Below are 62675 nucleotides of genomic sequence, written 5' to 3'. Positions count from 1 at the left end.
CCTTTCCTTTCCTCCCTGGGGCCGTGGGGTCTATGTCAGGGCTTAAAAGGCCTTCTGGAGGCCGGAGCAGAATTGACAGGTGTTCCAGTAAAAGCTACAGGTGTCTGCCTAGAGCACATGTGTCAAACACAAGGCCCGCGGGCCAAATTCGTCCCGCAAGGCCTTGCAATGTGGCCCACACCGCGCTGTCATCACTGCACTCCACTGCGTTTCCATCACAATGACAGTTTATGACTGTTCAGTAAACCATTCGGCCCGCGATTTAGGCTGGATTTTAGATTTTGGCCCCTTCTCTGATTGAGTTCGACACCCCTAGCCTAGAGAATGCAGCCCTTGCTCTGGGACTCTGGATAACTCTCACTCCCTGATTCCCTCTGGCTACTTTTTAAATAAAATAGTTATAATGAATTGCTCAGAGTAATAAGATAAATAGTAATAAGTTGGGGACCCACCATAACAATAACAAATTTTAATAAAAAATGTATTATACTTGCTTTGCTTCGTTCTTTTATATAGAATGCAGAAAGGTAGACACTCCCTCTCCATCTCAGTCTGTCTCCTTCACTTATAGTGACCACTATCTTCATAATAGTATATATTATTCCATGCATGTTCACATATACACACAGTATATACACACACATTACCAATATACTTTCTTTTGCACATTTAGACATGTAATTAAATGGAATTATGCTATACCTATCATTCTACACCTTTCTCCTCTCTCAAAATTATACTTTTGAGACTTATCCAACTGACAAATCTCTAGTTAATGTTCACTGCTCATTGTGTGACTAACCCATAATTTACTTTTTTCCCCTTACTGAAGGAGTTAGGTTTTCTACCTTAATGCTCTTAATAGAGCAGTAATGAACACCATGTGCAAGAGATTCAGGACGTAGAATCCCCAGAAGTGAATTTACTAGAACTTTCAACTTTAACTGTTAAATTGCTTCTGAAATGATCTCACCAATTTATACTCCCATCAGCAGTAGTATATGTATCCAATAGTTTGGGAACCCCAGGTGTCTTACCCTGAGAAATCTGAATTGAGAAAGGTTGGCTGGGGCAGTTTGGGGGTAGGGGCTAGGAAAGGAGAATGATGTCTAAAAGGGGATCAGCCAAAACCGATTTGGCTCAGTGGATAGAGTGTCGGCCTGCAAATTCAAAGGTCCCAGGTTCGATTCCGGTCAAGGGCATGTACCTTGGTTGCGGGCACATCCCCAGTGGAGGGTACGCAAGAGGCAGGTAATCGACAATTCTCTCTCATTGATGTTTCTAACTCTCTATCCCTCTCTGTAAAAAATTAAAAATATATATTTTTTTAAAAAAACAAAAAATAACTAAAAGGGATTCAGCCTGCATGCCCAGAATTTGTCAACACAAAGGATATGCAAGTGTTTCCCATGAAACAGGTGTGGGCCATCACAGACATCCAGCATGGGGATCACCTTAGAGCCTGTGCAAGAAGCCTGGATGGAAGGACAAGCAATGCAGCACAGAGAACCTGAAGTTACCATCGGATTCTTAAAGGCTGAAGAACAAGAATTTCATCTGCCTTGCCAAGGGAACCGAAGGTGAGGAATCCCCTGATGATGGGGTTGATAAAAGAACCCAAGAGAATGCCCCCAAGAATCAGCTTTAAACATCTGCCAGGAGCGCACAGCATGGCCATCAACACCAGAGCACAGTCAGGCAATGTTAGTGGAGGTAGTTAGCTAGTTATTAATGAAGGCAGGAGGCAAAGGGAATCAGATGTTAAGTATAATCAACTGGGGAGCATGAGCCTGCTCGCTTTGCCTGAAGTCACAGCTTCACACACTTCCCAGGAAACCACCTGTCTGTCCCCATAAAACACCGGGAGAAAGGATAGAACAATGAAGAGGAACTTAAGCACATGCACAAGGGAAGTCAGAATGGCACAGGGGGAGGTGCTTGACCATAGCCTGGGGAAATAAAGGACTAGATTGGTTGGAAGGTGGGCCCAGTGCAGTTTGGAAAGTTTGGTAAATAGACTAGTTATTTTGCAAAAAGTGGTCCTAGTCTTTTATCTTATTTTATTTTATTTTTTGTTGATTTTTTACAGAGAGGAGGGAGAGAGATAGAGAGCTAGAAATGTTGATGAGAGAGACACATCGACCAGCTGCCTCCTGCACACCCCCCACCAGGGATGTGCCGGCAACCAACGTACATGCCCCTGACCGAAATCGAACCTGGGACCTTTCAGTCTGCAGACTGACGCTCTACCACTAAGCCAAACTGGCTTCAGCGGTCCTAGTCTTTTATTATATTGAATACAAGCCTGAGATACTATATAATCCCACAATCCCAGGGGAACAAAGAAGATAGATTCATTCTCTCTCTCTATCTCTCCCTCCCCCCCCCCCCCTCTCTCTCTCTCTCTCTCTCTCTCTCTCTCTCTCATCTAGTAGCCAACTGGGGCCCACAACAGATTCAGAGGGCTCCAAAAGACTAAATTTTACACAGGAACTCTGGACAGTGGCTTTTGTATTGCCCTTAATGAAGACAAGATAGGACGTTTCATAGCAGATGGATGGAGATGGGACACTGGAGGGGCAGCCATTTATTTCTACCCAAATAAATCTTGGCACACCACAATCTCCCATGTAGGGGTCCATGAAAAGCTTCACTTGAGATCCTGTGAAAGAACACGATTTTCACTGGCAACACTACTACAACCCTGGCTAGGTTGGGGCTAAGGGATAGAGTACAGAAGGAAGCTTAGGTAGCCAAAGAGAGGCTACCATGACCCTCCCCCCAAAGCCATCAATAGGCCAGAGCTGAATGAGAGAAGAAGCTTCAATTAAAATCAAGTTTGGAATTTTGACTGGGCATATTAATTACTGAAATGATTGTTTTGTGACCTTAAGGGACTGCACAGTAGGAATTTTTATAATCTAAGAATCACCAAAAAAGTTATAACTCTATCCTCTATTGGAATTTTTATCTAAAGACAGAAGAATTGGGCCCAATAAGTAAATATAAATGAAGAGTGGAGAGGAAAATGAAGTAACCTCTTATAGTATTACATCAGACTTATTGAATACTAGAGGTATATATGAACATTAGTTTTACAGCAGTTAGTGTACCAGTACATAAGACTAATTATGTTATTTTTTCCCCTCAGTGTTGTAGTTCTTAATAGAAACTGAGTAACACAAGTCCTTTGAAAATATCTTTCAGGTTTCAGGATGAAAAAATTCACAAGTGGTAAAGTTGGATAAAGAGTATACTTCATCTTAAAGATACCATGTTTTATTCAAATTATTTTTCCATGATGTATACAAACTGAACTTTTTAATCAAAATAATTCTAGAGTTGAAAGGCACAGTGCAAATGTAAATGAGTACAAATCGACAAAATCCAAAATGACTTAAAAATTATTTTTAGCACAAAAATTTTAAGTAAAATTCAGAGCATTACATTCACCATTACAAACTGGCTTAAGACATTAACAAAAATATTGTGGAATGTCCAACATTTATGTTTGGTAACCAGACATATGTGATCTGTATAACCATAGTTAGAATTTAATTTGTTCAGACAACTTGGTGATTTTGGTATACTTCAAATTGGAGAGAGTAAGTGATCTTGATATAAGATGTGATGGAGGAAGTATTTCACAACAAACATAATAAAGATCAACTAATGCTATCAACAAAACCTAAACAAAGAACATTTGTGGATGCTTTCAAACTATGACTGTGAAATAGGAAATTGGACAGATATTCTTACTAACTAGAAGCCCACAATTTCAAATTATAAATTACTAGCCACTTTAAAAATAGAATTAGGAAAGAAAAGTGATTTTAGAATAGCCTTCCAGTCTTCCACTTTTATAGATTTTCACCAAAAAGAAACATGAAATAATTTAATATAACCCAATTTCTGTGAAATACAAATGAGGAAGAGATATGTTAAAAACATGGAGCACACTATTATTTCTAATTTTAAATCTCCTTTTAAGTTTTATAAGCTTTGAAATACAAGTACAGCTTTCAAGCATCATGAGTTATAATTATAGATGAATAATAACAGTCTATATCCTAGGAGGCAAACGTAGGCGTTTTAATTTGGAATAAGTGTTCTGAGATAATGCTAATAGCAGTGTAGAAAAATGAAGTTAAAAAATATCAAGATTTTGGGAATCCTCTTTATCTTTCCAGGATTTCAGTTTAATCATCTCCTCCACAGAGAATAAGCAGGACCTTCCTGTAGTCTCCAGATGTGTCACCCTGAGGAGAGGGAAGCAAAGTTACAGTCAGATAAATGAGTGCTAAAATGGAATACACAGCTCGAAGTCTCCAGGTTAACTTTGTAAAGCTTGTCTGGATTTTTCTCAGAGTTTTAAAAATAACGTTTGTTATTGTTTATTATAAAAGTAATATTTGTAATATTACTGTTTGATGAAGAAAATGAAGACATAAAAAAACATAAAAATCATCCATAATTCCACCATCTAGAGTTTACTATTTAAAAAAAATAAATATATATATATATATATATATATATATATATATATATATATATATATTTATTTCAGAGAGGAGGGGAGAGGAAGAGAGAGATAGAAACATCAATGATGAGAGAGAATCATTGATGACTACATCCTGCACGTCCCATTCCCCCCTCCACTGGGTATCAAGTCCGCAACCCTGGCCATGTGCCCTTGACTGGAACTGAACCCTGGATCCTTTGGTACACAGGCCGGCGCTCTATCCACTGAGCCAAATCAGCTAGGGCTAGAGAGATTACTATTCTTAACATTTTGGTTTGTGCATATCCTTCCAGACTTTTTCCTATGCATATAGATTTCTATATGATAGGACTGAAGTATTTTGTATTCTGATTTTTTACTTAATATAGTCTGAATATTTCCCTATTTTAATTCATTAAATATTCTTCTACAGCATTGTTAATTAATGACTACAGAGAATTCCACTGTACACAGGTAAAATAATTTATTTGATCTTCCCCCCATTGTTGGATATTTATATTGCTTCTAATTTTGTACTATTACAAACACTGCTGCAATAAGTCTATCATAGTTAAATTTTTTTTGCATTTCCTTGATGATTTATTTACTCAGGATAAATTGTCATAAAATGAGAATTACTGAATTAATGATCATGTATTTTCTTAAGTCTTTTGATAAGGGTTGCAAAATAGGCTACATGAAGGTGCTATTATTTCTACATTTTTATGGGCTAATTAATAGAGCAGTTTTTGCTAGTGCTCCATAGACACTAAAAATGTGGAGTCTGTGTTTATAGGGTTCAAAGTTTAACTTATATCTGTTAAAATATAATGCCAAAACCAGTTTGGCTCAGTGGTAGAGTGTCAGTCTGCAGACTGAAGGGTCCCTGGTTCGATTCCGGTCAAGGGCATGTACATTGGTTGTGGGCACATCCCCGGTGGGGGGTGTGCAGGAGGCGGCTGGTCGATGTTTCTCTCTCATCGACGTTTCTAGCTCTCTATCCCTCTCTCCTCCTCTCTGTAAAAAAATCAATAAAATATATCAAAAAAATAAAATATATTAATATATTCTTGTTTATACTTTGCCTCATTGATCTGCCAAAGAATAATGGTATGTTAAAGTCTCCCTCACATAGTATCTTCATCAGTGTCTTATTTTGGAGCCTTGAATGTCTTATTTGTATACTTGAGTGCAATTCTATTTGGCACCTACAGTTTCATAAGAATTTGATCTTTGTTGTGAATCACTGCCTTTATCCATATGAAGTGATCCACTTTCTCCTATTAATTCTTTTTCTCTTTAAATTCTTTTTTTATTTACAGTATAACCCTACTTTCTTTTCCATGTTTGTCAAATGTTCTTTTATGGTCATCTATGAATCTTTAAAGTATTTTATTTACAACTAGCTATATATCGGCTCTGCAAAATAAAGTTGCCTTATAGGCCAGATAGAAATAGAAGCAAGTTCCTGAATAAATAATACTACCATGAAATCTGTAGCTCAAATCACCTAGTAGTTCTACCTCTCCAAGCTCTCAGGAAGATTCAGAATATTTAATTCACAGATCACATTCTGATTTGAATTTGTTGTGCAGGCAACACCAGCTTCTAGGAAAATGGGTCTTGGCTTCATATTCATGGCCTCATAATTATCCTCCAGAAGCAAAACCCAAGTAATGAGGGGTTTTAGGGATGTGACTCATTCTCATCACGCCCCCATGCCATGTTAGCCCGCCTAGAAGTCTAGTGCCAGGAAAAGAACAGCAACCCAAGATGGCGAACACACTTTCCTATATTCTCAGCAGACCTCAGTTGGCCCTGGATCGGATTCTGGAGGACTGATTTAGTTGCTTATCTTTCATTGTAAGCAGGTAGACAGAGAAATTGTGGCTCTTAAAGTGTTCATTAAAATATAATCTTTCTGTGTGAGGGATCAACATGAAATAATTAGTATATTTACAACACAAACATTTCCAGTTTCTAACCTGGCAGAGATTGAAACATCTGTGTGAAAGGAGAGAGACTGGAAATATTCTCTTTAAAGGTGTTTATTTCACTTTAAAGGTGTTTTTTCCTGCCAACGGGGCCAGGGCAGACTCCCTACCTTGATGAAGGAGTACAGAGACTTTCCATAGAGCCTCATGAAGTGTGCCCGGATGTCCAACATATCAATCTCCGCCCGAGAAACCATCACTCTGATTAGGGTGTCATCGTCGGTGCCCAAGCCCTAGGGAAGAAAACAAGATCCCACCCTATTAAGGTCCAGATGGTTTCCAGACATGCTCTTTCGTCAGCGCAAGGCTGTGCACGACTCTCCTGACGATGTCCTTTATGCCACGACCTAAGGGGCGTGTGGAATACCTCTCCTCACCAACTGAACTTTCCAGTCCTCTGTTCTGACCCTCTAGACATACCCTGTGTTCTCCAGCTACAAGCTGGATTCCTTGCAATGATTCCTTCCCACCCCTCCAAACCACCCCTCCAGACCATGGCATCCTTCCCTCCCCATCCTTTCTCCCATGTAATAGCTTCCAGGGTAAAACTTACTCTAAGGTCCTGCTTAAACATAACAATTTCTTTATATATTCTTTTCTGATCAATACCTTCTAAAAAACAAAAACAAAAACCAAATGTGTGAAATACCCTATCCTCTGTGCTCCTATAATTATGTTCTTTCTGTTTTGATACTCAACTACTGTATTGCATTCTATTTTGTTCTTATTGGTGTTTTGCACATCCCTGCCTTCCCCTCAAGGCTAGAAGTTCTTTGAGAGCAAGGACTACATTTTCATCTTTCCTGCAACACCCCCCCCCCCCCCCCCCCCCCCCCCCCCCCCCCCGCTGCCCCGTTCCCAGCAAAGGTACTGGCACAGGGTACAATGCATGGTTAGGAGCTTGAGTTCTGAAGCCAAACTCCAGTGTGTGCATCCCAACTCCATTACTTCTTCACTGAGGACCCTGGGCAAATTGCATATCCTCTCTAACCCTCAGTTTTCTCATCTGTAAAATGGGGGTTGATAATTGTACCTACCCCATAAGGCTGTTATGGAAATAAAACTAATCTACATGGTGTCCCCCCTAAAATGTATACACACTTTAACAGCTGATAGCTCAATTTTTAAAAATGAAATGTATTTTAATAAGCACTGTCTGTATGATTAGTCAAAGTATACATATACATTTTTGGGGACACCCTATATAAAGAGAGAGAGAAAGTGTTAGGAAGAATGATCACACATTATAAGTACTCAATAAATATTACCTAGTAGTATTATTAGCAGGCACTCAGTGAAGTATTTGACCAATTAAACTGAATATATTAGACTGATTTTGTCTCATTTGGACACAAGACATGTCAGAGCCATTCAGATGCTTAAAAAGAAGACTTTACCTTCATAGATTTATAAAGCCTTTCAGCAAAATATGCAGGTTTATTCCTCATGCACTTTACTGTTAAGAGATTAAAAAAAGAAGAAGAAATGAAAAGATTACAGATAAAATCTATGAGAAAACGTGACAGTTGTTCCTTCTGTTTCTATAAACTATGAAGTATTATAGTATCTCTTTGTCAGAAAAAGTGTAGCCAAGCAATGTTTTATGAAGACAGGCTATGCTGAAAGCACTTTCACAGATGGGAAGCACTCTATTTATTGTCAAGTTCCTGGAGAAGTAATTAATAAAGGCCATTAAAGCAAAAGGCAGCTTGTAGTTTAAAAATGATTACCATCTCTACCACATGAAGTTGTTTTAACCCAGTGGTTCTCAACCTTCCTAATGCCGTGACCCTAATCGTAATGGAAATATCTGTTTTCCGATGGTCTTAGGTGACCCTGCTCATGGTTCTCAACCTGTGGAAAGACCATCGGAAAACACAGATATTTACATTAAGATTCATTAACAGCCGAGACTGGTTTGGCTCAATGGATAGAGCGTCGGCTTGGGGACCGAAGGGACCCGGGTTCGATTCCAGTCAAGGGCATGTACCTTGGTTGCGGGCACATCCCCAGTAAGGGGTGTGCAGGAGGCAGCTGATCGATGACTCTCTCTCATCGATGTTTCTAGCTCTCTATCTCTCTCCCTTCCTCTCTGTACAAAATCAATAAAATATATTTTAAAAAAAGATTCATTAACAGTAGCAAAATTACAGTTATGAAGTAGCAACGAAAATAATTTTACGGTTGGGGGTCACCACAACATGAGGAACTATATTAAAGGGCCGTGGCATTAGGAAGGTTGAGAACCACTGTTTTAACCATTCACAGACTTATAAGTTGCAGTTAGTATAGCATTATCTCTCCCATACCCTTAAATATAAAGGCACAGAGTATATAAAATATATAAAGCTATATGGTACAATAAAAATCAGGTTTGTATAGAATAGTTCTTGTTTAAAATTGTGGATCAGAGCATGAGTGATTTAAACAATTTTTTTTTTTATCCCTGAAAAAAAATTTCAACATCCCATGACTACAAACTGATAGCAAAGTCTGTAAACATCTGTTTCCACCCCAACTCTTGTCAAGCTTACCTATGGCCAGCAGGGCATCTTCAAAGCTACCAGATGTTTCAGATTTAATACTCTGTTCGATATCCTTCTGCGATATCCTTTTGTATTCATCAAATACTACAAGCAATAACAAAATGGAATTACAAACAATTAAAAAAAGAACAGAGGAAATGAACATTTACAGAAAACGAACATTTAATGAGCATCTTTGAACAAGATCACACTATTCTTTGGCATATTTCGGGAAGAAACTAGTTAGCAGTGCGGGTGAGACCAGGGAGGCACGTGGAATGAGCCCTGGGAGAGGAGGATATCAGGCAAGTCTGTTCCCTTATACGAGACCCCGTGTTCTCACACATCAAGTGGAGATAACCTTCGGAGAGATCTGCTTTCTTTTCTCATTGTGTCCGTAATAAGATGAATGTGTCTTTTTATAATTTTGGCCTTGGCAATCACCAATCTATCCTCCTGTTAGCTAATCAAAACTAGAGCAATCCAAACTCTTCACAATTGGTTGCATCTTTTAATAGATTTTAACACAATGACTTTTCTTCACTTTTTTTGTCAAGTGTTTTTGAATGTGATGAATGAATCTTCCTCTCTTGCTGCCTTCTTAGAGGGGCTGTCTGTTTTGTTTATCACCTTAGCATCAGCTTCTACTGGCCTCCCAATAGTGTGATTCTCACCAGGCTATCAATTCAAGGACACCCCTGTCCCTCAACATACACCATAAGCTCTACCAAATCGGTGAGTAGTTCATCCAACCAGCACCAACTAGTCTCACCCTCCTGGGATATTTAAATTGAGTATATAGATCCCGGGGATGGCCAACAGCACGTTCAGAGAACAAAAGCATCATCTGGAAAACTTGTTAAACTTCCTGAGGGTCATTTTCAGATGTTGTTCTAAGTCTGCCACTCTGAAGTCGGGGTTCAAGGATGAGCATTTTCCATGGAGACCAGACTTAGAGAAACTGCATTAGAAATAAAATCCATGACTCCCTTCTAGTGAGACCCCCAGATCTGCTTTAATTTCTGTTCTTCCTGAAGTTGTTCAGCTCTCTCTTCAATTCAATAAGCCACCAATAGTCTCCATTTTCCCTTTTTTCCCATTCTATATTATTCCCTTTTTAAAAAAAATCTTAAATTGGAATCAGTGTATATTGCTTGCAATAAAAAAAGAATCTAATTGACACATTTTCTAAGCCTCAGTCTTTTCTACTGTAAAATGAGGGAAATGATAGCTGTTCCGTTGGGATGATGTAACAAACAATGCTTATAATATACTTAGCACTAACACCTAAAAGTTGGAGAATTAACAAAACCTTAGTTATGAATTCTTACTATTATTGTTGATTGGTAAGAAACTTATAAAGTTTTCTTTATTTAAATAATGCTTAAAATATTTTCTTCCAGTGGCTTACAAACAAATTCTTTTATAACTGCCCAACTATTGACTTGTGCCTGGAAGTGAAATTTGTTACAAATATATTTGCATAAAATCGACTTCTGAGGATCTGCAGTTTTTGGAAAGTACCACCAGGGGGAGATGTGTGCTATTTGTAATCAGGAAAGGAAAGGCAAAGGAACAGGGAGCCGTCAGAAGGTGGTGCAACTGGTGTGTTCCATAGTCCATGACACTTATTAACAGAAGTAATAACCTATTTCTTATCCCTGTGGAACATCTAAAATAATTTCAACTTCCAAGTGTGTTGTAATTTTTCAATTACTTTGTTTTCCATTTTGCAAACTCATTTTCAAATTTCCCACAAGTTTTGTAAATTGTGATTATAAGGGTCCAGTGGGTTTATAAAATTATGACATAGCATAAAGACTTAAAGAGCTTATAAAAATGAAATATCTTATTAAACCATTATTGCTGTTTACAAGAAGAAAATTAACCTGACAACAAATATTTTACAATTGTTTGGTATCTTTTCCCCAAAAGTTAAAAGCACATTATGTAGACTAGCATTATCAGAAGCAAATTAGAAACATTCCACTTAGGAAATAAAATTTAAATTACCCACTGTTCATCTGATGAAACATATACCCCCCAAAGAGATCACTTCTGTTAGTTTTACAACCTGAATGTTAAATAGGAATAAATGCCAATCAAAATTTATTTCTATTCTCTTGCTCTCTGACGTACTGAAGATTTTTTCTTATGTAACTCAATTTAAATAGAGCTGCTCTAGAAAAAGGGTTGACTATAAAGGTTGGTTTACTATAAACAGGAATGCCAAACTTCTATGAATACATCTGTTAATTATTCATCATTAATCTTTCAGAAATTGGCCCTCATGCACATAATTGCACTCACACATTTCCAAGGTAAGACATGTAAGGCAGTTCCGTACTATTAGTTTTTGCAACAAATAAAGGAGGAAAGGTTATCCATTAATTATGGGCAATATACACTGAGTGGCCAGGTTATTATGATCTCCAAACGCATAATAATCTGGCTACTCAGTGTATATCCTATATAATAAAAGGCTAATATACAAATTGTTCTCTCGACCAGGAGTTCCACCAGCAGGCAGGTCGGCCAACTGTCCATATCCCCTCCCCCTGGCCAGGCTGGCCGGACCCCACCCATGCACGAATTCATGCACCAGGCCTCTAAAAAAAAAATAATAATGTAATAATACACACACACACACACACACACACTGAGTGGCCAGATTATTATGCCTTCAGAGATCACAATAATCTGGCCACTCAGTGTAGTTTTCACTAGCTTTCCAACAGGTTCTCTGGAGGATGAAGCCAGTGCCTTACCATGCAACAGATGATTTCGATTCCGGGAACAGAGAACAGTTAGAAATTTCACCTCATCTGTCCCCCATTTCTTCTCTCCAGCCTCATACAGGTCCTGAAGCCAAAAAAAAAAAAGCACACAGTTTAAAACATCACAGAGAAGGTGCCAGCACATATGCGCATATTTCCAGAACTTTAAAGAGCTGAGCTGGCTGAGTTCGATTTTGCTGATGGGAGTAGAAGCGGTATTGGTGGTGCGTGGCAATGACTCAGGATTTTTCCTTAGGTATATAACTAATGGGACCCAATAACATCTCACGCGAGTCAGGGCGGTCACTAGCAGCTCCCTACATGCAGACGGCATGGTTCTATCTTAAGAGCTAAAAGGCATGCTCTAGATTGGGGTGGTCCCCTACAGTAGCCACTAACCACATGTGGCTATTTAAATTTTAATTAATTAAAATTAAATAAAAAAAATAAAATTCAACTCCTCAGCCTCCCAGCCACATGTCAAGTGCTCAGTGGCCACATGTGTCTAGTGTCTGCTCGTCATAGTGCAGAGGTAGCACATTTCACACATTGCAGAAAGTTCTATCGGACAACACTGCTCTAAAATGAGTTGTGATTTGCTTGGGGCTACAAAGGTCTCTCAGTAATACCAAGACCCATTGGTAATTACTTATATTCCGACCAGGTGGGAATATAAGAAACTGATTCTAGTTGCTTTAACTATACTATTGGTAAATCGATAACACTTCACGTCTATTAGGATGGCTGCTATTTTAAAAAAATGTCAACAAGGTTGTGGAGAAATTGGAATCTTTGTGCATTGTTGGTGGGAAAGTAAAATGAGAAAACAGTATGGCTATTCTTCAAAAAATTAAAAATAGAATTACTGTATGACCAGCAATACTATTTCTGAGGATATACCCAAAAGAATTGGATCTTAAGAAGATATTGGTATACTCATGCTCATAGCAGCGTTATTCACAATAGCCAAAAGGTAGAAGCACCTCAAATGTCCATTGAGAATGGATAAATAAAATGTGAGGCACGCATACAATGGAATACTATGTATCCTTAAAAAGAAATTAATCCATGTGATGAATGTTGAGGTGAAATAAGACAGTCATAAAAAGACAAATATTGTATGATTTCACTTATATATGAAGTGTCTAGAGCAGTGGTCGGCAAACTCATTAGTCAACAGAGCCAAATACCTACTGAGATTGTACATTTTTTGTGTATTTGCCATTTCTATTTTTAATTGTGAGTTGCCTGTTAAGGTCCATTGCCCCTACACTTGAAAACTATATGATTTTATTAACCAAAGTCACCCCAATAAACTCAATAAAAATTCTATTGTCCATTTATTAAAAAACTCCAGCATTCTTATGCTCTACTATCACAATCGTAGTTTTGATTTATCAATAACATAGTTAACTATATTATTTATAAAACCTCTTTATATGTTAAGCTTGTTATGCATAAGGTGAGACTTTTCCCATTCTGTCTTGAATTTTGTTTCTGGTATTATCTGAAAAATTTGTATGGTGGTGTTGTGTTGTTTTTTAATATATATTTTTTATTGATTTCAGAGAGGAAGGAAGAGGGAGAGAGAGATAGAAACATCAATGATGAGAGAGAATTACTGACTGGCTGCCTCCTGCATGCCCCTTAACTGGGGATCGAGTCCACAACCCGGGTATGTGCCCTTGACCAGAATCGAACCTGGGACCCTTTAATCCACAAGCCGACGCTCTATCCACTGAGTCAAACCAGTTAGGGAGTTTTTTTTTGTTTTGTTTTTTGTTTTTTATATTTTATTGATTTTTAACAGAGAGAAAGGGAGAGAGATAGAGAGCTAGAAACATCTATTAGAGAGAGTCATCGATCAGCTGCCTCTTGCACACCCACTACCGGGGATGTGCCCGCAACCAAGGTACATGCCCTTGACCAGAATCAAACCCGGGACCTTTCAGTCCGCAGACCGACGCTCTACCGCTGAGCCAAACCGGCTTCGGCGGGAGTTGTTTTTTTTTAATGTAGCCAAACTACTAGTCATTTTCCTTTATAGTTTGCCTTGTGTGTCAGGCATATAACATCCTTTCCCAGCTCCAGATTAAAACATATTTAACATTTTGTTGCAGTATCTTCCTGATCTCATTTATTTACATTAAAATTGTAATCTATTTGGAATTCATTATGATATGAGGTGGAAGTTGGGATCTAACCTTTTTCTTTCCCAAATGATTTGTCAGTTATTCCAACTCCACTCAGTACTCTGCTTTCCTCACTGAGTTGGAATGCTACCTGTTATTCTCACATAGGCTTGGCTCTGCTCCCACACTTTCTAGTCATTCCTTGGGTTCTCACAATTCTTACACCAAGGCCACATTCCTTTATTTATTTTTTTACCTTTATTATACCTTTAAGCATGTATCAGTCCAAAGTCTTCCACATCCTTTTTGTCACGATTCTAATCGCCATCCTTTTCCCTCTACATTCCTCCTTTTCTCTAATTGCTTCATCCCTTTTTTCAGAATTCTGGAGATTTTTTTCTTTCTGTATAGCTTTCCACAACAATAATTCCATTTTCAGCAATATCGTTTTAAATCATGCCTGCTTCTAATGAACTTTAAAATTCTGGTTTTCCCTGTTTCATCTAAGCACATTTCTCCTCAACTCATCTAGCTTCCCCTTTGAAAAACAGCTCTGCTTGCCCTTCATCCAGCTCCTCTTCATCTGCTATTTTCTCACTGCATCTTCATTTAAAGCTCTCATATAATTATAACCCAAGTTTTGTCTCAATTATTTTAGGGCCCAGAGCAATCTGACTTCTTTCTCTTTCTTATAGCACGACCCTGTTTGGTTCCCTTCACGCCTCTGTTGATAGGCCACATAGCGTTTGAGGTGAGAATCTGTTGGTTTGCAAGCTCTTTCATTCTTAAACTAAAGGCCCATTGCATGATATTCGTGCAAGGATAGGCCTTCCTTCCCCTGGCTTCACTCCCAGCTGCCCAGGAGCCAGCACGTCCCTGCTCTCTGTCCGCCTGGAGCCAACAGGTCTGTGGGAGCAGAAAAGGGGGAGGGGTGATGCGCGCTTGTGGCAAGTCCTTGCTTCTGTCCAGAGAACCGCTCCAGTAGCTCCCTCCGCCCCGCTTCCCCTCTCCCAGCCGGTCCCGCCTACATGTTCTCCTCATCTGGTTAATTTGCATACTTGCTCTGATTGGCTGTAGGTGTAGTGGAGTGATGGTTAATTTGCATGTTTTCTTTTATTAGGTAAGATGATAAGCAGTCTATCCAGACCTGATCTCCACCAATGCTTCCCCCCTACCCCCCATACACACATCCCCAGAACAAGGTGAGTGGATTCTTCTAGGAGCTCCTCACTTTTCATTTAGATGAATTTCAAGCAGGAGCACTTACAGCTAGTCCACTGAGGCTAGCAGAGGCACAAGTCTTCTCTGAGGTATTTCTTCCGGTTTTCATGAGGCCTGCTCCCGGCTGGAGGGAGCTGAGCCTCTTTTCTGGGACAGGGTGGCCCTCCTGTGTCCTTGGCCCAGGTTTGCTGCCCATCTGGCATTTTAATGGCCCTTTTCCATCGTTTCCAGTCTGAAGCAGTTCTCCCTATTTTTATATTTCCTGGTCCTCTCCCTCCTCCGCTCCCCAGAACAAGGGAATCAAATCTGTGCCATCTTCTAGCAAAAGCTTTGAAGGGCATTTTTAATACATCATGGACTTCTTTTTAAAGTAGGAATTCTGAACACTACCTATTATTTCCATTTTGTGCTGGTTTCATCTCAACAACAGAGGAGATTGGACAGAGGAGATAATAGCCTCTACCTGGTAAAATTTCTACCTTTTATAAATAATTACTACCAGATTCCACCTGCCCTGACCATTCTCCTCATCTCAAAGGCAGTTACTTTCCTACATCAAAATCCAGCTCTAATAACCAAAGTCTGCCAATGATACCCTTGCTGCTGATGCAAATTAAAGAGCAAAGGTTGGCCAGGTTTTTCTACTGTCTTATCCTGGAAGAGCTGAAACCTTGACTGGGGTTGTTCTTAAATTCCTTGCCTCTTGTTAAGACGTGGAAGTTCCAGAAAAACTATTCTAAGTTCTACTCCGTCTCTCCAACCTCCCCAGCCCAAACCTGTTTCAAAACACCTTCCACATGACCACCTCCAAGGAGAACTGTGCTCTTTGAAAAGCCCCAAAATATTTGTTTGTTGAACTGCATGGTTTAAAAAAAAAAAAAAAATCAGACAGACGGGGATCCAAACAGCCCACTTCTACCAACCTTGTGATCCTGGACTAGTTACTGAAATATCTGCATCCTAATCGTCAACACAGATGTAACAATATCTGCCCAGATTTGTCGTAAGGAAAACACATACAGTAGTTAACACGATGCTTGGCACTTAGCAAACCCACGAAAAATTTGATAATGAATATAATGCTTCAGGAATAAATTGCTCACTAGCTCTTCATTTAATTTGGGATTCACCCGGGCTCTGGAGGTTCCTTCCAGCACGCCCCCAAATGCTCTCCTTGAGGTAGCTGACATTCACAAAAGCATCCAGGAGATCCATACCTTTTCCCTCCTCAAAGCTTCTGCACTGAAGGCCATTTCCTGTGTCTCCTGTGTGGCCTGGGCCTCCCTGAGTCCTCAGCATGCTACCTGCCTATGACACACAGACCCCTCTCTCTTCCAGTGACAGCACAGGTTCTTCTCGCCTGTAGAATCCACAGTGGTCCATATCTCACATACTGAATGGAGCTAGTCCTTCTCGGTGGTTATACATCCAAACTGCCTAGGTTCAAGTCCCAGTTCTGCCTTTTTTTTTTTTTTTTTTTTTTTTTTTTTTTTTTTTTTTTTTTTTTATCTGTATGAACTTGAGCAAGGAACTTGACTTCTCTGAGTCTCCATTTCCACAAAATAGGGGTAACAATATTTGCTTCATACGAATACCACAAGGATTCAACAACATACACCATATCAAGAGCTAAAACAGTGTTTGGCACCAGGTAAAAGACCCACTTTTTATTAGCTTTTATTATTAGTATTATCTGGCCACAGTAAACAGAGCGAGGGTTGGTGCCAGGGCAGCCACTAGTGGGCTGGGTACCAAAGAAGCCACTGCCTGTTTGGGTTTGGTATTGATTTTACCCAACAGGGCACACACTGTGCCACGTTGTTTCACGCAGAGCGTATCGAAATTCTCTTTGGGGAAATAGAAATGCAAGGTAAACAAAACAAAGGCAGGTCCCTTCACCTCCAAGTGATTCGGAAGACACTCCACAGTTCTCTGGGTGACCACACCATGGCCCCAATGTCAAGAAATCTAGAATCCAGGGGTGCTTATATAATGATGCCTCATGCCACCCCCAAGCCCCAGGCGTTTCTGAAACTTCTGCTCTTCCATATTATCAGTGAGAATTATTTTTCTTAACATACCCCAGCCAGACCAATATACACTGAAATATAAGAGGGGGTTCACCAATTAAGGACTCTCCTACTGACAAAGGAGAAGAAAGGAGCCGCAGTTCTACTCACCTGGGCATCCTGCCTCATGAGAGCATCATCCAGGAAATTGCTTTCATCCCTGCCACCCTGAGGATGAGAGAAACAAGCCAAAGAGAATGAGAGGGTAGTCACGAAGATCTGGAGAAGACAGAATGTCTGGGAAGCCAATGACATGATAACAAGGCAGAATGCCACAAGGGGTCACGCTCCCAGCCTAGGGAGAAAGGACAGATGTCCTCTGAGGCGTCTGCGTTTTTCCTATGGCTCTGATCAGAGCTCAGAGAACATTCCAGAGGGAGAGCCCCGGCTGCACCAACTCTGCAACATTAGAAAGGGAAGGGGAGTGAGTGCTGCCTACCGCCTGCTCACTCCACTACCACCTCCCTCTGTCCCCCCGCCCTGCTTCCTGGTCGAGGGGACAATAGCATATTAGCCTTTTATTATATAGGATAATCCTAAAGCCCGGGAACTGCCTCTTAATCATCCTCATAACTCTCAATGCATTAAGTCAGGCTGATATTAGGTATTTGTACATACAAATTAGAGCAAATGTACATGCCTAGTCAGAGTTTCTAAAGGAGAGAAGATAAAACACCACAGAGGCCCAAGAATGTTCACATTTGGGAAGTTGAAAGGATGAGATAACCTGGAAACTGGAATAGAGTGAGCATGCCAATAAACCCAACCGCTATCAGAAGCAGCCAGCAGAGGGCGCCACTCACAGCGGACAGAGACACCAGGACCCTCTGGAACATGAAGGACGTGTCGGAGCGAATGTCATCTTCAAGGCTCCTCCCGTATTCTAGAAAGAAAGATTGGCCACATCAGGACAGAGCCCTGTTCAGCACGGTGCCACACAGAGCCTCTGTCCCCGCCTGGAACAGCCCGTTTACTGTTCATGAGGTTTTTTTACTTTCACTTTACGCACAGTTTCTCAAAAACAACTCTGGTAAAAAGCCCAGCTTGTCATTATGGAAACAAGGTGTGCTTCTTCCTTACAGTCGGAGGTGGAGAAGGCTGGGCTGAAATCCTCACTGTTCCTCCTGTTGAGGGGGCTGTCTAAACATAGTTTTCAGCCGAAACCGGTTTGGCTCAATGGATAGAGCTTCGGCTTGGGGACTGAAAGGTCCCGGTTCGATTCCGGTCAAGGCCATGTACTTTGGTTGCGGGCACATCCCCAGTAGGGGGTGTGCAAGAGGCAGCTGATCGATGACTCTCTCTCATTGATGTTTCTAGCTCTCTATCCCTCTCTCTTCCCCTCTGTACAAAATCAATAAAATATATTAAAAAAATAAATAAATAAATTAAATAAACATAGTTTTCAGTGACGACAGAACAGTAACCATGGAAAACAAATACTGTGGAGTTTCAGAACCACGTTTGGGATCATACTAGGGGTTGTCAAGCTATTTTTAAGAAACTGTGTGTAAAGTAAAAAACCTGCCTCCTGCACAACCCCCTCTAGGGATGTGCCCGCAGCCAAGGTACTTGCCCTTGACCGGAATCGAACCAGGGACCCTTCAGTCCGCAGGCCGGTGCTCTATCCACTGAGCCAAACCAGTTTCGGCTATCCTTCCTTATTTTTGCCCCACATACGCATATTATTTTTCCTTCTGTTGAAAAGATGGGATCATGCCATACTATTTTATGATATGTAGTTTTCACGTATCCACATATACTATACTATTTAATGTAACTTAATAATATCCTACAATATGCGTTTGAGGACTACATAATAGTCTGCTGTGTGGGTGTACCATATTTTATTTAGCTAACCTGCTAAGCTGTTGGGCATGGTTAGCTAACATAACAAATACTGAATAAACACTATGAAATCTAAACCTTTGAGCATTCTTTATTATATCCTTAGGGCAAGAAAGGCAGGCAACATTTAAGGCTCTTCATATCTACCAGCCTCTGGAGATTGTTGAGAAGGGAATAATTGCTCTCTTCCTGAGACGGCTGGAGGACATACAGCCCAATCCGAATGAAGGTAAGGAGTTGGGCGAGACAGCCCCTCCAGGCCATTCCCTGGAACGCTGAGCTTCACCGGTGCCACCACTTTTGGACAAGCACCTTCGATGCTCTGATAAGAAGGAACAACATTCCAGCTTTCAGAATAATGAATGGGAGTAGGTACCTCAGGCACGGGGTAGCCTGCGTAGAGTAACTTATTCCCCTGAGACGTCATGGGAAACCAACAGACAATCATTTGTCTGGACAGGGATCCGTCTTAACAGGGAGCTTAGAAGGGAGGATCCCTTGTAGTGTTGTTTCTATGAAGAAAGGCTAATCTGCAGGTAACCTTCCATTGCTAGTCTCGTTCGCAGACCACAGTGAAACCTCAGCCAGGGCCCCTGAGGATGCTACATACGCAGCTGGTAGGTCTGGTTGATGCGCCGGATCTCCTCAGGCGTCCGGGAGGCTAGGATCTCAATCAGGCAGCCCTCATCCGTGCCAGCCCCCTGCGCGGGAAACCCAGAAGAGAGGGCTTTATGAGTCAGTTTACAGAGTCAAGTCTCAGAGAGAGAAGGAATATAAGCAGGAACCTGCAGAGAATAAAGACTATCCACAGGGTTCTAGCTGCAGGATGTTTCTCATTTTTAAATGCCCTGCTCAAATTCCAACGCATTTACAGTGATCACTGTTAGTGAAACAAACATGTATGGGATGTTTCTGTGGTGGTGATTGTGCCAGGTTAGGCGCAGTTTCTGCTCTCCAGAGGCTTAATCTTCCCTAGATCGGGCTGTGCTTCTCCTTGAAAGGCAGAATCTTCTGGCAAAGGCTGTTATGTCCTTGTTTTTCAAGAACCATCCATGAGACTAAATATTTATTGACACGGTGAGGAGAGTGCTTGGATTTGAAGTTTAAACTCGGTCATTAAAAATCAGCAGAGCCCCGGGCTACAGCACAGTGGCTTGGCCTCTAGGAAGGCTGAGGATGCTTTCCTGCCAGTTAGGAGCCTGCAGCAGACTCAGAGGCCCCAAGGTGTCAGTTGCAAAGTTTCATGTCTCAAACGTAGCTAAGATGGCAAGAAAGCTTCTGGAGCTACACCAAAAGCACCATAATCCCTCCCTACGGAGCCACAGGAAAGAGAATAATTCCATACTTAAAAAAAAAAAAATTAAAAATAACTTAAAAAAACCACACATATGTTTCTATCTCTCTGAAATTATAAATATATATAAATATATATAATTTCAGAGAGATAGAAATATCAATGATGAGAGGGGATCATTGATTGGATGCCTCCTGCATGCCCCCACTGGGGATCCAGCCCACAACCCGGGCATATGCCCTGATTAGGAATCAAACCATGACCTGCTGGTTTATATTATAGGTCCATGCTCAACCATTAAGCCCCATCAGACAGGCTAGAATTTAATTTAACTTTTAAATTGCAATTGCCATAGTATAATGTCATGTTTTCAAGTTGTCATCAATGAAGGAAAATCGTTCTCCTAGCCCTCAGCCTCCCACCTCTCAGAGGGCCTTTGTCACGGTTCCTGGAGAAAGCTCGCAGCACTGGCGCCAGCCGCCTGGAGAGCACGGGAGGAGGAAAACACAGACCTTCATGGCCCTGCGCAGCTCCTCCACGTCGTACTGCACGGTGGGCGTCATCATCCCCACGATCACACGCTCAAACTTGCCAGTCAGTTCCGACTTCAGGTCATCGATCAGGTCCTGCAACGCAAGGAAGCAGCCTGCTTAACTGCTACGGGAACTCAAACTGGTCGCTCTCTCAAGTGTGGTCCCCGGGGCTTCACAACCCGTTCGGGGGACCTGCAAGGCCAAAACTATCTTCATAATCACACTAAGACATGATCTGCCTCTTCGCTGTCCTTCTCTCACAATTGTAGAATGGAGTTTTCCAAAGACTATTTGTATATCAACAAACCTACAAGTATCTTAAAAGCCTATTAAGATACTTCTCCCTTTTGCAACTACATATCTGTACAAGACCAGGTTTTCTTCATATACTTCAACCAAAACCACATAAAGCAAACAAACAACGAAGAGGCAGATATGAGAATCTAGCTGTCTTCCATTAAGCCAGGCATCACAGACATTTGAAACATATAAAACAACTAGAGGCCCGGTGCATGAAAATTCATGCACTGAAGCGGGGGCCCTCAGGGGTGGGAGGTGACCTGGCAATCAGGGGAAAGCAACGCCCCTATCACACCTCTATGCTGACACTGCTGGCAGCGCAAGCCTTGGCCAGCCCTGGTTACCTGAGCCTCGGGCAGCCCTAAAGCTGGGGAGCTGAGGGGACTGAGGGACTCTGGAGGCAGGTATGCGGAGCCCAGCCATGCCATGTGCCTGCTGCCCCAGTGGGGCTGAGGGGACTGGGCGCCACTATCTTGTGGCTGTGGGTGCACCATCTTTGAGAGGGCGTGATGGTCAATTAGTATATTCCCTCTTTATTAGATAGGATGCCAATCTTCTCACTAAAATTCTTATTTTGGAATACACAGCTATTTTTCATGAAAGTGTTATCTGTATTAACATGTGATGGCTTTAATATTTTCTTAATAAATTAACAACAAATACGTTTTTTAAAATGTCCTAAATTTTAATTTCTAATATGGTAAATATCAATAGATATAAACCATAAAAACATAATGTTCTAAATAATTTAAGAGTATAAAGGTATCCTGAGATAAAAAAGTTTATAGACACTAACTTAAATGTATTTGTATACAAAACAATATATATATTTCTAGTCAATATTCACTTATGGCATTTTTTTCAATTACAATTTACCTTCAATATTATTCTGTATTAGTTTCAGATATAAAGTATAGTGGTTAGAAAATCATATACTTTACAGAGTGGTCCAAGTGGTACCCATCTTGCCCCATACATAGTTATTATATTATTGATTATATTCCCTATGCTGTACTTTGTTTTTTAATTAAATTAAAATTTTTAAATCCTCACCCAAAGATATTTTCCCATTGATTTTTAGAGAGAGGGAAAGACTGAGAGAACTATTGATGTGAGAGAAACACATCGATAGGTTGCCTCCTACATGAGCCCCGACCAGGGCCCAAGCCAGGGAGGAGCCTGCAACTGAGGTACATGCCTCTAACCAGAATCAAACCCGGGACCCTTCAGCCTGAAGGCCAACCCTCTATCCACTGAGCCAAACTGGCTAGGGGTTTATGCTGTACTTCACTTCCTCATGACTTTTTTGTAATTGCCAATTTGTACTTCTTAATCCCTTCTCCTTTTTCACCCAGTCCCCCAATCACCCACTCCTCTGTCAACTGTCATTTTGTTCTCTGTATCTGAGTCTTCACCTATGACGTTTTTAATAGCTGCAGAAATTTCTATATATAAATGCAATATAATTTCTTTAACTAGTTTCCTGTTTCTGTCTTTCTAATGTTGTATACATAGGCATTTAGTAGTATCTTTTTGGTCATTCATAATTATTTATTACAGCTCAACTGCTAAAAAGAACTGTAATTATTTGGACAAAGTACCAAATTCTAAAAACATTTATTTACATTTCCAGGTTGGGAGAGTTTAAGAACCATCTTAAGATCAACCAACCAACAAGGAGTCAATCTGCTAGTCAAGTCCAGCTCTCTGATCCTCACAAACCTGATTCCATAGCATAGTATTTCAATCTATTGTGAATATTTTTATATTACATCCACACATCAAATGGATGAATGGACAAATACATTAGTGCTTAACCCATTAAGGTTGGTCATCTCAAGAAACTGCCATTAGTTTAGTTCTGAAGTTTGGAATAATTAACCCCAAATGTGTGTGGCAACATGCTTTAGTTCCCACATCACATGCACATCCATGCCTATTTGTGTTCGTTAAATTTCATTGGGAATGGAGATAGTCTGAGCTATGGATAATCACAGTCCCTCCTGGGGTGCCCAGCAAGGTTTGATGCAGATGCTCCTGGAGCAGCTGAGCCACCCCATCCCTCTCCAACCTGCAGGTTAATGCCTAACTTTGAGTAGTAGCCACAGTCTGGTTGTAAAGTATCTCAAGATTAGAAACACTTATCAGATTTTCTGGACTCTGAGACCTGAAAAACTCATTGATGTTTCCTCAATAAAAAGATTCTCACTCATCACACAGGTTTTCAGTGATGTGGAAAAACGGATGTAATGATTCTGGTAAGTGAGTCGTTGAAAATGACTGGGGGAGGATTCCTGAGGGATGTGGGATTCAAACCAGAAGGGGAAAACACGGTGAATAAACAATATCTGAATGCATATATTTAATAAATTTATATATATATATATATATATATATATATATATATATTTTTTTTTTTTTTTTTTTTTTTTTTTCCCCACACATAAGCCCCATTCTAGAATCTGAGGGGTTCCTCAGTTGAGAATCATCAAAGGAATGCACATGTGCTACAAACGGGTTTATGTGGGAGAGTCGGAATAGACCCTAAATCCTAGGAGAGCCTGTTTAAAACAAACTGGATTTAAATATCTTAGTCTGTGTGGAGGGTCTTCATCCACAGGGCCTCAAAGAAGCCTCGTCAAGGTCAGGCAGAGACCAAGCTTGGCCCTGAGCTCTGTGAATCAAGAGCTCCCCGAGATCTCTCTGCCAAGGAGCGGTGAGGAAGTGTGTGGAAACCCCTTGGTGTGTGTTTTCCAAGAACATCGTTAAACAAGGCAAAGCAGCCACCGTTAAAAAACACGGGGCCTCTTCAGGCACCTCGATCAGAGAGACTGCGACCTACCCTGCCGATGGTGGTTTTGTAGGCCGTCCGGATCTCCTGGCGCTGGGCCGTGTTGCGGTAGGCGAGCACATTGATGATGGCGTCTTCATCGGTGCCTGGCGGAGCGGAGAGGACAGTGAGTGTGATCGGAGAGAGGAGTGAGAAAACGAGTTCCTCTGTGGAAACTGAAGTCACCCAAACACATGCAGAGAGCTTTCCAAGAAAAGAGGTTTGTTTAATTTGGGGGAACACAGACACTAGTCCTAACCTCTCTAATTAACAATATGCCACCGAAAACAATAGTTTACTTCTTTGAGCTTTAGTTTCCTTACCTGTACATGTGAGTGATCTCAAGGTCACTACAAGTGCTAACTAGAACAATTAAGTGAATTGCTTAGCACAGCAATTTGTCGGTGTGATGCAAGAATTTTTAAAACATGCAGTAGTTGACTATTTAAAAGGCACTAACCTCTTTCCCCTTAGATTGCCAAATAAGGAAATGACAACGGCCAACACAATAATGTTTGCTGGTTTTGAAGGCCCCATTTGAACCATAAATATATAGGTCATATAATACAATTGCATCTTATTGGTCATGTTACATATTAAGATTGCATCTCATTGGTTAATTCTTGCTACCAGAAATCCTTATATACAAATATAGGCACCTGATTTTTTTTTAGAAAAAGTCACTTTGGAGCAAAAGGGGTACGTAATTACTATTTTTTTGCAAGTCAATCAAAATTATACCTAAATTTTTGTCAGAATTTTAGTAATTAGTTTATGTGTGCAATGAGATAAAAAAGGTTGGAAATAGCTGATTTAGCACTTAGTCAATAATGATGACTGGGAGCATGCTTTTACCCCTTCCTCTGGAATTGTTATACTGCCTTTTGGATCTCCTGCATCTATTTCCATGTTCTTACCTTTTCTCTCCTCATTTTTAATCTTTTTATAATTTTCTCTGAGTTTTGAAACAATTCAAATTTGTCTTTTAATTCACTGATTTGGCACTTAGGCTGCTCACTGCATCTACTGCATTTTAATATAATTGTGTTTTTCATTTCCAAGCTGTCTTTCCTGATTTCAGATGGATCCTTTTTATAACTGCCTATAAATTTCCATGATGCAATACACTCCTGAAACTTCACAATATGAATTACAAATTAGAAATGCCCTAAGTTGTGTTTGCCTGGCTTTTTTTTGCAACAGCTTTTTTAAAATATATATATATTTTATTGACTTTGTACAGAGAGGAAGGGAGAGAGACAGAGTTAGAAACATCCATGAGAGAGAGTCCTCAATCAGCTGCCTCTTGCACACCCCCTACCGGGGATATGCCCGCAACCAAGGTACATGCCCTTGACTGGAATTGAATCCAGCACCCTTCAGTCCCCAAGCCGACGCTCTATCCATTGAGCCAAACTGGTCTCGGCTGCAACAGCTTTTTGACAGGGTCATTTATTCTGATTTTTCAAATTGGTCCCTTGTCTTAGCAATAATTGCATGTTCATATATGTTTTATGAGTTTTCTGTTTCCTCATTTTTGTACTGTGTGGGAGTTGTGACTGGTTACAGAAGATTTTATTGAAATATTTCAGAGAGAAATGAAAAACCATAAACTCACCAGGGTTATTCTTTGCAAGATCAGAGATCCAGAAAAATGTGATATGTAGGGAAGAAACTATAAGACTTAGGAAACCATTCTCTCTCTCTCTCTCTCCTTAAAGAGGATAATAGATACAACCATTATTTACTCTTTACAATATCTCAGGTAGAGAGAAAAGGCTTATCACCTTCTGTTTACCACATTTTCTGTTTACCATCCTTTTCCAGTCAAGTCTGAACCCTCAAAATAGCTTTGAATTTTTTTTTTTTTTTTACCCTTGTTCTTCCTCCACATTCAAATTTCCTGCCAAGACATGCAAAATCTAGCTCTGGGATCTTCTTTGCATCTGTTCCCTCTTTTGAATTCCTACCACTACCACTCCCATTCAGGATTTCAGGCTTTTTTCTTAAACGACGGCAACAGTCCGCTAACCAGTATTCTTACCTACTAATCTGTCTTTCTGAAGTTTTGCCAGATTTCGTTTTCCTATAAGAAAAGCTCTCACAGTGTCTCCTCCCCTAGCCAGAAATACACGGTGGCTCCCCACTGCTTGCTGGCTTTACTGCAGGCATTTGAGACTCCGTACAGCATCCCATTCACTAGTGTGAAGAAAGATCCATATAAAAGGGTACCAGGCAGTCAAACCCACAGACTAAGCTCTTGAATTCTTGTACTTGAACCCACTGTGCTGTACTTCCTTCTCCTGACCTCCTTTGCTGTCAATCTATTGGTTTATGTCTCCCTAAGCCTCTCCATTTGGCATCGTGATTCTGGCACTGGTTGTTTCCTGGCGAATGCCTTTGGGCCATCTCACCCTCCCTGTCTGTGATCCCACAGGGGGCCTTTTCAGTAGCACTCTAAGACTTCCCTTTGATACCTGCCATCTCCGACAGTCCCCAACCAGCCACCTCCTGCTTTGCAAGTACCTCCTGCTATGAGCGACCTTTCCATGTATTTACTGTGACTTGCCTAGGCCTCAGCTAAACTGGAAAATGGGACGATCCTCACACTCATCCCATGTCTTTGTTTATATTTTCCGTTCACCTGAAACGCATCCTCTGTTAGCTCTCCTTATTAAAACTCAATCTGTTTCCCAAGGCCCGCCTCAAAGTCTACATCCTCCTGGAGGTTTTGCCTGGTGTCCCCAAATGCAGTGTAGGGGTTCTTATCTCCTCTCTGAACCCGAATAGGATCTTATTTGTGCCCTTCCTATCGCTATCATACTATGAACTGGTCACAGTTATTTCTGTATTTGCCTTAGCCACCTAGTGTCCATGACTAGTTGACCATAAGGACTAGGTTTTATAACCCTTGTCTCCTCCAACGTCCAGCTTACATTGGCCCCCACCCAGCAGCACTGAAAAGCATTGGCTCTGTCAAATGTCTCCTGACACTGATTTTGACAATTCTGAATGCCATGTGTTCTTTATATATGCCAAGTACATTTTCTTATTTTTAACAAATGGAAAACAGAAATGAGGAGATAAATACACAGACTTAGAACAATGATCTGTTCAGAGCTGGGCAGCATTAGAGCAGAGTGACTCAAACTCCAGCTCTGCAGTCAGACTATCTGCAATTGCCTAGAATCCTGACTTTCATATTGACCACTTCTGAGATCTTGGGCAAGTTAGCAAACCTCCCTAAATCTCAACTTTTCTTCCTTAAAAAAAATAAAAAAAAAAAAATAAAATAAAATTATATATATATATATATATATATATATATATATATATAAATAATTTATTTCAGAGAGGAAGGGAGAGGGAGAGAGAGAGAGAAACATTAATGACGAAGGAGAATTATCGATAGGCTGCCTCTTGCACGCTACCTACTGGGGATCAAGCCCACAATCCGAGCATGTGCCCTGACCCGGAATCCTGGTTCATAGGTATGCTCAACCACTGAGTCATGCCAACCAGGCTAAATCTCAACTTTCACATCAGTAAAACTGCTGTCAGGATTACAACAGTTAATCCATGTAATCCATTGTGCCTGACACATAGTAGGGTTTACCAAATGTTCATTACTATTGCTGTTGTTGCTGCTGCTATTAGGAGCACCGGGGCTAAGTAATATAATTTCTTCTTAGATAGGAAAACTGAGGACTGAGGCCACATGGCCAAGATTTTTTATCTAAATCTCAGAGAAATTCTAAGTAGCAGCTACAACCAGGGAGCACTTCTCTGGCCAAATGTCCACCCAGGCAAGGACGTAGGCCAGGGTAGCCTGCAGTGCACCTGGCATGGAGCCTTGGCCTCAGGGAGCTAAGTGGCGGGCAGTGCACAGGAAGGCAAGCCCTCCGAGTTGGGTACACAGTCTTCTCACATAAAGTCCCATACCCAGCACGTGGGGCCTGGGCAGCTGTACCTATCACAGGAACAGGCAGAGGGACTCCGGGGGAAGAATGTGACCTTAGAGTGGGCAAGCCGAGCGTGGCACTGGGCTCTGCTGAGTGTGAGTCATGGCTTAGTGCTATTTACTATGTGTCTCACTATGTTACTTAACTTCTCTGGGGCTCAAGTTCACATTTGTAAAATGGGGCAAAAGGAACAGCAGCCATAGCTGCTTTCACAAAATCACAGGGTCACTGTATATACTCACTGAGATAGTGTTTGTGAAAGTGCTTTATAAACCTTATGGCACTACACACATCTAGCATTAATGGGAGGACAAAAACATTTCTAAATATTTATATATAGATTCAAAATGCTGTAATGCAAAAACAGATTTAAATAATTGGAAAAAGATAGAATGAGAACATTAAATTAAAATTTTTTATAGTAAAATTAATAATTAAGACCCTTCCATCTCTAATTTGTCCTGAAGAGCCAACTGGTTCCCACTGTGTGTTTTTAGAATGAGACCTGTTCACAGTGGACAGTGGACCCAGCACACTGTGACTCTGTGACCCAGGGCACTTACCCAACCCTTTCATGGCCTTCCTCAGGGTCTGGGCATCTTCCGTGGCATTGAATCCTGAAGCAGCTTTGATGGTGCCTCCTTTGGTTGCCTGAACACAGAGAAAGAGGTGACTGAGAGGCAGCATCTTACCGACACGGAGGCATCTCATTAGGCAAAATTTGCTGAGCACCTACCATGGACCAGACACTATTCTAGTTGCTAGGAATACAATAGGGACCATGAGAGACGAGGTTCTTGCTTTCATGGAGCTGATGTTCTAGTTCGGGGGGAAGGGAGGGAAGAGCAGGTAGTAAACAAGCCAACAAATAAGTATTCCACCACGTGTCCGATGGGGAGAAGTGTTAGGGATCAGATAGAGAGGTCCAGAGGGGCTGCTCTGCGGAGTGACATACAGGCCGAGATCCCAATGACATGAAGCAGCTGACCAGGGGGGAAGTGTTACAGGCAGAGGAAACAGCTAAGACAAAGGCCCTGAGGCTGGAACTAGCTTTTATGGGAGCAGCTGGACAGAGGCCAGGGTGGCTCAAGGTGGCGGGCAAAGAGCAGAGTGGTAAAATAAGTGATACAGCAACCTATGCGGTAATTTTGCTCTCCTCTCCTCCCCACACACAAAAGGGAAAAAGAAAATCAAATCTGAATCTGATCAAGCCTCTAGAGTCAAATACCAACTTACAGTAAATGAGAAGAAAATATTAACCCACACCACAGGGTTATAGATAAATAAATTACAAGGGAAATTAGAAAACAGAGAAATAGAGAACTATAGCTGAAAAAAGATTTGAAAGGCATATCAAAAACCTTAAGGGGTGAACCTTATTTTCATCCTGAATCAAACAGGAAAAAAACATGATATTTATAAGACAATTAGAAATTTGAACACTGAAAATATTGATGACATTAAGGAATCAGTGTTAACATTTTTTAGGTATAATAATGATACTGTGGTTCTATTTTATTTTTTTTATAGGCTATAATGAAAGATAGTAAAGCTTAGCTGGGACCGGTTTGGCTCAGTGGATAGAGCATTGGCCTGCAGACTGAAAGGTCCCGGGTTTGATTCCGGGCAAGGGCATGTACCTTGGTTGCGGGCACATCCCCAGTAAGAGATGTGCAAGAGGCAGCTGATCGATGATTCTCTCTCATCGATGTTTCTAACTCTCTATCCCTTTCTCTTCCTCTCTGTGAAAAATCAATAAAATATATTAAAAAAAGAAAGATAGTAAAGCTTAGTGGGAAGTGGTTGGCTGGCCTGCCAGCTAGTCAAACTCCTGGTCAAGGAGGCAATTTGCAAATTAGACTTTTATTATAAAGGATATACACTGAGTGACCAGATTATTATGCATTCAGAGTTAATAATAATCTGGCCACTCAGTGTATATTGGCTATTATAAGCATATTTATAATTTGCTATCAAAATTCCCACATGGCCTAATTCAGCCTTTGACCCTACCATGAGACAGCTTCCTGAGTTGAATGTTTCACAAAGTTCTTTTGGAACTCCAATGCTGAAAAAAAAAATTGGATGATACTCAAACACTACACTCAACTTTGAAGCAAAATGCATTACTAAGGGACTAAGATAGGGGTGTCAAACTCAATCAGAGAAGGGGCCAAAATCTAAAATCCAGCCTAAATCGAGGGCCGAATTGTTTACTGAACAGTCATAAACTGTCATTGTGATGGAAACGCAGCGGAGTGCAGTGACGACAGCGCGGTGCGGGCCACATTGCAAGGCCTGGCGGGACGGATTTGGCCCGCGGGCCTTGTGTTTGACACATGTGGACTAAGAGATGAAAATTACTATCTAACAAGATGAATCGATAGAGGGATTTGCAAACATGGTTCAGCTTATCAATTAGCATTCTTAGTGACTCTTTTTTTCCAGGAAAAAGATAAGCTTGGGAAATTTGTTCCTGTTACCTCTAAAATATTTGTATTGATTACATTCCAGGGCATAATGTAATGTACCATTATTCATTCTGGGAACAGAGGGGATTCCACCCCAGGAAAATTTCTTGTGATAGCAAGCAAAGGAAACAGGAAAGATGTGTGGGAGAATGACAAAAATGAATAGCTATAAATAGGCGATATATCACAATCAATGAGATATTATCCGGTTATTGAAATGATAATACAGATAATAAAAGTAAAAAGGATTGGAATGCAACATGATGAAATACTAATCAACAATAAAAAGCAATGGAGGAACAATCTGCTGATAGAGCAACACAAATGGATTACAAAAAATATAATGCTAAGCAATAGAAGCCAGATACAAAAGAGTATGTGCTCTATGTTTACATTTATGGGATGTTCTAGAACAGGCAAAACAGTCACTATCTATGGTGATAACAATCAGAAAAATGGCTGCATTTCCGGGGTAGGGTGAGGAGTAGAGCAGGGACCTGGATGGGCCATGAATGAACTTCCTAGGATGATAAAACAACTTATCGTGACAGAGAAATACATCACATGGTACAAATATTTGTCAAAACTCATTTAACAGTAACCTTAGGGCTTCGCATTTCACTGTATTAAATTAAACCTCTATAATGTTTTTAAATGCCTGAGTACAACAGCTTTTAAAACACATTTGCCTTTTAGAAATGTATCATATAATCATTGTTTAGATTTAGAAAATATTTTTTTAATTTAAGAAGAAAATGAAAACATCCATACTTTCATCATCTAGATTAAATCATTTTAATAAAGTACAAAATGTAATATAAACATGTTAGCATTGCAAAAATTAGAGTAAATACATAGTTATTTATGCTCTTATTACTACTGTTTAAAAACTATGATACATGTGAGTAGGGTCTAAAATAAAATGAAAAATTATTAGAAATTACAATATTGTGACTATTGTGTGTTTTTCCTTTCCTTTAAAAATTTCCTTCATCTGACCCTATCTGGTTTGGCTGAGTGGACAGAGGGTAGGCCTGCAGACTGAAGGGTCCTGGGTTCGATTTCGGTCAAGAGTACGTGCCCAGATGGCTGGCTCAATCCCCCTGTAGGAGGCCTGCAGGAGGCAGTCAATCAATGATTTTCTCCCATCAATGATGTTTCTATCTTTCTCCCTCTCCCTTACTTCCTGAGATCAAGAAAAAAAATATTTTTAAAAAATTTCCTCCATCTCTTCAATAAGTAATAGTCATGATGGGAAAACAGGCTCTAGGAGGAAAGATGAGAGCAACTGAGGTAATTTTCCTCGAGTAGAAGCACATTAAAGGGTCCCTTCATTATAGTCATCACATGCAGGAAGGCTGTGAACTTGCTACACACAGAAAGGGTATCCCATTAATTTTGAGTCCCCAGAGCCAAATACCATCTCTGGCACAAGTAAGGGCTCCGTAAACATTTCTGACTAAATGTTTTACATGTTCAAGGAGAATCTATCAAGAAGGAATGAATTTTAAATGAAAACATAAATGATTTGGATCAGACATGAGTAACTGCCAGGGATGATGAAGAAAATTCTGGAATGTCTAACGTAAAACATTTTTTAAATATTACTATTTGTTCAGGATAGTTTACAAGGCCATCTTCCGCACATGTGTCAAACACAAGGCCTGCGGGCCAAATCCGTCCCGCCAGGCCTTGCAATGTGGCCCGCACCGCGCTGTCATCACTGCACTCCGCTGCGTTTCCATCACAATGACAGTTTATGACTGTTCAGTAAACAATTCGGCCCTCGATTTAGGCTGGATTTTAGATTTTGGCCCCTTCTCTGATTGAGTTCGACACCCCTATCCTAAAGGAAGGCGTCCAGATCTGACAGGACCTCTAGTTCTCCCCAGGTATAAGATTCTACTTCTATTATTCTCTTCCCAACCAGCAGGGATCAGGATGACCTGCCTATTCAGAAACCGTATTTGGGTGGGAGAAGGAGAGCAGATGGCCAGCCTCAGGTAGAGCCATGTTTGAAACTCAGAGTCTCAGTTTTCATCTCAGCATTGAACTTTATAGAATTCTCAAAGGGATCCAATTGCTCGCCTGTCTCAAAGATCAGATAACCATTCTCCGAGGAGTCTAGTCACAGCCAAAAGCAGGAGGCAGATGACAAGCCTATATGGCTGGACACTGCCTTCTTGATGAGTCTGTAACCATGGGGTCACATCAAAATTAGGAAGGCACTCATCCCCTGGTGGTAGAGTCTACAGGGTTTTCAGTTTTTCCTTTTTCTTTGCCTAAATTTTCTATAATGGTCTACAACTTGTTTCTGTATTTCAGGATGTTAGAAGGATTCAAAGGATTCTCTTTGAATTACTTTTCAGGGTCAAGTTACTCACCACTCCCAAAAGAAATTAAAATGGTGCTTAAAAAAACACACACACACACACAAAACTGCCTTGCCCTAGCTGGTTTGGCTCAGTGGATAGAGCGTCGGCCTGCGGTCTAAAGGGTCCCGGGTTCGATTCCAGTCACAAGCACATGCCTGGGTTGTGGGCTCGATCTCCAAGAGAGGCGTGCAGGAGGCAGCTGATGAATGATTCTCTCCCATCATTGAGGTTCCTATCTCTCTCTCCCTCTCCCTTCCTCTCTGAAATCAATAAAAATCTTAAAAACGAAGAAACTGCCTTTCCATTTCCTCCTCCCTGCCCCCTGTTGAGCAAACAGCCCTCTGTATAAGTCAATAGCCACTGAGTAAGCATCCTGTATCTGTCTGCGGCTGGCACCAGGTGGGGTGAGGCACTCCACGACTTACCATACTGAGTCAGGATCAGAGTTCAGTCACCCAAGCAGAAGTCCTTCTGTAATAAAAGCAGAGGGAAAATGACTGATGTTAATCAAGTGTCCCATTAAAATCATTAATCTGGACAACTTACAGTTTACATAAAGTTAAACCTCAGGGAAATAACACCCAATTTCATCAGAAGGCCAGCTATTGATTAGCCAAAGATACAAGGGCCAGGGGGCCAGGCTAATAATTAAAGAGAAACTGTTTGAACAGGCAAGTTTATTACACCAGCAAAATAATTTCCTACCTGCTCTTCCGTTTGGAGATACACATGACAGGGATGATTCCTATCTTGTTACAGTGCCTGGCAGACACTGCTTGTACTCCAGCAAAACCTAGGTTCTGAACTGTATGTTCTAGTGATCAGGAGAGGTGTCTCCTTGTGTGTGTGTGTGTGTGTGTGTGTGTGTGTGTGTGTGTGTGTGAGACAACAGGCCAGCAGCCCAACCAACATTAGCCTCTTTTCGTTTCCCAATGCCATTTTCACTGCCACCAACTCGGGACTTAAAGGTGCTTCTTCCTTTAATTAAGCTGCAGCCTAACACACACATAGTTCTCAGCGACCCCTGCTTCCCCAAGAAGACTAAATCCTCTCTCATCCACCAGCCATTCAGACCAAAAGAAACTTCATTGTTGGCTAGGACCCTTGGGGGTTCTCATGATAGACAGGCCGGTCCCTGAGGGAGGCCAATTCCTGTTTCCTTATCTATCATAAGTCCTATGGAAAAAGCTCCTTTCCTAAGCATTTAGTTAGATTCTTGATACTCAAAGAATCTTCCCAGAGCCAGAAGCCCAGGTATCACCAGCGAGCTTGTTAAAAATGCAAAATCTCAGGCCCTACCCCAGACCTAAGGCCAGAACCTGCATCGTAACAAGATTCCTCAAATATTTGTCTGCATAGCATTTTGAAAAGCCCAGATTACCATACCAAGCAGCACTTTTCAATGATTCCCCAAATAACTAAGTCCTCCTTAACCTACTTTATTACCGACAGTCACGTTTGGTCACCTTCACTTTTCATCTTCTGGCTCTCCTTAGACTCTGCTCCATCCTTCCTGTTGCCCATCACTCATTGTAGACTTCCCTCCTATTACACAGGGGATGCCTGCCTGAGGGAATGCTAATGGGTTGTGGGGGACAGCCTGAGCAGTGGCTTCAGGGTCCATGAGGAGAAGAGGGGGCTCAAGCAGAGGGCTCATTCCAGGGAAGGTGCAGAAATAAGGCTGGAAAAGCAGGCAGGGAACTGGTTAGTAAGGGCCCACCTGAGGAACAGGACTTGATACTGTAGGTAATGGGGAAATTATGAAAAGGTTTTGGTTTTCACAGAGAAATGACATAGTAAAAGGCATACTCTATTTAGCAAGGGACTATACTATAGGGTAGCCTGGAGAGAGACAAGGGGTCAGGAAGGCTTGAGACATTACTACAGGTACAGACAGACAGAGGCAAAGACCTGGGTAGGTGTGGCGCCTGGAAGAAGGTATATATGAGAGATGTGGAAGGAGGGCCTTGTTGGATTTAGTGGCTCGTGAAACATGTAGATACCAGTCAGATGGAAATACAACAGGTTCGTGGCATGGAGGAGGGATCAGCTCCTGGGCCAAATCCTGTTTTTTTTGTATAGCCTAAAAGCTAAGAAGGGTTTTTACATTTTCAATAATTGATAAAAAAAACAAAACCAAAATAATATTTCATGAGGTGTGGAAATTATATGAAACTCAATGTTCAGTGTTCATCAATGAAGACTCACTGGAGCGCTGTCACATCTACACCGAGTGGCCAGATTATTATGATCTCTGAACACATAATAATCTGGCCACTCAGTAAAAAAAAATTAATAATAATAATAATTATTATATATATATTTATTTATATATATATTTTTTTTATTTTTATTTTTTAGAGGCCCAGTGCATGAATTCATGCATGGGTGGGGTCTGGCCAGCCTGGCCAGGGGGAGGGAACATGGGCGGTTGGCCAGCCTACCTGCTGGTCGAAATCCTGTTCGAGGGGACAATTTGCATATTAGTCTTTTATTATATAGGATATACACTGAGTGGCCAGATTATTATGCATATGGACAGTTCTGTCAAGGAGATAACATTGAGCTAAGACTTAATTAAGAAGGGGCTAGCCATCCAAAGTTCTAGAGAGGGAGGAGTTAGCGCAAAGGCCCTGAGGCAAGGATAAACCTACCATGTTTGAGGGATGGACAAAAGCTTCAAGAACGAGGTGCAGCCCTGCTGGTGTGGCTCAGTGTTTGAGCATCAACCCCTGAACCAACAGGTTACCTGCTCAATTCCTGGTAAGGGCACATGCCCAGGTTGCTGGCTAGATCCATGGGGGGGGCATGCAGGAGGTGGCCGATCAATGTTTCTATCTCTCTATCTCTCTCCCTTCCTCTCTCTCTAAAATCGATAAAATAAAATATTAAAAAGAAAAGAAAAAGGGACAGAGTGGCATGCAATGGGGATGGAGTAGGGCCAAGACCATCTATGGAGGCAGGAAGAGGTGCCTCTTTCGCATTTGCCCAGAATGTGCCAGGGTAAGCCAAGAGCAGGGCTTTTTGAGACTTTCGTGGGCCTTAGCCACTCCTCCTTTATCTAGAGCAGGGGTAGGGAATTTTTTCCCCTGCCTATGGCCATCTTGATTTTTATCACATCATTAGCGGGTCATGCAAAATTATTAACTTAAAAATTAGTCTGTTTTATTAGGTCAAACATTTAATTAACTCAACCCTAATGCTTTGGCAGGGCCAGATCCAATGATTTTGCAGTCTCTAGATGGCCCATGAGCTGAATGTTCCCCACCCCTGATCCAGAGGCCCTGCTTTATCTCATATAAACTATCAAATGCTCCGACATTCATTATTAATATAATTAACATGTGAGTTGGATTGAGCTACTGCTGATTGGTTGACAGCCTGGCAGACACTGCCTTTAGGAGCAAGGGCCCTCCCTTTGCTTCCACGTGGCTTTGGACTAAAGGACAATGAGTGAGAGAGCAGGCAAGGGGGACCTCCCACAGAAGCCAGACTTGAATACAACCTGTCCCTTCCAGTTCTTATGCCCACGTCAAGAAGTGGAAAGACTGTTTGAGCAAAGCCTTCTGGAAATAATGGAGGGTTATTATTCAATGAGCTAGAAATATTTTACTAAAGGAAAAAAAAATGTACCGTACTTGAACACAGGGTACTTTTAGCCAATTTATTTTAAAACTTGGACAGCACACAGCATAAGCCCATTTATAGAGAGACAGCTGTTGTGCATTTATTACTTACTAGTACCAAAATAGTTTCTAAGTAGATTAGAGAAGTGAATGTAGAAAAGGTGCTCCTTGGCTCTTTCATTAGATTTCAGATAATCCATGTAAAATTAATCCATACGAATGCTTACTAGCATAATATCTGGCATCCAGTAAGGTGTAGGTAATGCTTGGCAAGGATAGGGGAGGAGTGGAAAGAGGGGGAGGAAACCCACACACCCCTCTCCCCATACAGAACTGCAGTAGGCCTCTCCTTAACCGCACAAAATGACCAGCCCCCAAAGGACGAAAGGTCCTTCTCTGTGGGAAGCTCACTTATAAGTCCTCCCATATTTCCCATCGCCCTGCAGAGCCAAGGGTTCTTCACAGGAATTCTTTTCTGCCTCAGCTTCCTTGATTCATTTGTGTTCTCGTTCTCTCTCTCTCTCTCTCTCTCTCTCTCTCTCTCTCTCTCTCTCTCTCTCTCTCTCTCTCTCTCTCTCTCTGCCAGCTTGCAGTTCCATAAACTGAACCATGTGACCAAGTTCACAATGACTCAGATTTTTCTGTCGGGGTTTGAAGAGCTCCTTTACTGCTCACAGGTGGAGCAAAATGTTGAACAACTGTGGTTCGGCCTTGATAGCTGTAAAACACACTCAGGACGGGGTGTGGTTCAAATGACCCTAAAAACATGGGATTCTTCAAGAAGGACAGATGAAGACAGAAGGGACCATATGTTTGTGATATCTAAAGAAACCTAAGTGGTAGGCAGTATGGGGTTGGGAAACTGTCACTTCTTTACAATATGGAATTCTGCCATGAGGGTTCAGACATTGTTTTAGAGCAAACGGAAAGAAAGCTAGGACCTAAACATAAGAAACCTACTCCAATAGCAGTTGCATAAGGAAATAATGTGTTGTAAGTAAGTTCAACTTATTTCAGGCAGGATTACAAAAATTTGCAGAGATAATTTATGATGGATTCATCAAGAAAATGAAGTATGTGGAAAGTCCATCCATATTGTTTTCAGGTTGAATGTCTAGAAGGATAATTATTACACCATCCAACAAATTGCCCACCGGTATCACTGACAGACATTGAAAGCTGAGTGCTGACTCAAGTAGAAAGTTTCTTATGTCCTTAAGGCAGGTGGCAGGCCTGTGGAACTCAGATTTCAAGTGATCCTTCAGTGGACCTTACATGAGGCTGGGTGGTGCCTTCCTCCCCACATACCCCAAAATTGGAAAGCAGGCAAATTATATTGTTCCCTGAGCCACAGATGAGTAAAATCAGCTAGTAAGCATCAAAACAAAGATATATAAACTAATTTCAATGAGAAAGAACGGCTCCTGACCAGAAGTTAACTAGCTGAAAGGTATTATCATATTTAAAGAAAAACTGTTTCCATTGCAATGCAAGCTCCACACAAAAATCCTGAGAGGCTCACTCTGAAATATTGTTCAAAGCCCAGTGCCAAGGAAACAGTGGCTTAATCCCAGGACCCAATGGTCCAGAGTCAGGTATGTCCCCACTGTGAAGGTGAGTTTTATCCATCTGAAACCCTTTTGTTCAACTTCCATGGTTGCCAAGCAACCTCTGGACTAGAGTTTGGCTTCCCAGGTGCACCTGTCTACAAAGTACTGGAGCATAAGGCTTTTCATCTAAGTAGCCGTTGCATTTCTCAATGTAAGTAAATAAATTAGCAGTGTGTCTGTTTGTGTATGTATGTATGTGTGTGTGTATGAGTGCATATGTGTGTGCATGAGTGTGTGTGTGTGTGTGATAAGTTTATAAATATAAACCTGTCCCTAAGAGTTGGACCCCTTCTTGATGTACTGATGAATCCAATTTCCTGCTGGGTGGGGCAACATGGTGAATTCACCCAAGTAGCGGATACTATCTTTGAGATTCCAACTGAACTTGGTGGCCTTCATTCAGACTCATAACATTGACCCACATCCCAGAACAGGGAAGCAGAACAGTCCTCTGGAGGGATTTGCTGTCCTTGTGGCACATTCTCACTGTATCCCTCCCCCTCCCGGAAGGTCACATGTGCGTGAGTCATTCACCATTTTTCTTTGGTACATGGTTTCATTTTACAACCCACAGGCTGACAAATTTATAGTTCCAGTCTGTAGATTTGTGGAGGGTGTGACTGGGCCCCACCCAAACACGAAGGCTCTCAAAACTGTCTATGTAATAGGAAAATGGAAGCAACTCCTTTTCCTTGGAACTTAAGATCCTTCTGAAAAGTAAAGAAGCTTGAAGAGCTGGGGTTTGAGTCTAGAGAAATAAGAGTCGAACTTTTAATCAAAGACAAAGTGTGTGAGCTAAATCAAAGTAAACAACGTTGGAAACCTGCCTAAGTATTCTTAGGAAAGAATCTAATCCAACCAGCACCTGGCAAGTAACTTACTGACAGACTTTTGTCTAAGTTTTACCCACTTATTCACAGCAGTCTAATAAAGTTTCTACTCCAATGATTCCTTTGTCTAACAGGCAGGGAGAAGGAGGGAAGAAACATCTACTAAATACTCCTCTGCATTACTTTACAAATCTACTCAATAACTGCTGGAGACATTAAGATTAGAAAAATAAAGAGAGCACTGAGGTGGCCTACATGATTGTTGGGAGTTGGTTGGATACTATTCGTTGTTCAATGCCTGCCTTGTTCAGGGTCTTTCTCCTTCACATAATACCTGTTTCCCCAGACAGAAACTTCTAGTAGGGCACAAATCAAAGCATATTCTAATAAGCTTTATAAATATACTAGCGGTGAAGATCCTTGCAAGAGTAGGCCTTCCTTCCCCTGGTTGCTGGCACCACCTTCGCTCCAGCCAGAGCCACCTTTCTGCCTCTCACCTTGTTGCATCAATTTGCATATCCACTCCTTATTGGCTGTGGGCACCACCATCTTTGTCAAGGAGTTATGGTCAATTTGCATATTTCATCTTTATTAGATAGGATGTCTACCCTATCTTATTTTCTGGGTACTGAATTCAGCTTATATAGTTTAGTGTTTCAAATTTTTTACAAGTGGTTTTTTTGTTTTGTTTTGTTTTGTTTTTTTATTGGGGGTGGGGGTGGTAATCCTTACCTGAGAATATTTTTCTATTTATTTCTTTAAAATATATTTTTATTGATTTCAAAGAGGAAGGGAGAGGGAGAAAGAGATAGAAACATCAATGATGAGAATCATTGATCAGCTGCCTCCTGCATGCCCCCTACTGGAGATCAAGCCCACAACCTGGGCATGTGCCATTGATCAGAAGCAAACCTGGGACTCTTCAATCCACAGGCCCATGCTCTATCTACTGAGCCAAACCAGCTAGGGCCCGAGGATATTTTTCCACTGATTATTTTTAGAAAGAGTGGAAGGGAAGAGGAGAGATAAAGAAACATCGATGTTAGACATCGATTGGTTGCCTCCTGCACTGGTCCTGACCAGGCCCAGAGATGGAGCCTGCAACAGAAGTATGTGCCCTTGACCGAAATAGAACTCAGTCCGCTGGCCAACGCTCTAGCCACTGAGCCAAACGAGCTAGGGCTGGTTTTCTTTTGTTAGCCGAGTGACTCCTAATACAATCTGTGAACTGGAGACCTCGGGAATTCTAGTGGGCTGGTTTTTTATTGGTGTCTGTGTTTTTGAACTGTTCTGCATTTTAACTGCAGATAAACTGGATTCCCCTCCTCCCACGCCAGTGACCATTGAAACAAGAAGCTGATGTGCTGGTAATGCTGATTATTGCTCACAGTCATGGGACTGATATGATAGTTTCACTGATGTTTCATGTTCATCATTCAGCAAGCATTCTCCGAATGCCTGTCCATGCCTGACACCATTCTGGGCACTAAAAGGCTCACTTCAATTTCCACCTATATCCCCTTCATAGAGAAAATTATCCCATATGCCTTCTCTGTTCAAGAGTAGCCTATTGTTTAAAAAGAAGCTATTCCTGAACCGAAAAGGCATATGGGATAATTTTCTGGAGGCGGTTGGGATGACTCTGTCGAACTTCCTTCCCACTGCAAGGACTTTCTCTCTGCAGCCTCTCTGGATGGTTCTCTCCCAGCCTCCAGTCATTCTCCCTCTGGTCATGGGGCTCACTCCTCCACAGGGCAGGCCTGGCCGCTGCTTAGTGGCTCAGCATCAGGAAAGCCAGTCTTGTATTGTTTGTTCTGTGCTCTGCAGCTAGTATCAAAGAAGTTTAGAAATAACAACCCTTTTGATTATGTTTATCCTACTGCTAGCCACATTAATACAATAATAATAGCAATATTATCCAGTATGCATCAGTAGCAAGTGAAAAAAAAAGAAATGCCAGCAATAGCTCGTCTGGCTTTTGCTCTGAACCAAAAACATTGCAGGGTTTCATCCAAAGCTATGGCTTCGGTGCAGCTATGACATGTTTTCTCAAGCCCTCTGTGGCAGGTGCTTATGCTGCTAGAGGCAGTGCCCCTTTAGACTTAAAACACAACTGCTCTTTTGATCACAGAGTTGACAATGAGGCATGCCAGTAAGCCAGGACAAGTGGCATAGGGAAACTGAGACAGATAACCGAACCAACTGGCAGAGTAATTTACAGCAGACACGGTCACCTCTCTAGAAACAGGAGGCCTCAGTAGTATCTCAAGTCCAGATCCAGAAAAGCAACAAACCAAGTGGGCGACACCAGTACCTGCTGCCATGACTAAGGTCTCCCTGTCCTGACACTGATCAATCAGTGAAGACCACAACCCTGCAGGAGCACACCTAGAAAATGGGTAAATATTCTGTCCAAACCCTCCCCTGAGAACTCCCCTAAGATTCCTGCCTGCAAGAGAGAGATGAAAGCCTCAGACAGAGGACTCAGAGAGCCTTCTCCTTCCCAGGAGCACTCTCACCCGTGCCTCCCTGCCTTCTTCCCCCACAGACTTACATCTCCTAAACTCTAGCAACCAGGTCAGCAGTGGGCAGCAGCCGTTCGTCCCAGACAAACCCTGAACTTGTCCTCAATCCTTCCCCCCACCCCTTTCTCTGACTTCCTAGTGAGCCAAAGCAGCCCAGCCCAGGCTCATTCCCCTGGTCCTTTCTTGTTTCAGTACCGAGTTTAATAAACATCCTCTAAAATTCACCTGGCCTTGCCCTAGCTGGTTTGGCTCAGTGGATAGAGCGTCGGCCTGCGGACTGAAGGGTCCGGATTCGGTTTTGGTGAAGGGCATAAGCTCAGATTGCGGGCTTGATCCCCAGTAGGGGGTGTGCAGGAGGCAGCTGATCAATGAGTGTCTCTCTCTCTATCTCTCTCTCTCTCTCCCCCCTCTTCCTCTCTGAAATCAATAAAATATATATTAAAATAAAATAAAATAAAATAAACTCACCTGGACTCACATTGTGAAATTTGTCCTGTATGACACTACTGGCTGTCCCTAAGCAGACCTGTTCAGGGCCAGGTCCCCTTTCCAATAAGAACGAGATAAACATGTTAAGCTAACCACAGGTGACAGAGCAATTCGGAGGCTGAGATGTAAGTACTCAAAGAAAGTGGGAGTAGAAATTGGGGTGGGGGTAGAGGGAATGCTTGCCCCCTTAAAGAGATCATTTCCGCAGTGCTGGATTATCAGGTAGACTTGAGAGAGTGTCTAGCCCACCCCTTCATTCTGTAGACAGGAAACAGCCCCGAGACCACTTTCTGGGTAATGTGCATGGTAATAACGTGTTGGGTTCACTCAACGGACCCGAGGTCTGGCAGGTGCTGGCATGGTGAACAGCACTAGTGCCCACTAAGATGGGAGTATCCATGCCATCCTTCTGTTGAGATCTGAGTTGGTGGAGCCAACTTCACAGCCTCCTTGCTAATTTTCCATGATGGCCATTCTGGCAGGACCTCCTCCTTCAAAGACCACACCATCCTAACGGAGTGGCTGGAGTCCAGGGCCCAATCACTCGGGTTTGTAAACCGCCCAAACCCACTTCCTAGCTGTATGATTGGGGCAAGTTATTTCTCTGTTCCTCCATTTCCTCATTGGTCACATGGAATTATTAGCAATACTTTATAGGGTTGTTGCAAAGATTAATCAAATTATTATATCAGAAAGGTGCACACATTATGTACTCAACAAATATTAGCTAGGTATTCATTTTATTACTATGCTCTCCCAGTATCTCCCGTTATCTTTATATTCTAGTGAGCTGTTCAGGGAGCTAAGGTGGGGGTTATCGACTTGGCCCATATTAAAAACATCTGTGGTGTACAGAGTTCAAGCTTTCTTATCTACCAGCAAGTCAAACCAGATTTCCCTTTGGCCACCAAATCAATGAGGCTGTGTGTGTGTGTGTGTGTGTGTGTGTGTGTGTGTGTGTGTCTTCTGGTAAAATCATTGTCCTCACAGTTGTCTGAATTCTAAGACAGCACTTCCCTGGACTCTGCTCACCAGATGCCCATCCTGGGCCCCCACTTTCCTGCTTCTAATTCTTTTTGTTTGTTTGTTGTTTGTTAATCCTCAACCAAGGACATCCCCCCCCCCCCCCCCCATTAATTCCCAGAGAGAGTGGAAGGGACGGGGAGAGACAGAGAAACATTGATGTGAAAGAAACACACCAATTGGCTGCCTCCCACACATGCCAGGACCAGGGCTGGGGAGACACCCTGCAACTGAAGTGTGCACTCTTGACCGGAACTGAACCCGAACCAAACTCGTGACCCTACAGCCTGAGGGCCGACGCACTAACCAATGAGCCAAACCAGCAAGGGCCCCGCTTCGAATTCTTAACAGGACCTTACACACAGTGCACCTGCAAGAAACGCTTGCTGACCAACTGAACTGGCTGCTCATGAAGCTGCAGGGCCAGTTTTAATCACCTTGGCTCCCTGGGCTTCCTGGTCCCCAAGAAGGTTCCCTACAGCCCTTTCCAGCCCTACCCACAGTCTCCTCCGCGCACCTTGTTTCTGAGCTCATGGTATTCACTAAAGAAACATTACAAAGTTTCTATTGCGCCAGTCGCACTGGGGTTTATTGTATTCTCTGGCTTGAAGTAGTCAAGGATGTCTGAAGACACAAAAGAGTACTAGCCATAAAAGACAATATTGATAAATAAACATTATTCTGAATAAATGAAGCCAAACAGTTTTATATGAAATTCTAGAACAAGCAAAGCTTAAATATACTGCCTGGCTGGCATGGCTCAGTGGTTGAGCATCGACCTATAAACTAGGAGATCAAGGTTTGATTTCCGGTCAGGGCACATGCCTGGGTTGTGGGCTCGATTCCCAGTGAGGGACGTGCAGGAAGTAGCTGGTCAATGATTCTCTCTCATCATTGATGTTTCTCTCTCTCTCTCTCTCTCTCTCTCTCTCTCTCTCTCTCTCTCTCTCTCTCTCTCTCTCTCTCCCCTTGCCCCTTCCTCTCTGAAATCAATAAAAAATATTTTAAAAAGGCTTATATATACTGCTATAAAGCACAAAAATGGTTGCCTGGGGTCAGGGATGGGGGGTGGTGGTGAGGCAGAGGGGGTACTAACTACAGGGAAGTATAAGAGAAGGAACTTTAGGGAGTAATAGAAATGTTCCTTATCTTGACTGGGGTAGTAGTATTCAGATGTATACATTTGCCAAAACTCACTGAGTCACCTCACACCTGTTAAGATGGCTTCTATAAAAAACAAACAAACAAACAAACAAAAAACAGAAAATAAGTGTGAGTGAAGATGTGGAAAAAACTGGACTCCATGTATAAAATGGTACAGCCACTGTGGAAAACAGCATGGTGGTTCCTCAAAAAGTTAAAAATAGACCTGGCCAATGCGGCTCAATTGGTTGGGCTTCGCCCCACACACTGAAAGGTTGCCAGTTCCCTTCCCAGTCAGGCACAAGCTCGGTTTCAGCTTAATCCCTGGTAGAGGGCATGCAGGAGGCAGTCGATCAATGTTTCACTTTCTCATCGATCTCTCTCTCTATCTCTCTCCCTCTCTCTCCCTTCCTCTCTCCCTCAGAGTCAATAAAAATTCTTTTGGGGAAAAATTCTTTTAAAAAAAACATAAAAATAGAATAATTACTATATGACCCAGCAATTCCACTTCTTGGACTCAGAAATATCTATACACCCATGTACACAACAGCCTTATTTGCAATAGCCAAATGAAGCAACCCATGTGTCAATTGACGAATAAACAAAATGTGGAACATACATACAATGATATATTAGTCAGCCTTAAAAAGGAAGGAATTTAAATTTTATATTTTTATTGATTTCAGAGAGAGGGAAAGAGAGAAACATCAATGGTGAGAGGGAATCATTGATCGGCTGCCTCCTGCACGCCTCCTACTGGGTATCAAGCCTGAAAACCCTGGCATGTGCCCCGACAGGGAATCAAACTCTGACCTCCCGGTTCATGGGTCAATGCTCAACCACTGAGCCACACCAGCTGGGCAAGGAAAGAAATTCGACACATGCTACAACATGGATGATTCTTGAGGACATGATACTAGTGAGATACTTAGAGTAGCCAAATTCATAAAACAGAAAATATAATGGCAGTGGCAGAGGATGGAAGAAGGGGCTAATATGGAGTTATATAGTTTAACAGGTAGAGTTTCCATTTCATAAGATGAAAGAGTTCTGTGGATGGATGTTGGTGATGATTGCACAACAATGTAAATGTACTTAAAAATAATTAACTGTACACCTAATACTTAAGAACTGTACACTTTAAAATAATTAATGTGGCAAATCTTATATGTATTTTATAGCAATTTGTAAAAGTAATTTAAAAAATGTGCACTCCTTTAAAAAAAAATGCTCATCAACTAACTACTAAAAATATGTGCATTTTATTTTATGTGAATTATGTCTCAATAAAAAGAGGCCAAGGTCTCAGCTTTGTAGGGTGACAGTGGCCTCTCAGGGGAAGCAGGCTGCCATTATCCTTCATTTAGCAATATCCACTCTCAGGTGAAAATCCAACTCAGTGGAGAATCTAAAAATCCACATATCTTTTGCACAGCATCTTGGATAAAATCCTATGTTCTCAGGTATAACAATTATTCAAAGAAAGAAAGAAAGAAAAAAAAAGTCCAGCATAGTTAGGCTTTCATGTTGTTTCCTAATTCACTTCCAGAGTTATTTTAGAATCAAGGGTCAATTAATTCCATGATCCTTTTTCAGAAATACCACAAGTAAATTACTCTAGGCAAGTAAGTACTTAATGCAGGGAACACAGTTGATCATAAGCTACTGGCATTGATCTCCAGATCTCGTCTGTTCTACTACCAGGAACTCTCATAGGTCCAACTGCATTGCGTCACCTCTGGCCTGTCCCTCTGAGTCACAAACTACAGGCTACCATATCCTGAGGCTCAAATTGCAAGGTTGATGGCTTCTCTCATCTCCGCAATCAGAAGCCTTGGGATAAAACAAGAGGAGTGCCTTAGATGGAACACCTGAGTCACCTACTCACCCCCAAACTAGCCAAGAGGTGTTGAGGTAGATACCATGGTGGTAGAATGAATGTTGAAGCATAACTACATGTTGGCTCTTTGTATTCAAATAATTGTCTCATCAGAGGGAAAAAGAAAAAAACCTTGAATTTAACATTTGGTCTTTTCTCTTATAACCTTTCCCAAAGAAACTAAAATCCACTGCACCTGTATTTACAAAATCCTTGTGATCCAGAAAGAGAAGAGAAACTAAAGTATAGTCGTTTTCCCTTATCTACGGTTTCACTTTCTGTGGTTTCAATTACCCATGGTCAACCACAGTCCAAAAATACTGACTGGAAACTTCCAGGAATAAACAATTAATAAGTTTTAAATTTCGTGCTGTTCTGAATAGCATGATGAAATCTCGCACTGTCCCATTCTGTCCCACCTAGGGTGGGACTCACCCCTATGTCCAGCCATATCCATGCTGTATACACGACCTGCCTATTAGTCACTTAGTTGCTATCTTGGTTATCAGAGACAGAGAGAGAGCGAGAGACAGAGAGAGCACATTTAGTATGTTATAATTGATTTTATTACAGTATGTGGATATAATTGATCTATTCTATTATTAGTCATTGCTATTAATCGCTTACTGTGTCTAATTTACCAATGAAACCTTATTATAGGTATGCCTGTATAGGAAAACCCAGTACACATCAGATTCAGCACTATCTGCAGTTTTAAGCATCACTGGGGTTCTTGGAACGTATCCCCGTGTATAAGAGGAGCTACTGTACAGGAGGGAAGGGATTTGCAGTGAGTCAGTGAGAAAGGCAGACATGCAGCCAGGCTTCCTGTTTGCCTGTAGGTAAGAAAACAGGTATTATGCAGTCCAGTCATTTCCCTACCAACACCGCATCTGTTTGCCTTGAAAGGATGCAAACACTGCCCAGGTGGATAGGAAAAGCAGCTGAATTTTCCTTCATAGGTTTTCCTCCAGTGGGCCAGGGCAGCCTTAGAATCTGGGAGTGAGCTAAGAATAAACATTGCTCTCAAGTGTTCCCTTTTATTCTGATGCCTCCTGTGCTCTACAAATCTTCTAGCTTTGTGGGCAACTCCCCCTGCCCTGGTGCAGCCACTCCTTCAGTGGGCCAGGGCAGGGTTCTATTTCCAAATTTTTCCAGAATCCAAGTTGACTCTGGCAGGAGAATACAAAAACAGAACTGTGAAAAATCTTCCACCGGGGATTTCTGATTCACATAAGGAACTTGCTATTTCTGACAAAGCCTCTCCCAAATTCTCACTAAAAACCTCATGAAGGCCTGGCCAGTGTGACTCACTGGATTGAGCGTCCTTCCTTGCACCAAGAGGGCGACAGTTCGATTCCCTGTCTGGGCACATGCCCAGGTTGCGGGCTCTGTCCCTGGTGGGAGTGTGCAGAAGGCAGCTGATCAATATTTTTTTTCTTTTTTTTTAAATTATTTTTATTGATTTCAGAGAGGAAGGGAGAGGGAGAGAGATAGAAACATCAACGATGAGAGGATCATTGCCGATCGATATTTCTATCTCTCTCTCCCTTTCCCTTACTCCCTTTCTAAAATCAATAAAAATATATCTTTTAAAAACCTCATGAAGGTATGGGAAGACAAAAGACAAAACCAAAAACACTAGGATTGACATGTCAGAAGATGAGAGGAAGTGAAATTAACTTAAGGCAGATGGAGTGTGTAGTGGTAGAGTGGATGCTGAAGTATAACTGCATGTTGGTTCTTTGTATTCAAATGAGAACGTATATGATCACATGTTAATTTTGAAGGTGGAAAATCTGATAATTATACATTCTTCACCTCTGTTTCATTCTTCTTCTTTACAATGTTAAAATGGGCAGGTGATATTGGTAACTTTTCCTGTGTATTCCTACAGAAGTAATGTATTAACAAGTATATAAGAATATAGATGGCCTCTGTCATTCTTATCTACAGAAATGGTAGCTTACTCTGAAAACCTATATTTTACTTTTTTAAGAAAAAAAGTATCTTTGATATTATATCTATTTCTATCAATCTGCATTACTTTTTTAAAAAAAGCTTCATCCAAGGATATGTTTTTTTAAAGAGAGAGAGAAAGAAATATCCATGTGAAAGAAAAACATCAACCAGTTATCTTCTGTATGTGTCCTGACCGAGGATTGAACCCACAACCTAGGTATATGTCCTAATCAGGAATCAAACCCACAATCCTTAGGTGGATAGGACAACATTCCAACCAACTGAGCCACCTGGCCAGGGCAATCTGTATTAGTACTTTTTAAGAGCTGCATAATATTGCTCTGCATGGGTAGTCCATAATTTAATCAGTCTCTTACTGATAGACATTTAGGCCATTTACTAGTATAACCTTTTATTGCTACAAAAGAGGCTGAAATGAATATAACTTTGCACACACATCTCTACACACATGCCCAAGTACATCTTTGGAATAAATTCCTAGAGTCCAAATTGCTGGGACAAAGGTAAATGCATTTTTTTTTTTTTTTTTTACAAACATTGTCCAATTTCAGAGCTTTTATTTTATTTATTTATTTTGGTTATCAAATGATCTTAGCCAAAACGTCCGTATCAAATGATCTTTAATTGAAATATCTTCCTTTGTAGTTTTTTTTTTATATTGTTGTTGCTGCTATTGTTAATTCTCACCTGAGGATATTTTTTTCCCATAAATTTTTAGAGAGAACTGAAGGGAGGGAGGGAGAGAGAGATAGAAACATCAACGTGGGACACATTGATTGGTTGCCTCCTGCATGTACCCTGACCCGGGCAGGGGATCAAACCTGCAAACCAGGTATATGCCCTTGATTGGGAATTGAACCCATAACTCTTTGATGTGTGGGCTGGTGTTCTAATCACTGAGCAACACTAGCCAGGGCACCTTTGTAGTTCTTAACTAGCTGGGCATTCCCTACCCTACTGTTGACCTGCTGATGTCATCTATGATGTCATGAGGGTGGCAACCATCAATATTGCAGCCCAGACTGGACAATCCAGGGCAATTCTTAACTTAATGTCTATATACCTGCTAAGTGTCAATGACTGGGCTTAGAAGGGTGTCTGTAAACCCCTTGAAACTGTATGAAAAATGTCAAATGTGTGTTTTTCTCAAGACAGTATTCATGGCTTTAATCAGAGTCTCAAAGGGGTCTGTGACTCTAACAAGGATAAGAACCCCTGAGACAACAAGTCCTTGTACCTCATCAAAAAGCAACTGTAGCAGAAGTTGAAGCTAAGCAGGACCCAGGAAATGCCTTCCTGAGCTCCCTGGAGGAGTGAGAGGGAGGATGTTTGAGGCTGATTATTACCACTGGGCTTGTTCCTATAATGGGCCTCCTCCAAGGAAGATGGCTCAAGAACACATAAGTGAGGAACCTTGCCCCCACTCACCACAGGGCCCCTCTACATTACTTTCTGATAATAACTTACTACTACCTCTTAGAAGTGGAAAGGTGAGTGCCCTAAACCAGAGTTTCGAATCCACAGTGATTCTTTGGCCATTCATGGGGATCTCTGCTCTGTGACAAGTCAGGCTACTCATGCTGCCTTATGCCTGGGCCTTAAAGGTTTAATGGTGTTAAGGCAGAAAGTTAAAGGTCTTCTCCAGAGTAATTTGCATTCTGGCATTTAGCTGCAATTTACCTCTGCTGCTGATGAGAGATAAAAGATGCATGTGGTATTCATGTCTAGCAGTCCAGACCAAGAAGTGATATGGCAATTTCCTGACCGCAAACATCTTGAACCTTTCAAAGAATTCTTCAGAGGTGGGGGTTCAGGTTTCCATGGCAAACACTCTCAGTCCAGTGCAAACACAACTGAACACCAACAAGTTACTCCCGTAGAACCAACAAGAGGCCTTAAATAGGAATCCTAAATCCCTGGGGAAATTAAACTTTATTTTTATTTGTTTGATTTGCACAGACTGTGAAATGATCACCACAATCGGTTCTGCCAATACCCATCATCTCAGATAGGATAAAAAGAAGAGTTTCCACATGAAGGAAACTCAGGATTTACTCTCTTAACATCCTTCTCATATATCATAGAGCAGAGTTAACGATCTTTATCATATTTCACGTTACATCCCTAGCCCTGTTTATCTTAGGGAAATTAGTCTTAATAGAGTAACCCCCATCTCAGTTTCAATTTGGTTTATTTTAAAATAAGCTAAAAAAACTTTTGTTGGAAATCTATATTGGTCTAGAGGTGTTAAGCACTGAAAACCTATGGGGTGAATTTGATGTGATAAGTATAATAAAAAACTTGAGAATAGGGATAATTTCAGCCTTGAGCAATGGCAATATCATAGCCAATGAGGTAAGGTGTGATTATTGCTCATTGAGAGTGGGGCCAATTTCAGCATTTACCACATTACCTAGAGTTTATAGCATAACAACAGGCCTATGGTTTCATTAATGCTTTATCAAACATGCACATACTCACAAAATGGTCAGAAGCATGTTTCAAAAACGTAAGTTTATCAAAGCAAGGCCCAAGAAACACCTGAATTACAATCATCCAGGGAGCCTCTGAAATAGGCCGATTTCTGGGTCCTACCCTGTCATACGAGATGGGAATTTTTAGGAGAGAGGCAAAAACCTGCATGTTGTGCAAGCTTCCTGGGGGACGTCCCTGCAGCTTGGAAACCATGGCTTTAGAAGTCGTCTTAGGGTAGCCTTCTACCCCTCACAGCTCCGTCAGAAAGGGCCTGTGGCTGCCTCTGCCTCGATACCTCTCGTGAGAGAGTTCTCACCAACTGCGAGCCCACCCAGCCTACGGGTTTCACTTCCTTAAATTTAACCAGAAGCTACCGTCCAAAAAACGCCTACCCAACTCTGCCCAGCGCCTCACAGAGCTGATTTCCTCATTCTCATGCCAAGCCCCTCAAGCATGGAGGGCTGTTCACATCTGTCCCCACACCCCCTCAGTCTACCCACTCCAGTGGAAACAGCTCTAGTTCTTTTAACCATATTTCAAGATATGGTTGGCAAAGGTAAGTTAAAGAGGAAGAGAAAGACGTGTGGCCAGGATTTGGTTAATAATCCAGGAACCCACAAATCCAACCTCAAATCACTGTGAGCCAAGCACCGATGGAGCCATCGTAGGACAGAGACTCACCCTGACCCAGGACCACGACGGGAGCCTTGGGATCCTCATCTGTAAAACCAGGTTAATAACCCCCCTCAGGCTGTAATAACGACTAACAAGAGCAACCTGGGGTAACTTATTCAGAGTCGCTCTGCTCCAGGAAAGACAACGGAGCACCGAGCAAACTGCCTTCATACGTAGCCCTAATTGCAGTGAAAGCAAACACTCAAGGGCTAGGTTTGGGCTAAACCACAGCCCAAAGCCTATACCAAAATAATTTTAGCCGAAACCGGTTTGGCTCAGTGGATAGAGTGTCAGTCAACCTGCGGACTGAAAGATCCCAGGTTCGATTCCGGTCAAGAGCATGTACGTTGGTTTTGGGCACATCCCCAGTAGGGGGGTATGCAGGAGGCAACTGGTCGATGTTTCTCTCTCATGTTTCTCTCTCATTGATGTTTCTAGCTCTCTATCCCTCTACCTTCCTCTCTGTAAAAAAATCAATAAAAAATATTTTTTAAATAAATAAATAAAATAAAATAACACCATTCTTTAAAAATATATATTTTTTGAAGTTTCTTATTTTATATTAAAAAGGTACCTAAACTTTGAATTCTACTCCAAAATTTACCTGTGTTTGTATAAAAAAAAATTTTTTAGCCTTAAATATTTGGGTAAAATTGACACCCAAGGAAAATCCACCCCCACGCACATCTTATTTATTCTGACACTTTAGGCGATCCCTGGCACACCGTTTAGCATCCCCAGGACCTGTACACCTCCATCTCTCTTGGAGAGGAGCAGGTTTAGTCTACACGCAGGTGAGCAGGATGAGAAAAACAAATGAGTGACCAGACATAAGCAAAGAAACCAGCCAAAGACATCTGGGTGTGACCAGGAGACTCTGTCTTCAGAGGCTGAGAGCTGGCGTGGTCCCACGTGGCTGTGCTTGAAATCGCTTTCAGAGGAAAATTATCCCTAAGGAAGGCAAGAACATCTAAGAGGGAAATTCATTGGCACCGTTGATTCAGTAGTTGTGTGTTTGTGCATGCTTGTGTCTATGTGTGTCGGTATGTATGTGCCCAAAGCAATAGAAACCTGGCCTTAGATGAATGTAGGCGATCTGGCCTTGGCCATTCAGGGCTTTGGGATGTAAGCCGGTCTTGGGTGGCTATGGTTACCCATTTTCTAAATCCTGTCCCCTTCCTCTCCTGCTTGCTCTAACGCCTGTCTGCCATCTGAGAAGTCCCTGGCTTGCCTATCAATAGAGTCACTTGCAATGGAAAGGGGAGGTGGGTTTCCAGCATTGATGGGCAATGGGCTGGATCATTTAGAGGAGGGAGTCCTATCCATTCTTCCCACAAATGTTGGGAAAACAGTTGAAAAGCAATAATATCTTTGGCCCTCAAGTTTCCAGCTGGTCAAAGCCACGACAAAGGAGTGAAACTGAACCTCTGGCAGATTATATAATAATTATTATTTTCTAATAATAATAACAACAGATTCAATAATAATAATAATAATAATAATAATAGTTTCAGAGCCCATGTGCCAGGCATTGTGCTGAGGGCATTAGATACACAAGGAGAGAAAAGGAAAGAAAGTAGGAGAAAGCTTCTTAGAAGGATCGAGGAAAGAATGAAAAAGTAAAACTTGGGTGTTAGCCTGAGTCAGCTCCAGGGAACATGAACTGAGTCCTTTGTTTTTAATGACCAAACCCGGCACCGTGCTAGGCGCATGAGCTCAGTGAGGACCAGCTTCGGTCCCTGCCTGGAACCCGGAGCGGGCTGACCTGCGCTGGGGGTCCTTCTGGGCGAAGGCTTGTCCCCGGGACCGAGCCCCGAGTCCGGGCCGCGGCCTCCGCTCCGCCCAGCGCCGCCCGGGCCGCCCTCCCGCCCCCTCGCCGGCGACGGGCACCCGTCCTGGGCGCGGCGCGGCCCGGCGTCCCCGCGGGGCGCCCCGGGGCTGCGCGCCCCTCCCCGGAGCGCAGGACCCCGGTCCGGGGGCCCCCTTACCGATCGATCGCGCCGAGCCGGGGCTGCGCCTGTGCTCAGAGCCTGCGGAGGTCACACCCTCGTCGGGGCTGGGCAGCCGGTCTTATTCCGCGCGGACCCGCCCCGCTTCAGGGTGGAGACTGAGCCCGAGTTCCTGGTCCCTGAGACCGGAACACGGTCCGGGGCGCAGCGCACCGGGAGCCGAGACTGGGGCCGCGGGGGGCGTCACCAGACCTGGCGGGTGAGGGTTGGGGGAGGTGGCACCGGACACGTGCCTGCTCCCGGGCCTCGGCAGGTCCCACTCCCCCGGACCCGGACCCGGACCCGGATCGCCCAGCCCGCCCAGTACCCTCCCGCCCCGCCCGCTCCGGCCCCGGAGAGTTGGAGCTCCCGTGCCCACCGCGGCCCCGGTGCCCGCGGCCTCTGCGCTGGAGTCCGGAGTCCCGCCGCTGCCTCCCTGCGGGGCGCACGCTGAGCCTGTGGCTGGGAAAGTGGGAAGTCAAATCAATCCCCTCTTGTGCTTTAAAATACACAGTCCCAAAGCTCCTTGCAGCTCTTGTGGAAAACTGGGGGGAAACCTTTGGGGACAGGAGTTAGCAGCAGCCCCAGATCCCGCCCTCTTCACCTGTTAGGTTGCCAGGGTTTGCTGCTGGCCTGCAGCTCCTGGGTTCGCCCCTTGTAACACAGCTCAGTGTGCTGGCGTCTGACTCCCCGCCCCGACACAACAAGCCTTTTGAAGGCACTGGGTCCAGTTAGTCTTTGCACCCGCGCCCAGTGCTGTTTCCCTGCAAGCGCCGAGTGAGTGCCTGCAGAATGAATCCGTTGAGTCTACAGGCAAATTGCGATTTTCACAAAGGGTAGGTATAGCTTTGGGCGAGTGGATTTACTATCCAACAGACCAAAACCCCAGTGGCTATCAGCACCTTGAAAGCTGGAGAGGGAACATGAAGTGGTTTCATTTCAGATGTGGCTGAAGGATCAGACTGATGTCGATTCTAAACTTCGTTTTGCCCCTTTTCTCTGCAAACTTAAAGTTTCTGAGCTGCTGTTTATGAACCAAGGAGGAAGCAAAATTAACAAGTCAAACCTTAGAAAAAGAATAAAATATGGATAATTCATTTCCTCAGAGAGGTTATTACATCTCTTTAAAAATAACAATTATTTAAAAAAAATAATAAAATAATTAAAAATAACAATTACCCTGCCTTTACTATTTTCAGTGCACCCATCTCACAGCTTCTCCTTTCTCCAGGTACTTTCTCCCAGCCCAGGTTGGGAAGCCACAGTCAGAAGCGAACTGTTATGGGGCACAAAAGGCCTGGAATAAACCTGGGACACCTTTCCTGTTCCAGAGCTCCCACAGACTTCCCCTGAGACTAAATTTCAGCAGAGACCATATCTTTGCTCCGCTTCTTCCTCTACTAGTACACTATCCTATGTCTCGCAGTTTCTCTTGAGAATATCCCTTCACTAAGGCACTTACCAGGGAGAATCCCTAGCTCAGGCTCTGCTGTGAGTAACCTGACCGAAGACACAGTGTTTTAAAAATTAATGCAGTTGTTGAAATGAAACACTCAAAGGAGCCTTTAAATTAAAGAGAGCAGAATGAACACATGCATTTGCTTCAACCACCTCTGGAAATCCATCTAATAAAAGAGCAGTTTTGTTTTGTTTTTAATCTCACAAGGATAAGGAAACAAGCGAGGAGAAAATAACAAATTTACAGAAACCTCGAAAGCAGATTGGCAAGTGATAGTGGACTTCCCCAGACTTGAGAAAACTGACTTCTAAACCAGGAGTAGGGAAAGTTGAGAAGCAACATGATATAGTAGCATTTCTCAGGATACGCAGGAATTGGCTGCATCAGGTACTTCTGAAAGTGGGTGTATAGTTAAGACTAAAACCAGGAGGATTTTTTTCTCAGTCTGTACAGGAAGCTCTCAGACTCCTCCATCCCCTCCCCCCACTGCACAGCTGCCATTGCCTCTGGGTAGAAAATTGGAAACATTCTCTGGAGGCGATGAAGCAGAGGATCTCCAATACGGGACCTTTCAGTTATACAGTGTTTTGGTTATCTAAGGCTGCCTAACAAACTATCCCAAACTATCCTAGTGACTTAAAACAATGACCATTTTGCTGTGTCTCATGATTTTTGGGGGTCTGAATTTGGACAGGGATTGTCTGGGCAATTCTTCTATTCCATGTGGCATCAACAAAGGTCACTTGGTGGTATTCAGCTGGCAGATGGGCCAGTCTGGAGGACTCACTCACATATCTGGCACCCTGGCAAGGATAGCTGGCAGGCTGGTCTCAGCCAGCACTGTCAGCCAGACCACCTACATGTGCTCCCTCCCCAAGGCAGTCTCAGAGTAATGGGACTTCCGACCTACACGAAGGCTCAGGGCTTCCACAAAGGATACTCCAAGAGGCCCAGGAAGGAGCTACTGGGCTTATTATCTAGGCCTGGAAGTCCCTGAGTGTTACTTCTGTTGCATTCTATAGGTCATGCAAATCACTACGGCCAGCCCAAATTCAAGGGAAGGGCAATTAGGCTCTATCCCTGCATGGGGGAGTTATTGGACAGGGAGCACCCTGAGGGGGTCTGCTTCTGGCTGGCCTGTAGGGTGTGGGCTCTGGACCTGGGGCAGGAAATATTTCACGTGAGTCCAGATGATTTTGTGACTACATTTATAATATTAAAGTTGGGGACAATTAAATAAGGAAGAGCCTAGGGTAGAAGAAGCAACAGGAGAAAGACTAGGATGGGTGCTTCGGCTCTCTAAAAACATCACAGAAAAGAAGTGAGCCACGGGGGGTGGGGCTGCTGTCAGCTCACTGGAGAGTCAGAGAAAAAGGGGTTTTAGACAGGTTCAGGGGTTAGTCCCAGATGAGCTGCTGATGCCCACTGCTCCCCTGGTTGTGTGTCCCCTGGGATCCCTTTGAATTTAGGAGATGCATGCCTGTGGAAGAAGAAGGGGAAAGGGAAGGTGTGGATGTGCCCCCAGGAGGGAGAGTGTGTGCTGTGTCCTATGTCCTGAGGGCTTTAAAGGCTGGGAGTTTACGGAAGGTCTTAGGAAGGAACCCAACAGAAGATTCATCAGCCTTTCCAGGTATAAACTTTCAGAATAGTGGTCTCCACCGCTGGGTCGGCTCCAGGACAGGGGGCCATTAATCATCCATTAATCATCGCAGCTGGTCCTGGCCTCGCCTGCCCAGTTTTGCTGCTTTTCTGGGCCTGGATCTGAAAAACAACAGAGGCCTAGATGTTATCTCTAGGGAGGAATGGTCAGGAGGGTCTAAACCGAATGACCATAGATGGTATATATATGCCCATGCAGTAAAGGCCACCCTGGGGGCGAGGGCCAGCACCAGTTTGGCCTGCTGGTAGGCTCCGGGGCAAAAGCCCTGGTGACCTTCAGCATCTGGCGGTAAATTGCTCAGCCAGTTTGTGCAGCTCTCTGTCTTAGTTTCCCCATTCCACTTGTCAAGGAATTTTCCTAGCTTCGTTCTATCCTGCCTCAGGGAGACCCACAAAAAGAAAATTGCTACCAGCTTTAATCTGCCACTCAAGACTAAGCGAGGGACATGAAACTGAAGATGTATATAAAACTTAATGTGGTGAATACTGAGCTGCTCAGTTTTCTTCACGTGGCTCCCAGAACACTGGCAGCTAGGGTGGGGAGTTTGAAACACTGTACTCTTCTTTGGGGAGGAGTGAGGATCTAAAGAGATAGTCATCCTTATTCAATGAAACTGGAGCAACCCTTTAGTGAACTCACTGTAGTTAAGCCCCATCCACAGGAACAAAGCTTCCAGAAAGCATTTTATTATTTTATTTATTTTTTAATATTTTTTTATTGATTTCAGAGAGGGAAAGGGAGGGGGAGAAAGGAATAGAAACATCAGTGATGAGACAGAATCCATGGGGGACTGAGCCTGAAACCAGGGTGTGTGCCATGACCAGGAATTGAACCGTGACCTCCTAGTTCATGGGTTGATACTTAACCACTGAACCACACCAGCCAGGCGTAGGCAGCATTTTAGATCTCACTCTTAGGTTGCAAAGTAAAATATAGAACACTTAGTTAAATTAAAATTTCAGATAAACAAATAAATTTTTACTGACGTATAAAACATTTATATACTATAAGTATGCCCTAAATATTGCATGGGACAGACTTATTAATATACTAAAAATTATTTATTTACCTGAAATTCAAATTTAACGAGGTGTCCTATTTTGTTTTGCTAAGCTTGGCACTTTTAAATAAGAGCAGAGAGCTGAAGGTCATCAGAATTTAAGGGAAAGTTTTGACGTGAAACAGAACAGGAAAAAAAGAAAAAAGAAACTTGGAAGAAAGAGACTGTTTTTGGATAAAGAAATAATAAATTTTTAAGACATTGATAGGACAAAAAAAGTTCTTTGTCATTAGAATGGAATCTGAGTTTGGGTATTTATTAATGAGAAACTAAAACAAAGTATTAAGTTAGAAAAGAGCAACAGGATTTGTTTATACAGACTGTTCTGGCTCTGAGTTATTTAATTCTAACAATTAGGGGTGTCTTCCCAGGTGGGAGATTTAATTTTTGGACTCAACGAGACAAGGGAAGGCCAAGGTGACCTTCTGGCACCGACTGCTTGTCAAGTAATTTTAATTCAAAGAAATCAATATTCCATTGTGAGCCACTTTGGGGCAGCTTGTCTTGGGCACTGACATTAAAGGTAAGAAAATTGGAAAGTCAGCTCGGGACATCTGGGAAACAGAGGAGGAAAAATCAGTTAAATAGTTCAATTATGCTTTTTTAGAACTAAAGAGCATATATTTTCACATTGCAAGCGCTTGCTGAACCCAGAGTAATGGACAAAAACAGAACCACACCAAGGAACATCATGATAAAATTTCAGAAGACTGAAGATGTAGAGAAAATCTTATAAGCACCCAGTGGGGTAGGAGAGGGGGATGAGGTATCATACAAAGAATCAAGAACCAGGTGGCATCTGATTTCTCCATAGCAACATGTGAAACTAGAAGACAATGCAATAAGGCCTTTACAAGTCTAAGGGAAAGTAATTTACAACACAGATTTCCAGACCCATCCAAACTATTGTTCAAGTGTGGGGGTAAATAAAGATATTTTCAGGCACGCAAGATTTTACAAAATATTTCTCTCATGTATCTTTTCTTACGAAGTTTTCAGATGGTGTGTTCAACCAAAACAAGGCTTAAAAAGGTAGAATAGCAGAATGGACAACTGAAAATCCGATGGTGGGAAAAGGTGGTTATTTAGCACTGGAGTTACTGATTTCTAATTTTCCTTAACTGCAGAGTATAGCTAACATTTATATAAGCACTATGTATCGAGCATATGTAAAGGCTTTAGATATAATCAGTTAATCCTTGCAAGAGTTCTGTGAGTTAGATACTTGCATACAATTGTGTGGGAGAGGAAGAAACTTTTCTCTACCCTCAAGGTTCTTCTGGCTGATCTGGTAATCAACTAGACACGAGACAGATGAGCAAAATGACCAAATTTAATACATACATAGGCACAGCTATGAGTCAGAGACCCCTGCATGCACAAGAGTTTCAGAGATTAGAAAGGTCACAGGGGTCCTCAAACTTTTTAAAGTGGGGGCCAGATCACGGTCCCTCAGAGAGCTGGAGGGCCAGACTATATGAACTACTAATTCCTACTGTAACACCTCGGCTGCGCTCACTGCCCAAAAAACCTGGCGGGCCGGATCAGACTCCTCGGGCCGTAGTTTGAAGACGCCTGACGTGATGAGGTAGGGATAAGGTCAGATGCCTTGGGGGTGTAAGAAGAGCAGGTAGTAAAGAGAAGTTTGTCCTGTCCTATAGCTAGATCAAAAGAGGCAAAGATATTAAAGTTCTTCCAGGTAGTCAAGGGAGAGGCAGACGCTTCTCTTGAACCTTCAGCTAAAGTTGCTTTTATCTCAAAACAATCTGCATACCATAGAGGCACATCTTGGGGCAACTTGTTCGGGACCCTCCACATCGGTATCAGTAGGTATTACTACTGATGGTATACAATCACTTTTTCATTGAACAGAATTGTATTAAACTTCCCATGGCAGATTGCATTTTCAAGATGAATCTCACATGCTCTTCAAAAACTCTCCTCATGTCAACAGATGGCACCTCTGACCCATCTCTTTGAACCTGAATGGATTCCTTAGGGAAAACTGTATTTATAAATACTTATTTGCAAAGAAAACTTGGTTGCATTCCAAAATAAAAATGGGGTTGGAATCCCAGCTCTACCATTTATTAGCTCATGACCTTAAGAAAATAATTAATCTTTCCTGCGCCTCAGTTTTCTCATCTGTAGTATGGGGATAGTGAGAGTGCCTATCTCATGTGACTATACTTCTGTGACTATACAACAAAAGTAACTCTATGTGGCTTTCAAGGCTGGGTCTTAAAAGGTGATACAGTTTCTATCTAGTTCTCTCACTCAGAGTATAGCCTGTGGAGTCCTGAGCAGCCAGGTAATGAATTCAGCTGTCCTGAAGCCATGTGCTGCAGAGACCACACGGACAGATTGCGTGAAGATAGAGTTGGAGGAGCCCTCGCTGTTCCAGCCCCAGCAGTTTGGACTTCCCCAGTTCCAGTGCCGGACATGGGACTGAGGAAGCCTTCAAGATGCCTCCAGCATTGTCTCTGTCTCACTCAGCCAGCTGCGTGAACCTGAGTGAGAAGTATCTACTGAGCCCAGCCAATCACCAGAATCATGAGAGATAACAGTAGTGAATAATCGTTGTTTCATACCTCAAAATTTGGGTGTTATATAATGAAGCAATAGATAACTAAGAACACTTTCAGATAAAAGTATGTGTATGTGGGTGGGGGGAACAGGGGGGTGGTCAGCCCAGACTTCTGAATCTTCCTTCCCAATACTCACTGAGATGGCCCATGGCATGTAAAGAAGGGGAATTCTTATCCTGATTGGCAGGCTCCTCTCTGAAGATGTCCATGAAGGATGTGAGGACAAAGGCCAGGTAACCTTCGGCCACTTGGGACAGTGGCTCTGGAAACATTGAGAGGAAAGCTTGCTAGGGTGACGCTCCTTGCCAGATGGCGCCTCCGCAATCCTTTTAGGCTGCTGGAAGGTAACCAATTCTTCTGTCTAAGATGCGAGAAGCTTCTAATAGCATCCAAATGGGCAGGCTGGGAGCCAAGAGGAATGAGCTCATCCTGGTGGGGAACAAATGCAAAGTGTGGACAAAACTTTTAACTTTCAAAGATGACTAAGCATAAAAAGTATACAGAAGTATAAAAAAAATTCTGGAACGCAGAAAAGAAAACAGTACCTGAGAGTCAGAGGAAGACACTATTTTTTTCCTTCACAATATGAAGCAGAAGTAAATTCTAAACTGTTTCTGCTATGTCTTTGATAGATAAAACAGATTAAAAAAAAAAGAAGTAATCTGAATAGTATTATTCATGAGGTAGAATTAATAGTTATGAACTGGACTAGACTCCATATTCTACAGAGAAAGTACCTTCTTTTCAGTCATTTACTGAATATAGGGTGGGGCAAAAGTAGGTTTACAATTGTTCATATGGAAAATAATACAATCACCAATAAGTACTAATGCAAGAAATAACTGTTTTATGTACTCAGAACTGTACACCTACTTTTGCCCAACCTTGTATTTATAAAAACTGTATTTATAAATACTTATTTGCAAAGAAAACTTGGTTGCATTCCAAAATAAAAATGGGGTTGGAATCCCAGCTCTACCATTTATTAGCTCATGATCTTAAGAAAGTAATTAATCTTTCCTGCGCCTCAGTTTTCTCATCTGTAATACAGGGATAGTGAGAGTGCCTACCTCATACGTGCTATGTTATAAAATTAAGTGACTTAATATAGATAAAAATTATTTGAAGAGTTCTTGGCTTATTGTATGCTCTATAATAGTGTTGGCTATTTTTCTGATCACAATGAATTAAAATTAAATTTCAATAATAAAACTTTTAACCAATCACTCCTTTCCCCAATCATAGCATTTGCTCCTACCACCTAATCATTTAAATGTCACGTCTAGGGGCTTTATAGGAAACTGATTTGGACACTATCCTTCAAGATGTTTCTTCATTGTCTTGTTCCTTTGTAGTTTAATCTAGTTCTTCTCACTAGAAAAGTTTAAGGTTTCCTTTTTCCCTTGAAGAATGTGTTTAGGAGTGAGACCTGTTTCACTAATCTTTAAAAAAAAAAAAATATATATATATATATATATATATATATATATTTGATTTTTTTACAGAGAGGAAGGAAGAGAGATAGAGCACTTGAAACACATATGAGAAAGAAACATAGATCAGCTGCCTCCTACATACTCCCTACTCGGTATGTACCCACAACTAAAGGAACATGCCCTTGACCAGAATAGAACCCAGGACCCTTCAGTCTTCAGTCCAATACTCTATCCACTGAGCCAAATCAGTTAGGGCTGTTTCGCTAGTCTTGGTTGGCACTTAGATCTTTTCACTCTGAAGATTTGAATCTTTTCCAAATTCAGAAATGCTCTTCAATGATCTCTTGCATTATTTCCATTTTGTTGTTATTCTGGAATTTCTATCTGGTACTGAGGAAACAAACTTTTGATTCTAGCCTCCATGTCACTTAACCTTGCTTTTGTTGGTTGTTTTTGTTTTAGATCTTTAGCTCTGAGTTTGAAAGAATCCTTAGGATTAATCTTACAAGTTTATTAATTCTATTTTCAGTTGTGTCCATTCTATTCAGCTCATCTTCCAAATTTTTAAAAATATAGCTTTAAAAAAAAATCAAAGTTACAAATGCACACAGTTTCAAGAGAAAGCTAGTTCTACAAATTTTGTTACAAAACAAACAGCAGTTTTTCACCCCCTATCCCTCCCCCCCTCCCCCCCCTAATCTTTCTACCGGGCAACTAGGGCTGCTTCAGACACAAATCTAATGATTTCTGAAGTTATACAAAAGGGCACCAGAATCTCAAGTTGCAGCAGCGTATTAGGCTTGCTTTAAAAAAAAAAAAAAGAAAGTATGAATTGTTTGCAAGAGGGATCCTCATGAAGAACCCATGTTTTCAATCTGCTAAATTGAGAGTGAGGGGGAGAACAGTAAGGAGATCTACAGGAAGACAGGTCTGTTTTGGGACAGACCCTCCCTGAGCCCAATGGTAGTGACAGTTCTACCTCCATTAGCACTTGACTTCCCCTTTCCCCACCTCCTCAAATCTGTGCCAGGAGGTCAGTCTCCCCACCTGGGCTGCTGAGGAATTTAGGCACAGCATGGCAACAGGTGAGTCAAATGCCGCCAGAGATTAGCACACACTTTTGTTTTGGGTCCTCTTTTGGTACTGTGATTGAAAGAATGAGAGAGAGAGAGAGAGAGAGAGAGGCCAAAAAACCAGGGCTACAGGCTTTATTAGAGGAGAAGGACCTGCTGGACTGTCTCGCAAGGGGAGAACAGCACCATGTGCAGAGGTGAACATGCCTTTTGAGGCGGGGAGTGGGAAGGGATGGGGCTGAGGGGACTCGGCACGCGCTGATTGGTGTTTTATATAAGGCAAATGATTAGGCGCTTAGGTATTTAGGAATCAAAAGCTTAGGG

At 42.1% G+C, this 62675-nt stretch overlaps 1 protein-coding gene across 3 annotated transcripts; it reads right to left on the bottom strand.

The window, feature by feature from the left end:
* Positions 1 to 3263: 3263 nt before the first annotated feature.
* ANXA4 (annexin A4) lies at positions 3264 to 53197 on the bottom strand. Of its 3 annotated transcripts, none has more exons than XM_045580858.1 (13): positions 53076 to 53197; positions 33255 to 33300; positions 28547 to 28634; positions 24034 to 24128; positions 20871 to 20984; positions 19675 to 19765; positions 18023 to 18102; positions 17331 to 17387; positions 11789 to 11882; positions 9030 to 9125; positions 7893 to 7951; positions 6606 to 6728; positions 3264 to 4259 (listed from the first exon to the last, which is right to left on the bottom strand). In XM_045580858.1, the coding sequence occupies exons 2-13, from the start codon at positions 33255 to 33257 to the stop codon at positions 4200 to 4202; spliced, it is 960 nt and encodes a 319-aa protein (XP_045436814.1). In that variant the 5' UTR covers positions 33258 to 33300; positions 53076 to 53197; the 3' UTR covers positions 3264 to 4199. The 3 variants fall into 3 exon arrangements, with proteins under 3 accessions (XP_045436814.1, XP_036291510.1, XP_045436815.1); XM_036435617.1 differs by having other exon boundaries at positions 53080 to 53194; XM_045580859.1 differs by lacking the exons at positions 33255 to 33300; positions 53076 to 53197 and adding an exon at positions 29997 to 30015.
* Positions 53198 to 62675: the final 9478 nt, after the last annotated feature.

Source organism: Pipistrellus kuhlii, unplaced genomic scaffold (assembly GCF_014108245.1).
Source record: "Pipistrellus kuhlii isolate mPipKuh1 unplaced genomic scaffold, mPipKuh1.p scaffold_m20_p_13, whole genome shotgun sequence".
NCBI classification, from domain to species: Eukaryota; Metazoa; Chordata; class Mammalia; order Chiroptera; family Vespertilionidae; genus Pipistrellus; species Pipistrellus kuhlii.
The sequence above is the reverse complement of the archived record's forward strand: the minus strand, read 5'-3'. Positions and strand labels throughout refer to the sequence as shown.

What these genes read in the sequence shown, in the direction of transcription:
- ANXA4 (XM_045580858.1), bottom strand. An exon ending in AGCTGCGCAGGGCCATGAAG is followed by an intron (nt 19,766 to 20,870) that starts GTCTGTGTTTTC and finishes TTTCCCGCGCAG; the next exon opens with GGGGCTGGCACGGATGAGGG. An exon ending in GGCTTTATAAATCTATGAAG is followed by an intron (nt 6,729 to 7,892) that starts GTAAAGTCTTCT and finishes TTTCTTCCCTAG; the next exon opens with GGCTTGGGCACCGACGATGA.